The sequence below is a fragment of the Protopterus annectens genome, chromosome 10.part0 (genome assembly GCF_019279795.1).
Source record: "Protopterus annectens isolate FY-2018-M chromosome 10.part0, PAN1.0, whole genome shotgun sequence".
In the NCBI taxonomy this organism is placed as follows: domain Eukaryota; kingdom Metazoa; phylum Chordata; order Ceratodontiformes; family Protopteridae; genus Protopterus; species Protopterus annectens.
Genome location: NC_056744.1, coordinates 426,303,438 through 426,375,526, shown reverse-complemented (window position 1 = coordinate 426,375,526; position 72,089 = coordinate 426,303,438).

Below are 72,089 nucleotides of genomic sequence, written 5' to 3'. Positions count from 1 at the left end.
TAGTCTAGACATACCTGGTCCTAGGTTACTGCAGGAATACATAGGTATGTACTAGTCTAGACATACCTGGTCCTAGGTTACTGCAGGAATACATAGGTATGTACTAGTCTAGACATACCTGGTCCTAGGTTACTGCAGGAATACATAGGTATGTACTAGTCTAGACATACCTGGTCCTAGGTTACTGCAGGAATACATAGGTATGTACTAGTCTAGACATACCTGGTCCTAGGTTACTGCAGGAATACATAGGTATGTACTAGTCTAGACATACCTGGTCCTAGGTTACTGCAGGAATACATAGGTATGTACTAGTCTAGACATACCTGGTCCTAGGTTACTGCAGGAATACATAGGTATGTACTAGTCTAGACATACCTGGTCCTAGGTTACTGCAGGAATACATAGGTATGTACTAGTCTAGACATACCTGGTCCTAGGTTACTGCAGGAATACATAGGTATGTACTAGTCTAGACATACCTGGCCCTAGGTTACTGCAGGAATACATAGGTATGTACTAGTCTAGACATACCTGGTCCTAGTTTACTGCAGGAATACATAGGTATGTACTAGTCTAGACATACCTGGTCCCAGGTTACTGCAGGAATACATAGGTATGTACTAGTCTAGACATACCTGGTCCTAGGTTACTGCAGGAATACATAGGTATGTACTAGTCTAGACATACCTGGTCCTAGTTTACTGCAGGAATACATAGGTATGTACTAGTCTAGACATACCTGGTCCTAGGTTACTGCAGGAATACATAGGTATGTACTAGTCTAGACATACCTTTTCCTAGATTACTGCAGGAATACATAGGTATGTACTAGTCTAGACATACCTGGCCCTAGGTTACTGCAGGAATACATAGGTATGTACTAGTCTAGGCATACCTGGTCCTAGGTTACTGCAGGAATACATAGGTATGTACTAGTCTAGACATACCTGGTCCTAGGTTACTGCAGGAATACATAGGTATGTACTAGTCTAGACATATCTGGTCCTAGTTTACTGCAGGAATACATAGGTATGTACTAGTCTAGACATACCTGGTCCTAGGTTACTGCCGGAATACATAGGTATGTACTAGTCTGGACATACCTGGTCCTAGGTTACTGCAGGAATACATAGGTATGTACTAGTCTAGACATACCTGGTCCTAGGTTACTGCAGGAATACATAGGTATGTACTAGTCTAGACATACCTGGTCCTAGTTTACTGCAGGAGTACATAGGTATGTACTAGTCTAGACATACCTGGTCCTAGTTTACTGCAGGAATACATAGGTATGTACTAGTCTAGACATACCTGGTCCTAGGTTACTGCAGGAATACATAGGTATGTACTAGTCTAGACATACCTGGTCCTAGGTTACTGCAGGAATACATAGGTATGTACTAGTCTAGACATACCTGGTCCTAGTTTACTGCAGGAATACATAGGTATATACTAGTCTAGATATACCTGGTCCTAGTTTACTGCAGGAATACATAGGTATGTACTAGTCTAGACATACCTGGTCCTAGGTTACTGCAGGAATACATAGGTATGTACTAGTCTAGACATACCTGGCCCTAGGTTACTGCAGGAATACATAGGTATGTACTAGTCTAGACATACCTGGTCCTAGTTTACTGCAGGAATACATAGGTATGTACTCGTCTAGACATACCTGGTCCTTGGTTACTGCAGGAATACATAGGTATGTACTAGTCTAGACATACCTGGTCCTAGGTTACTGCAGGAATACATAGGTATGTACTAGTCTAGACATACCTGGTCCTAGGTTACTGCAGGAATACATAGGTATGTACTAGTCTAGACATACCTGGTCCTAGGTTACTGCAGGAATACATAGGTATGTACTAGTCTAGACATACCTGGTCCTAGGTTACTGCAGGAATACATAGGTATGTACTAGTCTAGACATACCTGGTCCTAGATTACTGCAGGAATACATAGGTATGTACTAGTCTAGACATACCTGGTCCTAGTTTACTGCAGGAATACATAGGTATGTACTAGTCTAGTCATACCTGGTCCTAGGTTACTGCAGGAATACATAGGTATGCACTAGTCTAGACATACCTGGTCCTAGGTTACTGCAGGAATACATAGGTATGTACTAGTCTAGACATACCTGGTCCTAGGTTACTGCAGGAATACATAGGTATGTACTAGTCTAGACATACCTGGTCCTAGTTTACTGCAGGAATACATAGGTATGTACTAGTCTAGACATACCTGGTCCTAGTTTACTGCAGAAATACATAGGTATGTACTAGTCTAGACATATCTGGTCCTAGGTTACTGCAGGAATACATAGGTATGTACTAGTCTAGACATACCTGGTCCTAGGTTACTGCAGGAATACATAGGTATGTACTAGTCTAGACATACCTGGTCCTAGATTACTGCAGGAATACATAGGTATGTACTAGTCTAGACATACCTGGTCCTAGGTTACTGCAGGAATACATAGGTATGTACTAGTCTAGACATACCTGGTCCTAGGTTACTGCAGGAATACATAGGTATGTACTAGTCTACATGCTCTCGTTGCCATTTTAAGCTTAAAGAATTCTCCCTTCAAATGTAAGACTCAAATCTTGTGTCTCTGAGGTAAACATCTTAATCATTATACCAACCCCTAGCAACAGTTTTTCACTGACTGGGAATGGCAGGCAAGAACAGCTGCACATCCTTACCCAGGATTCTGTAAAAGGATTCATCCTAAACAGTTGGAAGCTGTGTCAGATTGGGGAAAGCGTCATGAATTTCAAGGAGGAAAAAAAAAATTCTTTCTCACTAAATGAGGAAAGGTTATTTTATATGAAGCCATAAACTCCAGACAAGGATTATCTGTAACAGGGCTGTTGTATTTGTTATTCTGTCTGTGTAACTGTTTTAACATCTGAAGCATCACTGGGAATGTTTTAAACTGGTTGCTTAGACATCTTGTTGTTGACTGGCATTTCTGTCTTCTTTCAAATGTTACATGGTACTTATGTCTACAAACAGCAAGCATGACACTCTAAGACTAGAAATCGTAAGACATTGTTGTAAACACCCAATAAATAACTGACTCTTTTTGCCCTCTCTTGGAAGCTTTCTTTTTAGTGGGCTTATCAATATGGGCTTAGGTAATAAGGCTTTAGCAACTATATTTGAGCTGATTATACAAGGGAAACTTTGTAGACAGGCTACCACTGCAGCATAATGTTACTGGTTCAATGCAAGGGACTTTGTAGGATGATTTGGTGCCAAGGTAAGGTCTTGTATGTCCAACAAGCACATGGCCAGCTTTATAGTGCCTGTTGTACTGTCACTGATCTGGCACACAGAATGGGAAGAGGTGGTGCTGGGGAGAGTGGTTATAAAATTGTTTCTTGACCATGATTTTAAAGATGAGCAGAGATTTTTGAATTTCCTATGCTGCTTTAAACTGCTTAAGCAGTGGTTGAGAATTTGGGTATCATCCTTCATAGAGGCGTATGCCCGATAAGAAGGAGAGTATACTAAGCTGCGTGTAGTTCTTTGTTTGTCGATGCAACTGATGTTTTTGGTTTCAGATTTTAGTAATTCTAATTTGAGCTGACAGTCAGACCAGATTGTTAATATTTTGCAGAAAGGTGCATGTTGGTTCACATTTTGGTTATGGACATGTGATAAACATTCATATATGTACTTGCACAGAAAAAATAAGCTCCAAACTAAGCTGCTCCTGGGAAGTGAATGTTTCAGGATTTTATTATCAAGATTTTTGGATTAAGAAAGTGTTGACTTGCAATATAAATGGGGTAACTGGCCTCATTACATATAAAAGGGTGATATCATACCTAAGAAAGTTCCAACAAGAAATAAGCTTATTGCAAGAAACATGCCTGAGTAACAGAAAACATATGTCACTGGGTAAATATGGATACAGTGTACTAAGTTTTTCAGCATATCAAGGGTGGTAGAAGATGGGCTGGCAACACTAAAAATATATTTTTTTTACTTCAAACTGATTGAATCAGAGTTGGCTAATCAATGGATGTTTACAATGTGTAAAGGTAGGACGGAAGGGTCCTTGATAATATTAATTATTCAGTACATCCTTCTGGAGATGTGTGTGCCTTCTCTATCACAGATGATAAAAATGAACATATTTCAGGAATTAATAGGATTTTGGACAGTGGACTGGAGCCTTGTTATCTCTGCAGATGAAACTGGGAAAAGAGTCCTGAGAAGTATTCCTTCCTAGAGCAGACAGGCTTCTCACCAAGTACTCAGAATGATGAATATGAGGGTCATCTATAAGATGGTTCTCAGTGATTTAAAAGTGCACACTCAGCACTACGTATGGCATGGGTTGGCCACAGGCATGGGCAGATTTGTTTACACTCAGAAACACCTTTACCTGGAAAGGGGCGTGGAATACTTTACAAGGATTTTTATAAGATCATTCTCCAGTTTTCCATAACTCATTCCCTCCAGTACAGCTCTTTTCAGTGTGTACCTTTAACTCCCAGTGGGTGTGGCTTGCGCCTTTAAAATATGAAGCCATCACCTTACAGTTCTAACAAATGCTCATTGACAGAGGTCAAATACCGATACAGTTGTGTTTGCCATCACGTATGCTTCAAGATAAAACCTTCTGATACCTTGTATGTAGCATGGTTTTGGAATTATTAATGCAAATATGAACAAGCAATATTTGACACCTAGAGGCATCAGTAGGAGGTAACTGCAGATTCACCTGGAGGTATCACTCATATGTAATGAGTTAATGTTAAGGACAGAGGACAGGGTATTTGGTTTGCATTATAGATAGATCAGGAGAAAATAGCCTTACAATTGACATCATTTGATGCCACCCCATGAAATATGAAGCTTTTTGCCTTCAAAATCCTGGTGCAGCTATTGGAAAAATGCATTGTTAAGTTTAGAACCAAATGGACAGGAAAGTATGTCATGTGACTTGGTAACAGATTTTAGAGGGATTTTTTTTGTGAGTATTTCATATGAATTTACCATAAGCCTGCCCACTCAGTGGATTAATTAAAGGATATTGAGATTCATCTTGCTAGTTTAATGTTGTCAATTTTAGAAAAGAGTCTGACAAAATTAATAACAAGTGAGGTTTCAATGGAGGAATAGGGGCGGGGGTGAAAATAAATAAAAGGAAACACCTGTGGACATAATGGCATCCCTATTTAAATGTATTTAATATATGAAGGTTAAGTGTTACCTCATCTCCATTTACTGTTTACTCAAAACAGCAAATGTCCTTTCTTGGAATGAGGCCATTATCATAGTATTTTTAAACCAGAGAAACACTCTACCCTCTCAGAATCTTATCAGCCAGTCTTGATTTTAAAACTTGATTATAAATTATTTTCATCAGTCCTATCTAGATGATTGAATAATGCTATTTTGTTCCTAGTGAATTTGGATCACACCAGCTGCATGAAGGGCAGAATAACAGCCAATGACCTCATAAAACCTTAAGGATTATGGACTCAGTGGACAGATTCGGCATTAGTGCTCCTCTGCTTTGACGCTGAAAATTCGTTAACAAAGGCATGTAGAGTTTCCTCTCAGATCTGCTGCAATACTTTAATTTTCCAGAAGTTTACCCATGTTCCTATGTGCCTTATAGCACTCAGTATTCTGAAGCAGTGTGTAGTAACTACATCATGTTTACAAAAAATCTTTGTTTTTACCTCGCAATGATACAGTATACAAGAGGTGTAAACATTTACTTAACATGGAGGCTGCCTTCTCAGCATAACACATATAACATACAGCACTGAGCACTTCCACTAAACCAGCTTACTCTGAGGTTGTTAAGGGAATGGTGCCCGAGCTCCCAGGCTAAAGACTAAGAAACCTCAGCCATTAGCTTCCACAGCAACACACCTACCTTCATCCTTCACACCTACACCTAGGATACATACCTCTAGGAGTCACAAGTGTGCAGACACCAAGTTCTCATGTCCCACTCAAACTACATGAAACCATGGTAATGTTTTAGCAATTGGTGACTCTATTGTAAGGAATATGGACACTACCCTGCCACAGCTGGATAATAATAGGGAGGCGGCTGTCTTTATGGATCTAGAATTCAGGAGGTAATGAGGGCTCTTAGATCCCTACATCCTAACAAATAAGATTACTACCTGATTGTAGTCTACGTGGGGGTTAATGACTTTAGATACTCTACGTAAGGGGACATGAATAATGAGGTGATTGAGCTTGGTATGTATGTATCTGAGGCAGGAAAGACACTGGTCTTTAATGGTATTTTACCATCATCAAAAATTATGCCAAGATTCAAAGACAAGATAATTGACTATGTAGCTGATGTCATTGTAGGGGGATCATCTGTGTGTCAGTTTGGATGAGATGACTGGCAAGCTTTTCTGCTTTGCTAGGGATGGTCTGCACCTCTCTTACCAAGGCTTTTACATTCTGGCTAAAGACTTTGCTGCACCCATAGTGCCTTTTTTATGCAGAGTCCATCTGATGAACATTCCGACCTAGCAAATTCTAATTTGGAACACATTAATGTTGCTCTACTCAATATCCAAACTTGAGACTCTCCTGCAACCTGAACACATTCATATATGTATAGTTACAGAAACATGGATTCAGAGCAGTAAAAGCAACCCGTCTCCTCTCGGATGTAATACCTGTCATATCTTCAGACTTACTGGCCATTGTGGGAGAGTATCAGTATTTGTCAAGGACATCATCACCTCATGGCACATTCCCTGGGATACCACATTTGCACTACTGGAAGTCCATATCGCAATAAACGAGACTAATTAGCACATCATAACTAGCTATAGAAACCCTCTATGACCCCTTCTGAGTATGATAATTATCTTAACACATTAACTGAAATCCCCATTAAACAAAAAACCTTTCTAGTGGGGGATTTCAACTATCCATCAATAAACTGGCTGACCTACACTGCCAATGGTCAGTATACCCAGCGCTGTCTTAAAATTATTAATTCATACTCTTTTTCACAGATTGTTAATCATCCTACTAGGGGTCCCAATATCCCTGATCTAGTCCTCACAAATATGACCTCTCCTTGCACACCTGTATATGTATTATTATGCCTTGTTAAATCAGTCCATACTTCAGAGGTCTTTTCCTTTACAAATTGTAGTACTTCCTCTGTAAATAGCTCTATTTTAGGAATTTGTAAAAACAAACCTTCATCAGTTACTGGATGATCTAAATAAATTCTACTTTAATTCTCTCCCATTACTACCTATTTCTTTGACTTTTACTCCTTGTTAAATAGTTGTATTGATAAGGCAGTCCCTGTCCATACCGAATATAATGAGAAATTTAAAAACAACCACCTGTGGTGGAATACCCATGTAAATAAATTATATAAAAAGAGAAATAAACTGACTGATGGTTAGATGAGATCTCATTCTACCTACCTTAAGAGCACACTTAAGCAAACTAGCAAAGAGCTTAAGGGAAACATGTACTTTTTGCCTAAAATTATATTTACTTAGCATGCCCAGAAAATATTACTTCATATAAAATTTAAAACAGTGCTTAAGGAGCACCTAGCTAACACCTGCCTCTGCTCCTGTACTAACCAGGTTGATCTATTCTTTCCATGTGTCTATATTAGTTTGCCAAAGCCTAACTTCAGCGATCAACCATTCACCAACAGCAGTTCACTGAAAATTGCATCAGCGATTCGTTGAATTCAACAAGGTCAAAGAAGTAGTTGGCCAACTACTTAACTTTGCCCTTTTCTCCACTGTGATGCAATCTCGCAGTTGGTATATATAGTTGGGTAGGTGAGAGGGGAGCAGCCCCCCACACGCGGGGGATATGGGTTTGATTTAGTTGTGTGTCAGTCCATTGTGTTGCAGGCCAAGTATTTACTTGCCTTTGGTAGATTCAGCTAATCGCTAGAATGATTTTCGTTGAAGTGCGGCCGCTGAATAGCTGTTTGCTGAAGTTAGACTTCAGCAAACTACTATAGACCCCTATCTATCCCTTTTATTTGAACCATAATTATCTTTTTTCTTTTTATATTCTAAACTGCTTTTTTCATCGCCCAATAACTTTTAGCTTCTCTCTACCTACCTCAAATTTACTACTCCTTTAATCACTTTACACTTATCTACTCAGAATATTATTACTCTATATTGTATATTTTGTTAGACATCTCTTTAGTTTGCCAATTAGGCATTTAGCTTACTTGCTGCCTGTAGTAAAAACAAAAAAGCGAGGAAAATGGACCAGATGGAACGTAGAACCAGTTACAAAGTTTATTCAATAAGCACTTTCGTCCACTAACACTTGTGAACTTCTTCAGATTAAAAGCATATTGTACAAGTACTTTATTTAAAATGCATCATTACAATTGTCATAATATATCACAGGACCACTCCCCTCCCCCCTTTTTTAAAAAATAAAAAATGTTAATGTTCTTAATCTAAAAGATATATATATATATATATATATATATATATATATATATATATATATATACATACATTACCCACACCTTTTTCTGAGAACTAGCAACATGTCACAATTAGTGTTATATTATATTCAAATTAAATTGTTTTATAAATTAAACCATAAAATTTACTAATAAATAAGAAAACCACTTTAACAAACATCTACAAACCACTAAAACTAATGGAAATAATAAAGTACAACACTTAAGTTCATAACCCTAAAAAATCCTTGCTTATAAAATATATATATTCCTAAAAGCAATTACTTTTATTCTCAACTTCAAAATAAATAAATAGATAGAATACTAGAAAATTTAATTCCTATCTAGTTAAAGCTTTTAATTTAAGCAAGCATAAAATAGAGCAGTAATCATTCAACCCTGGCCATGGACAAGCATTCAATTTAAGCTGCCATAAAAGTTATTTTGTTTCTAAATAAAGTTGACCGGGTCCACCCCTTGGATTCAATTAACACTATCAATAGCCATGTAATTAAAACTATGCCCTGGACATTGAATCCTATGCTTTGCCAATGTGTTATTTTGGGTCTACTTCACCCTGTCGAAGGCCGACAATATTGAAGCTGATATTGCCGGCACCAAAATGTCGAAAGCGAAATTCATTGTACGTGTAAATGGAAATGTCCATAAGGGGAGATTTCCGTTTACTGCAATGTAGTGCGATCTCGGAGTTGGTATATTTAAGTAATGGGGGGTGCAGGGGGGCTTGCCCTCCTGCATAGAGCAATTTGTGTTGTGTTTGGATGTTTCTTTTTTTTTTTTGTGTGTATGTGTGTGTGTGTGTGTGTGTGTGTGTGTGTGTGTGTGTGTGTGTGTGTGTGTGTGTGTGTGTTTGATATTCGGGAATTTTCAACAGCGTGATATAAATGCCGTTATTTTCCTGACTTTTTCTAATATTATATTCATGTTCATATATTCTTGCCCTAAGTCTGCGGTCAGTTTTGCCCACATAAAAACATGGGCAGTCATTACATTGGGCCAAATAAACCACCCCTTTAGAATTACTATCAAACTTCCAGAATAATTTATATTGTAACATCCCTATTTTAAACCCAAAGCCCATTTTTATCTTACAACAATAGGGGCATCTCCCACATTTTCCCATTTGGGGGAAACTAATCCTCTCTTTATTGTTCAAATTCTCCAGGAGGGTTTTAAAATTAAGTCTACCATTTATCAGGTGTTTAAAGGGTTACAAGCAATAGACTGATTACAAAATTCAATAGATCCTTGCAGAGGAAGAGACCGACGATTTCTACATTCCTTACTCTGGTACCCAGGAAGGACTCACAGACCAGTCTGCTGCACTGTAGTCATACTATGTCATACATACCAGTGTCAAAACATTAGAAAAGCTGATGTGCTAAGCCCCATATATGTTACAAAATGATGTAGTGTGAAAAAGGACATCGTTTTTTTAGTTCATACCATACAACAAAAAATGTAGGGGCTTAATTATATGTAATTTGAGAAGGCAACCTATTATATTCTGTGTTTACAGTAAGATTGATCCAAACTCAATTAAAGTGTACCTTAACTGTTGCAGTCTAACTTTTGTATGCATTACTTCTTATTATCTATACTGTCGGATTCCACAGGGCATAACATATTCTTTAATTTCCTTGCCTACAAGTACTAGTTCTTCAAACCATAACCCACTTAATCAGTGCATATCTCCTCTGGTCCTGACATTAGGTTCATTGAAACCACCTTATGTAGTGGGATGATCCCATATAAAAGAACTGAGTGATATGACAATCCCAGGTGAAATTTGGCCACATGCACTACTCTTGAGAACAGTAGAATGACATATTTTATGCATGCTAGGTGTACTAGTTTCGTTCTGCATACCTGTGGGGTGAGGTTCGCATTCTGTAGTCCATGTAAGATTTATCTTAAGAGCCACTTTGCAAGAAATATTTTCTCACACACCATATAGATATCCTAGATCATCTTAGGCACCTCTGTCTTCCTATCATGATTCCATTTTCCTCACACAAGTAGCCATTGTTTTATTTATTTCACAGGTTAACAGCACTGATTTAAGGACCCTTTTTAGGCACAACCCAAGCTGTTATGGCTTTATCATTTTGAAGGTAACATGCAGATTAGCAAAGGTATAGTTCACAAAATGTAATCCATGAAACAATTACCATAGTGAAATATAGCATGCAGGATCTTCAAAAATTTTAAATGCGGGTCTATATTAGAACACCGAACATTCAAAATTTCGAGTGTTCTAATATCAACCAGTTTTCAGCGAATGCTGAAAATATCAAAGAAATAGAAAACCAAATTTTTTTTCCCTAGGGAAAGAATTTGGTTGTCCATTTCTGTTGCTTCGGTATTTTCAGTGCTGTGGTGGAAAGTTACGGGTTGGGTTCAGGTAAGTGTGCGATTGTGTGGACGTGAGGGTTAGGGCAGGTTAGGTGAGTTAGGGTTAGGGCGCGGGTCAGGTAAGTGTGCGATTGTGTGGACATGAGGGTTAGGGCAGGGTAGGTGAGTTAGGATTAGGGCACGGGTAAGGTGACTGTGCGATGGTGACGGACCTTAGGGTTAGGGTTTGGGTTAAGGTAAGTGGATAGTTAGTGGTGTATGTATAGTTTAGTGCAGGGTTAGGTATAAGAGTTTAGGTGTATGTGTATGGATTGCTGTTTGTTTGGTGTGCTTGTGTTGTGTGTATGTGTTTTGGAACAGCAAAATTTTTCCCTAGGAAAAAATTCGCTGTTCTGAATGTTCGATGTTTAAATTTTCGATTGATAGGGTTCGATATTAGAACACTCGACATTTTGAATGTTCGGTGTTCTAATATAGACCCTTTAAATGCAACATGCAAGTAAAGCTGAAATATAATATTACCAGGAAGACATGAGTCCTTCGGTCTTACATAGATTAGAACCTTCCAATGACAAAATAGCAGCTTCTGCTTTTGTATCTTCATATTTTCTTATGCATTTAAAAGGTAATGTTCTTTTTTGTAAAGTAGTTAACAGCGAGTTTCATAGTGAGTTTTATTTGTTTAATGAAAGTCCTTCAAGAAAGCAGGAACAGTAGTAGATTTACACATATTAGGTATGTTATTCAACCAGGCTTATCATAGCATGTATGTCTATTTTCTTCAGAAAGGTACTTTTTTTAAGGATTTTCCTAAATTTAACCAAATTATATTTCTTGTTTCAAGTAGCTTATTCCAATTTGGGGGATCATTTTTTCAAAAAGGCTTCTATGCTATTTATTGTATTCTACAGTCTTGATTGGCTCCCTATTGAACTGTTGGCACATGTAATGATGAGTGCCGATATAAAAAAAAAAAAAAAACTGAAACTCCAGGAGAAGGCAAGGCAAGTTCCCCACACCCCCACTCCTGAACTTGAATATACTAACTCTGAGATTGCCATAGCTCAGAAAAAAGTAAAGAATATTCCAGTAAATGGCCATCTCAAACTTTATATATGTACGTCTGCTTTTCCTGCCATTCAGTCTCCATGTTTTGGGACTCTCTCTAGCAGGTCCCAAAATTTCAAATGTTTACAGTTTTGGCTGTTATGAATTTTCATTTACTAACTGAGGTAGAACAATGAACTAAATGGACAATTCTCAGTCTCAGGCCAAGAGAATACAACAGACAAAAGCAATGGTAAATTATAATAGGGATAATTTAACTGACTGCCCAGGTCTCACAGCTATAATAGGGGCATGGCAGCCACTCATTAGGTGCGCTGAAGTAAAATATTTAAAGTCAGGTTTTACAGGACTTGTCTGCAGCTGTATGAAACAAGTTGGAATATTTATTTGCTGTTGTTGAAACTGTCCCTGATTTCACAGAATTTCACAGACATTGCCATATACTTTTGGTTTATAACTGATAAAATGTGTGGTTTTCTGGCAAACCATTGAAGAGAACAGTGAATTCATAATGAAAGATATTTGAGTTTTCAGACTTCACATCATTCAGGAAATCATATTGATGCAAAACATGTTATTCTAACAACTTTCTTAGTATATATGAACAATATTTATCTTCCCCCAATTTTGGACCTTCTCATTTTTTGTTATTTCTATGATTCTTGTACTAAGAAGTTGAAAGATATTTTTTAATCAGAGTCAGCTGAGGTGTACACAACAAGGTGATAATAACTGCTGAGCAGGAGAAGGACTTTTTGTTAGTGAAGGCAACCTAACACCTTGTTTGCTCAATTAACCTTTTGAGTTCACAAGACTAGTGTGCATTTTTGTGAAATATTTTTAAATACTTGTGGCTTAGAATTTTGTTAAACAAAGGTGAAATTATCTCTCTCATTTGCCCTAATTTCTCATAATGCTCTTGATTTTGCCTCGTTGGTTTGGCTTATTCCACATAACATTTGTGGTTTTCTGGAAACTTGTTGAAGATTGCAGTCACTAAATAATGATTGACATTTGAGTTTCACACTAGATATCATTCAGAAAATGTATGCTAATTCAAAAAAACATTATTGTGGCAAATTTCTAATTATATAAGACTGATGGTTAAAATATGTTCCAGATTTTGGGCATTTTGTTCCGATTTTTTGACTTTGTCACTGATTCCTACACTACAACATTGACAACTACAGTCAGAGTGTCTATGTTATATGTTCGAAAGCTTAATTGTTCGAACCACTACTGATCAACCATTAGTGATCAAACAATTAAATGTTTGAACATATAAAAAATTAATATATTTACAAAAATAAAAAAGAAAATGTAAAGGGTGTAAGCAGGGGAGCAAGCCACCCTGCATCCCCCACACCCCCCACTACTTAAATATACCAACTTGCCCCCCTGCTTACACCCTTATTTTATTTTTTTTAGTTTAGTTTAGTTTTTTTTTTAATTTTTAAAAATATTTGAATATTTAAATGCTCGATCACTAAAGGTCAATCTTTAGGGATTCGAACATTTAATCATTCGAATATTTAACATAGACTCATTATAACTGCTGGACTGAGATGAGAACAGTATGTCAAAGAAAGTAACTTACTCTCTTGCTATTTGCTCAGTTTAAACAGTGTGGATTTGCAGGACTATTGTGCATTTGTGCGAAATACATTGGAAAGCATTTGTTGTTCTGTGTTTGTGTGAGCAAAACTGAAATGTATTATTGTGACCATAATTAACATACACACACACACACACACACACACACACACACACACACACACACACACACACACACACACACACACACATATGTTTTCTGCAATCAGACATTTGACTAGGCTAGAGTTGTTAGGTATGAAGGATAACTGTGGATGAGAATTGCTGATTCTGCTGTCATGATCAGGTTAAAAGGTCATTAGTCTTGCTTTGCAGGACAAGTGTGCATGTGTATAAGGCAAGTATTTTTATCATATTCAGATATTTGAGGTGTATACAGTTAACTGACTGTGATTGAGGGATACAAAAATTGCTGTTATATCTCTAAGGTGAATCCAAATGAACATCTCTAAGGTAAATGCAAAAGAACCTATGAACCTATGCTACTAGAGTAAAACACCTAAATTTTGCCTGCAATATAAATAGGACATGTTGTAGAGAATGATATGTTTCTCAGAGAATTCCCATTCTGGAGCAGGCTCCTCATCCATATGAAGCAGAATTCCTCCCTATCCTTTTTTAAGTGCAACTTGGACTAATGGTTAGATAATCAGAACTCTGAGGAGCCTCTGTTCTGGCTCCTATGTCTCTGATGTGCAAAGGCAGTCAGTAAATCACCACCTATATAAATCAAATTTATGGGTCACATTGGAGTTGCACAACAAGACTTATAACGGCCCTAGTGGTCATTAGCCTAGTATATGCCTATGACACTATGGTCATTAATGTACAGTCCAAACCAATGAGTGTGGAGAGTGGGGGAACCTATGTTCATTCTTGCATTGTCAAAACCAATGTGTGTGGAGAATGGGGGGAGCCATGGTTTGAAAATTGCCCAGGACTGATAGTAGCTCAGTGTGTAAGAGTGTTTCAGAAGGTCAGGGCTCGGTCCTGATGGCCAGCTACAATCTATGAGAAACTTATTTGTTAACTTGATGCTTGCATGGGATTTTGGGGATATTTCAGTTTTCTTCTGCCTTCCAAAAAATGATCTGGCTGATTAGATATTCTAAATTATCCAGATATATTACATTTATATTTACTTTTGTGAATCATATCCCCGCTGAGAAGAATTTGCAGGATATCTGATTATTTATTTGGCTTGCAAATATATTAATTTAATTAAATAACTATCATATTTTTTAACTTCTGGACTAAAATTGAATTCGGATTTGCACTATGCTGATAATAATTAGGTACATTATTGCTAAAGGCATTCACACTAAAGGTTTGTTAGAAAATTAGCAGCACATAATGGAGGGGGAGGGAGTGGTAAAGGATTTTGACCTTATAGTCGATGTCACTGGTATTATCTACAAAATGTTCCTCCTCTTTTCCGCACCAGGTGGCAATAGACCTGTAAGTTTTCCAATAAACCCATATGTTTTAATAACTCTGCCTTTCCCCATTGTAATTGATTGGCTGATGTCAGAAATAACCATTCAAAGAACTGACCCCCAGATGTCTCAGATGACAGCAACTTTTCAATTAGTGGAGTTGAAGGCAAAGGCACACCATTTGGGGGATGGTGCATCGAACCCCTCATCCATGTTAGAGATTTTCAGGTACTCAAACAAAGAAACTGACATTCGGTGATATCTACTAAGCATGGTGCACATAGGGCACATGCATTTTTACTGAGATAAGAATGCTTACCATTGGATGCTCTGTCCTCTCGCTCTTGGTTAACTGTTCTGATGACTTTGGGTTCAGTCCCTAACCATGAGGATTTGTTACACCAACAGAATCTTTGCATCCTGTAACAGCAGGCTGTCTTTGATGCTGTGTCATTATGAATAAGGCAATGAAAAATCAATCTCTGTAGGATGTGAACATTTTGTGATCATGCAAACTGGTGAGAATACACAACCATTGACATTTTAGGCCTTTAGTTCAGAGCTGCTATGCTGTAGTATGCAGTTGTTTTGAATCACACCTCAATATTCTTATACCTGGATACAATGATTATCGTAGTAATATCATTCAGAATTAAAATCAGGTGCATTCTATGGATGTATAATACAGTGAACAGGTATTACAAAGTATGTAGGAGGTAGTTCTGTCAAGCAAAATGTGAGGTTAAGTAACTTAAAAACATAATGCAGGTAAAGGTTTTAATATGAAGATCCGTTACATGGACAGGAAACTTCAAGACAATCATCATTGCTCTCCACTGTCAGCACTTTCATATGTACGTTATCCACCCAAAGTCTGACATTTTCAAAGGAAATATACAACCTATTTTCCTCTGTAAAACAGCTTATGACCACATCAATCTTTTTACAGTGGGGGAACCTATGTTCATTCTTACATGGCTCATTTTAGACTTCACTATATAACCCTCAGATTCTTGTATCCCTTGGGCTTACTCTTTCAGTTATACAGGAAAGCACTTTTTTCTCATATAGTTCAATGCAGTGTTTCATACATTGCCATTATTAAGTTTCAAAAAAATGAAGCTGTTTATGCAATTTGGCAATTATGTCATGAAAGGTAGAAAACTCAAAAGAGAGGGAATCACAAACAGAAGAACAAAAAAGAGGGACTAACAGAACACTGAATGACTCATAAGGGGAATCGCAAAACATTGACTACTTCTCTCTCACTTCAGAAAAGCTCTATATCAGCAAATTCTAGATACAAAACTGAGACTGGGTGTTCTCTTGGTAGTGATACTGTTAGGGAAAGAGTTTTTATAAAATGTGTATGGTTAGAGTTAGCACAAATGAGTATGGTGGACGAGAGGAAGGGTTGGGGCCTTTACCGGTCAAAAGGGGAAATGCTTCATTACAAAGCACTTTCTTCTTTTGAGTTGGTCAGAAATTGCTTTCATATTTTTTCCAGCTATCACAGCATTTAATTTCTTTTTAGCTTGTGAAATGTGTCTGCAGTTTGCTATAAAGACTACTTCCTCCACAGCCAGAATGTTCTGTGCAATGATTAGTAGCTCCTTCTGTGTCAAAGAAAATAAAACAGAATGACAAGCTGTACTCTATGCTGAGTTGTTAAAAATCATATAGTTACTATAGTGTACAACACCTGTCAATATGCTGACTATACAAGAAGACAACAACAGCAACAAAAAAAAAATCAGATGCAGGAGTTGCTTCTTCACAGCTTTGTATAATAACCAGTTTTAAGAATATAATGTTGAAATATATTTTTAGCAATTTTATCCTTCAAAAGCACAGTGCAAAGTTTAATCCAAGGAGAATGAATCTATATGAAACTATGTTAATGACTGAAGAATACTAGGATATGGGTCTAGCAAAAAAAAAAAAAAAATCCAGAGCTTACAGTTGATGTCTTTGATGCTTGTCTGACAAGAATGCTGAGGAAAGTACATAATAGCAGCTGACATAAACTTTATCTTATTCTAACTGCATCAATTATTATGTTGCTAACTTGTGAGCCTTCTCACAGAAGCACACAAACAAGAAAACCAGTCCTAGCTGTCATGATATGGGGAAATAAATGCCTTCATGGACCAAAACATTTGGAAAGCTTAAAGAATCTGAGTTGAAAATGAAATCAGGATTACAGAAATGTTAAGATAAAGCTATCAAAAAATATATACAACAACAGTGATTCTTCAACCAAACGTAATATGACATTTCATATGACAATTTGGAATGGAATCCCATTTAAAAGACTCAGCAACCTGGATACTCTATAAACAATAAACATTTTGTTACCAATCAGAGCCTGATCTTGGTAATGCACAATGTATTTATGGGTGGCACAGTTTACCCCTGAAGAAAAAGGCCTGCAAATTCTGGATTACCCACAGCTGGCTGATGATTATTTCAGTAATAACCTATGTTCTAGCACAGACAGTGCAAAATTTACGCAGGACTGGTGTGATTTGATCATGATGGTGAAAAATGAGTTTACTGTTATTATATAGAACCATTATTTTAGAAAGACATTTCTTAATATTTTTGAAATAATATCATTGTATAAAAGCATTTTCATTCTCCTTAGTTGCAGGTTTTTTCAGTAAGGAACTGAGGAGACTCCAAATGCATACATTTGTTCATGTTAGGATACTTGCAACTTGTGGCACCGTTAAATATATTTCTGCATTTATTTATTTAATACTTCTTCAGTATTGTGCATTATTCTGCTTTGAGGAGCATGTTTTTGCTATATGGAAGTGATTTTTTTTTTTACATTTTGTTAGTTAACAGTCAAGTTTATGTTCGCCACTTAGCAGCTTGAACAATATGGAAGGTGTGGTGACCTCTGGATAACTACAGCTGCAAAACTAGTAAGACTTTTTTTTTGGGGGGGGGTGGACTTTTTCCCGAATATAAGATTAGATTTATAATGAACATGCTGATTTCTTTGCCCTTTCAACATTTAAATTTTTGAATAATCCTCAGGTTTCATTGCATGATAGTATTTTATCTGTGAACAGCCAAAGTAAATCATTATGTAGACTTGGAGCCTAAGAGTATAATTTTACTTTAAACGTCTTCACCAGCCATGAAATTATTTGTGTATGCTATTTGAAAAGTTAGAAAATACACTAGTGTAACTAGTAAATTAGTTTTCAGGGAAAGGATATCATAAGGAGCAGTAACTTTGATTCACATTTGTATGGACAGGTTATCTAAAGGTATATTTTAATCCTATTTTATCTGTTATTAGCAGCATTCAAAGATTGTAAAATTCATGTGTGGAAAATCAGCAAGCCAAAAGCTACTTAAATAAGCACGTCAGTTCCCTTCATATTAGGAAACAATACTGCAGGGATTGGTAATGTACTAAAATATATTAATACTGTGCAACCATGTAAAAATAAAAGAATGGCCACATTGAAACATATTAGAGCAAGGTTAGGATTTTGTGCAAGGTTTACTAGCCTACTTTAAATAAAATGGATCAGGGAGTCATGCACAGTGAAATCCAATGAATAAATGACCAGTAAATTTCTATGCAGGTTCTATCATGTATCTGTTCACTCCCATATTAAGTAATTCACCTTTTTTTCTGCCACCTTTGCTTAACATCAGTGTCTTTTTAGCATTTTTAATCTTTAGTTTCATCATTTTCCTCATATAATGCTAGATGTGTCTTGGCAATGCTATAAATTGATTTCTTACAAATCTGTCACATATTACAGGCTCAAAGGTAGTTACCAGTCAAGTGGTCCAAGAGACCATTAAGGAGTCTATTCCATTTCCCAATTGCCCCAGAACAGTGTGTAATTAAGTAGCTTGCTTGGAGTCTTACAGTTGGCAAATGGTGGCTGAATGAGTCAAACTCTGAGCTACTACAGGAAGGAGTTCATTAACAGCCCATAGCCTTAATCCTTTGTACTAGCTAACAGACTACTAAAAACCCCAAAGCCCACAGGTCACAAATCCACACACCTTTTCTTATGAGTCCAGTATACTATTTGGTGTCACAAAGCATGTGCAATGCCTGACACCCAGACTTCCATAATTTCTATGTTTATCTTTGTATCTATACTGTTTACCTTTCTCATTTCCTTTACCCCCAGCTCATCTCTTTCATTACCACTACCCCTAATTCAGTACATATATTCGTTCCCACCCTTATCACTAACAGAGCTAATCCGCTTTCTGCTAACAATTCATCTTGACATGTATGTCACCTCAAATCCTGCTAAGCACGGTCTTTTTAAGTGCCTTCTTGAACTCCTATGTAAGTTATGCTGATGGCTATGCTTATTAATTCTTTGTATGTGAATGTTTTCTTTTGGCCACTTCTTTCCTTAATTTGCTGTACATTCTTTCATAATCTTGTTGATTAGATCTGTTCTAAAGAGCAGTCCTCCTCCCTTTTGAAATATTCATAAATCATGATAACATTGGCAGGTGAATCTGTATGTTTCCATTACATAAATGCTGTTAGTCACTCAACCTTTCTTGTCAACATTATACTATCCCGAGTGACACTAAATACACAGTTTGTTAAAAGGCATTTTGAACTGGGCATTCATGAACACTTTCTAGATCACCAGTTAAAATTTACAACCAGTGCCAGTCATACTTTTTTATAGTGTCTGATAGAGAAGACAGAATGGGATTTGAAGTTCAAGAAAAATGCAGAATGGGATTTGAAGTTCAAGAAAAATGCTATCTTGTTAAAAAAGGGTTTCAGTCTGTTTTATGTATCTATTTCCATATAAAAGAAAGACACACACACACACACACACACACACACACACACACACACACACACACACACACACACACATATACATATATATATATAGCTAGATAGAGATAAAGATGTATATTTTTAATAATAATACATTTTCATTGAGATGAGTAGTTCTTTCCAAACTATCTTAGTCATCAGATGCAGTTTATTCTCCACTGTCATATTGTTTATGGCATTTGCTATTATGCCTGAGTAGTCATTTGCAATGAGCGATTAACCTTTGATTAAGACATTTGGGTATTCAGAAACATTTGCTGTACTGCAACTTAGGATTAAGTGCCAAAGGTTTTACAATTTGACACTTCTTGCAGGCCTGGATCCAGCGCTAGACAACCTAGGAAGGTGCCTAGGTCTCATTGCTGCTTGTTGAGGTGGTGCAGTCACAACATTAAAGTTAAAAAATAAATAGTTGTTTTCTCTTTTGCTTGGGTCAGTTGAATACTGTAGCTTTAAGATCTTCTCCCTAGCATGAATGTTTTCAGCCAATCAGAAACATCTCCTGCCCAGCATGAATACTTTCTGCCAATGAGAAGGCAGACAGGAAGCACACACAGCAATCTACAAATAGCACCACACTGGAGATTGCATTTTGTAGCAGAACAGATAAACGGGCAATGGAATTTCTTGTGCAGAATTTTTTTTGTGTGACAGTGTTTCTTTTCTGCAGAATGGGCAGCATTAATGTATGCATGCATAAAGTGGCCCAGTTAGAGAAAGCAGTTTAGGCAATTGACTTGCTCAGACTGAAGCCCTGTACCTTGGCAACAGGAGTCAAGAGGCTTAATCCACTACACCAACTGCCAACTGCCAGAGCTTTTTTTGATAAATCACTGAGGATTACAGTCATATGAGTTTCACGGCTTGTGCTTCACAGCATACATGTTGATACAAAAACTGTTCTGATAACTTTTGAGTGATTCAGAGTAGTCTGCATTTATTGGTCTCCACTTTTGTATAGCACAACAGGTTTTGCTATATAGTTATGCCCTGTCCTTGAGTAAATGTCGTATTTATTTATTTATTGTATTTATTTATTTATTGACATTTGATTACTGGGAGAGTCCAATTGGGTGGAAGCCCATTTTCAGTGGAGTCCCAGGAAGAAAAGCTTCAAATTATTACAAAACATTTTAAAAACAATAATTTTACAGTCTTCAAAATTACACACACACACACACACACACACACACACACACACACACACATATATATATATATATATATCTAGATTGAGATATAGACATATATTTTTAATAATAATACATTTTCATTGAGCTGAGTAGTTCTTTCCAAACTATCTTAGTCATCAGATGCAGTTTATTCTCCACAAAACATTTTAAGAACAATAATTTTACAGTCTTCAAAATTAAAACGAAAACATCTGCAATTTAAACAATTATAACATATTAGTGATAATATAAAAACATTGGTTAAGAATCAATACAAGTTATATGACAATCATTTAATATTTATAGAAAGTTTTGACAGTTTGTGGAGAAATTAAAGATAAATAATCTAATACAAACAGGAATTGCAATATGAAGTGAGTGGTATATTTAGAAAGAAAGTCAGGGGAAATAATTTGATAGAAGCAAGGAAGTAAGTGAAGAAGGGAATGTAAGGAGGTATAAGGAATGAAACAGTACTTTTTCACATTTATGGGGTGTAGTTTATCCTGGTTTTGAGCAAGAACAAAGTCAGATTTTAGCTATGAAGTCTTTCAGAGAGGTTTTCAAAATGGAAGGGAGGGTATTGGCTTGATGGATACAGGTAAGGAGTTTCCAGCCTTAGCAACCTTGTATGAGTAGAGACAATTCTCAGAAAATTTGATAGGTTTGTAGAACAAAAAGAGTTTTTGTACACTGGATCACAATTACTGACTGGGGCCATAGTTGTGTAGAATGTTTTTTAGTGCTGGACAGGCAGATGGATGCTTTATAATTGTATAGGGGTAAGAAGCTGTGTATATGTTAGTTGATGAGGCAGTTCTAACAAATTTAGGCTTTTTTAGTGCTATATGGTGTTGGATTCTGAAAGACGTATTTGCTGTAAATTTAGCAACTCTGTTATAGCATTGTTCAAATATTAATTTTTGTGAAACCTGAAAGTTAGTAAGGATGGGAGCACCATAAAGACATGTGAGGATGAGATAAGAAGTGTCATGTGTAGTTTTAGTTGCATTGGTGAGAAAGATTTTGGCTCTGTAAAGCATTCCTAGTTTTTGATGAGTTTTTCTGATGCAATTTTGTATATGCAGGTCAAATGTAAGCTCATCATACACTATCACTCTTAATAATTTGCTATGAAAGGTGACTTCAATGGTTGTTTTATCAAAAGGGGGAGAGAGAGCGAGAGAGAGAGAGAGAGAGAGAGGACTTTAAATTTTGATTTTTCATGAGAGAGGGATTTGGAGAAAAAGTTGTAGTTTGGTCTTTTTGGGCTGAGCATGAGTTGTGAGCTACGAAGCCATGTTTCCGTTTCTGTTAAATATTCTTTAGTACTTTTTTGGAGGTGTGCCATGCTGTCAGATGTGCAAATGAGAGTGGGATCATCTGTGTATTGTATTTGTGTGGCCTGTTATGGATGTATAAAAGATGTTGGTGAAAAAGTTAAAGAGGAGGGGACCAATGATAGAGCCTTGTGGTACATCGGTGGTGACTGGGAGGTAAGGAGAGAGCATGGGGTGCCATTTTATTGACTAATATCTATTTGGCAGGTAGCTTTTGGACTACAGAAGGGTGGGCTGAGATACAGTAGCTTAGTGAGGACATTTGAAATAGAAGTTTGTGACAAACTGTGTCAAAGGCTTTAGACAAGTCTAGAAATAAAGAAGAGACTAGTTTTCTGTTATCACTAGGTCTATTTACAGTTGTTGTTGTGTCTTTCAGCTTTTCCTGGTTAGGGGTCGCCACAGCGGAACTCTGGTCCGCTAATGATTGGCAGTAGATTTTTACATGCCGAGTTGCCGGCCCTGACGCACAACCTTCAATGAAGGTATGCCCATTCACGCACGACTCCACACAGAAGACGCTCTAGCTAAGAATCAAACAGGACAACGTCTTACTGTGAGGTGACAATGCTACTGCAGCACTACCACCGCAGTACACTAGGTTTATAGTATTTATATAAATTAGAAGGGCAGTGCTAGTAATATGGAAAGGATGGAATACATGTTATGTAGGGGGATAGGAGTTCTTCCTGCAGGAAATAGTCTAGCAATTGTTTTGAATACATTTTTGAAGTATTTTCACAAGGGGAGATACAATTGCTATAGGTCTAAATGAATTAATATTTGTTGAATTTCCTCCTTCGTGCAGAAGGATAATGTGTGACTTTTTCCAGAGAGAGGGAATGTGGGAATTCAGAAATTACCTATTTATAAGGATTGAAACAGGATAGGCAATGCAAAGTTTGTTTAAGAGTAGCTTTATATAGGCTGTTGTCACAAGTTTGAAGATGAAAGTGGATGTGATGATACGTGACTGTTGGGCAGGGTTGGGATTAGATGTTGAGGAATCCTTGGTTAGAGATGGCATACTGTCTATTAAATGTGAGCTGAACAGTATTGCAGTTTTGAGTGGTGAGTTATCAGGTAATGGGTTGAATTTTTGGCCAGAATATAAGATTCTTTTAATGGGTGTCCATCATTGTTAGGCTTGTGTCTAGTATTATTCTGAAAGCTATTATATTATAGTATTTTTATCTTCATTTATTTGCTTTTCAGTATGATTGTGAAACAAGATATTGAGGTGCTTTATATTTTTGCTATTCTTTCCATGCTTTTTTTCTATTATGCATTATCATTCTACCATTTCTACTCTTAACCAGGCAGTGCTTTGTGGCAGGTGAAAATTTAGGCTACTCAACTCAATGGCACCTTGGACTGGAACCCTACTAACCAGTGCCTATGAAACAGAGAAGTTATGGTGTAAAAGAAGAAAATTGATTGTAGTAAACAGAAGTGTCATCACATGAGCCATGTTCTTTGGATGGGATTCCCTGCTTCCTTAATGTTCACAGTGTGTTTATTATTTAGCTGTGAATAAAATAGACAGCATGAAGTCTATGAGTTATAGTTAATATTTTAACCGTGAATGCGTTTTTTTAATTTAGCTTGCTTTTTGCAGGCACATATGTGAAATGCATTATGTTTGGGTTACAACAGTTTGTCTAGTACTTAGTGGAGATTTGTAAGGTTATTAAGTTTTACCTACTTCCTGTAGTTAATAGTTTTATTCCCTCAGCCTCCATTTGTCTTCTGTGTGACTCTCACCAGACTGTACTCCTGGGCTACTGATCAAAAGGGATTAGGCTGTTAGCAAATGCTTTATACATCTGCATTTTGAATTCCTGTACCCTTCACATAGACTTTAATTGGTACTTCACTATATACCATATGTGTATAAATTCCAGCATGTTTCTTATAGATTCATGGATTGCCAAATGCATTTGCAAGAAATGTGAGTTTCAAGGAAAGAGAAGCTTACTGTTTCTCATGTTAAGTCTATTTTCAATGTGAAAGTCTTTGTTTATAAAATGGCTGTCAGTATTTTTTTTCCTGTAAAATATGAAATAATTGTTATAAATGATATCCAAATCTATAGGGAAATTGTGAAAGTGAAGAAGAAAATAATATGCAAACTGACAGGTTTGAACTGTGTTTAAGGTATCTGGGGACAGATAGCCTAGTAATGGGATACTGGTATGGCTGGCAAGGGCCTGATTCATTACTCTGTACAGGGCCCCATTTCTCCACAATCTGTCTCTGTTGACCCTAGAGGTCATTCTGCAACAATGTCATTATTAGCCATTCAAGTAAGTCAGACCTGTACTAAGTGATGTTAAAGGATAGATATTCTTGATGACATAGGAGACATTAAAAATGAGATACAAGTGTACTGCAATCATGTAAGACCCCCACCACCAAAAACGTAAGACTACTCTGTCTATTGTGTGTTTGTGTGGAACAAATTTGAAATGTTATTTTGGTCTTTATTGTTAATTTTTTGACATAGACATCTGAGAAGGATGCAGTCAACAATGTATCTACAATAGCTGGGTTTGGGGGCTGAGGATAAATCACTGACCTTGCTGAGGTGATAAAGTTAAAATGTCATTAGTCTGTCTTTGCAGGACTGATGTGCATTTGTGCAAAGCAAATTGGAATACTTTACTGTAGTCATTTTTATCACAATCAGACATGTGATGAGTACAGATATTGGAGGATGGCAGCAGTTTAAGTGACCTTTTATGGTTGAAGTGTTCTAAAATTGGTACTTTTTGTCATTATTATTTCATACATTTTGTTACACTGATTACTGGAAAAAAATATTCAAAACAACACATTTAAAATGCATCTAATAAATGTTGCTGTATTAAACAAGAAATATAATTTAAAACAATCAGGTAGGTGAATCAAAGAACAGATTAATTTGTGCATGGTCCTAGAAAGTATGTAGGAAACCCATGGTTTAAAAACAGCCTGAGGACCAAGGAATACTAAATCTGCCACTAGTCAGGTGAATTTTTCATGAATGCAAGCTTCAAGGAAGAGAGGTCTAACATTGCTCATGCTAAGTCCATTTTCAAGAGACGTTGATTTTTTTTTTATTTCAGTGTGCTACTGCTTTGTTTTGTTTAGCAAATGGTCATCAGTGTTTGTGCTATAAAATGTGAAATTAAATACACATCTCTGTAATCGTTGTAAAAGTAAAGAATAAAGTAGTATGTACACTGATAGGACTGAACAATATAGTAATTGGGGAGAGAGAGCCTAGTAATAGAAATTGGAATGGCTGTGGAGGAGGGGTGAGACCTTGGTCCATTACTCTTCCTAGGGCCCTATTTGATCATGATCCAACAATGATCACTTGCAGCTGCATATTCATGCTTTAAGATTAGTGTAGTAACAGTATTCCAGTAAAAGGGGTGTGCAGTACATTAGCAAAGGAGCCGCACTAGCATGCCTCACATGATTAATATCACACCACACGAGAGGTAGGGAAGCATTTACAAGGCTATGCACACTTAGATGAGCAGCACTGTGACCAGGCCAATGACGTCCAGCACAGCAAAGTGCCAACCTATTTTTTCATATAAATGGAGAGGAAAGAGGAAGACAGCAAAGGCTGAAAAGGGTGAAAAGCATGAAGAGGAAAACACACAAGGGTACACACAAGGAATAATACTTGGGAGGGGAAGAGAAAGGGCATATTTTTTGTGAGACAGTCAGTCTTTGCAATATACACCCCCAACACACAATGTGTATGTATAAACACAAACACACACACATATATATATATATATATATATATATATATATATATAGATCTACTTCTGTTCATCGAAAGCTCATTCTTTCGAATAACAGAAGTACGACCACATTTACACCAAAGTGCACTTTTATGAATACTGGTTCACCAAACCCACAAAAACAAATATAAAACACTACAAAAACAGTTTTTCAGGTGGGCAAGTCCCACTGCACCTCCCATGTTGGGGGCTGCACCCCCCACACCCCCGCTACTTATATATACTAACTCCAAGATTGCACTACAGTGGGGAAACAGGTATATTTCCTTATCCCCACTGAAGCATCCTTCGGTGATGCAGTGTTGCTGTTGTTGTTTATGACTGGTTTGGTGAACCAGTGTTCACGAAACTGCACTTTGCGACAGTTCGTCAACTTGTGAGGACATGGTTAACAGACCAAGTTGATTTGCCTAGGATGGTCTGTGCCTGTCTCCTTTAAGCTTTTGAATACTGGCTAAGACTTATCCACTCCCATAATTCCTTTTTAGGGAAAGCCAAATCAACAAACCTATTGACATAGCAAAATAAACTCTACTGCACCTCAAGGTTTTAGTGCTGAATGCCAAGAGCCTAAATAAAAGCTACACTCCCCTCCAAGCCCTCAACATACTTGAGAATATAAAAATCTGTGCAGTTACTGAGACATGGTCTAAAGCAGCAGAGAGTACCCAGGAAATGCAAGGTTTCAGTGCCTTCCATACTTTTAGACCAGTAGCTGCACAGACAAGAGCTAAACGTGCTGGCGTCTCAATGTATATCAGTAACAAACATAATCTAGGTTGGTCAAACAGGATTATACACTGGAGTTCCTCCATGTACAGATCACCAGAGACAAACTCCTGTACCATATCCTAGTCAGCTATAGGGCACACTCCATATCCCAAGAAGCTCACAAGTCACACATTGACCTACTGGAGACACTTACAATCCAACCCAACACACTACTCATGGGAGACTTTAATTACCCCTCTATGCACTAGAAATCATACACAGTCTCAAATCTACAGACACAGAGATTCCTGAACTTTATAACTCCAAACAATTTTGACCAAGTAGCATACCTCTCAACCATACCGAATTCCTCAGTAAATACCAGTTTTAAGGGAAAAATATTGGGGTGCCAAGAATTCACACATGGCCCCTTTCATTTCCGATTTTTTTTTTTTTACACATGACATCATCAAGTGCAGGACATGCCCGATGATGTCAGCTTCTACAGACTGGTCTGACAGCACATCTTTCTTCCCCGGCTTGGCTCCTCCTCCAGGTTTAAAAATGTAATTGTAACAGCAGCTTATTTTATTTACTTACAGATGCAGGCAGGAGAAACTTTACTTATTTGACAGCACATCTTTTTTCCCCGGCTCGGCTCCTTATGGTATTAGTTTTACTGTGCATTAAAAACATTTTTAACAGCTCCAGGAGAAACTGTGTTTAACATTTATGGTATTACTTTAATTGTGTGTTAACAAGCTTTACTTAACAGCTGTAGTACATGTATGGTATTACTTTTACTGTGTGTTAACAGCCTTAATGGGTACAGGAGAAACTTATTAACCATATGTGTGTGCTTTTACTGTGTATTAACAACTGCAGGCAGGAGAAATGTTAGCTGCATTATGATATTACTTTTACTGTGTGCTACTTATTTAAGTCATACATTTACTGTGTGTTAAGGGCTGTAGGCAGGAGAAACTGGTGTGTGTGTGTGTGTGTGTGTGTGTGTGTGTGTGTGTGTGTGTGTGTAAATGCCTAATTAGGTATAACAGCTGATTAGAGAGTTACTCAGACTCAAACCCTGTACCTTAGGTACAAGGAGCAAGAGCCTAAATTCTCTTCTCATACCACCACCACTTGTGATTCAAGGAGTTGACCATAGTGCTTAACTGTCCAAAGTTTTACAGAATGTCTGGAATGTTTGGCTCATACTTTTGTGTATTCCTCTTAAAATTAGTGTTTTTCTGGCAAATCAGTGACAACTGAATTCACTAAATAATGATAGCCATTTAAGTTTCAGTCTTCCTATCTTTCAGGAAACACATGGTAACACAAAACATTTTATTCAACTTTTCAAAGATTATACAAGCAATGTTTAAAATGTGTCCCTGGTTTTGCCCCCCCCCAATAAATCTTTTTCCAGATTTCTTGTGCTACATAGTTCTTAAGTTGGAGAGAAGTTTAGTGCTGCTTATGCCAAGTCTGCTTGTGTTGTAATTAGTAGCATAATAGGTATAATACTTGCTTTAGATGCAGAAGGCTATGTATTCTACTCCCACATTTGGTCCGAGTAGAACCCACAGCCTTCTTCATCAAAAGCAAGTATTCTACCTGTTGTGCTACTAACAACACAAACAGATTTGGCATAAGCAGCACTGCTTATGCTAAGCTTGCTTGTGTTGTTAATAGCACAACTGGTAGAATGCTTGCTTTTGATGTAGAAGGTTGTGAGTTCTACTCCCACAGTATGTAGATAGATTGCTGATACTGTACTGTGTTGTACTTTTAAAAGGACTGGATGCTGCAGTCCTGAGAATGCCCTCTTTGGCAATATACTTGGTAACTATGAACCTGTTATTAGTTTGCCATCCATTCCCTATTGCAGTATTACTGGCTTACCATTTTAATGTAACATAGGCAATTTATTCCTCAAGGGCAACAGGCACTTTATTTGTAGATGAAACAATGAAATATTAAGCTGTTTTCTAGCAGCAACCTCTTCATTAGTTACAGATCTCTTTAATGTGGAATTATTTAAATGACTTTTACTTCTGCAGAGATTGTGCATATTTAATGATACTGGTAGACTGTAGAAGTTTGAGTAGACTTTTATGATGGAAATGTTCTGAACTGGGCAGTTTTGTCATTATTGGTTCATGCATTTTTTTTCATTGCTTACTGGAGAAATGTTCAAAACAATAAATTTAAAACGTGCTCTAACAAGTGTGCTGTATTATACAAGGAATGTAATTTAGTACACTCAGGAAGGTGTATAAAAGTGCACATGTATGTTTCATCTGCAAGGGGCCTATGACTTGAAAACAGCCCAAAGGTAATCTTTTTCTGCCACTGGCCAAATGTACTTTCTTTGATTGTGAGTTTCAATGCTGTTTTAATGAATGTGAGTTTCAAGGGCAGAGAAGTTTTAATGCTAAGTCCATCTTCATTGTGAGACTGTATTGCTTTGTTTAGCAGATGTCTGTTAGTGGTTGCACTATAAAATGCAAAATAAAAGTTTTAAATGAAATTCAAATAATCATCATGAAAGTAAAGCAGTGTGCACATTACAGTGTTTATGGTAAAATGGGAGAAATAGCCAAGTAATGGGACATTGGAATGGCTGTAGGAGGGAGGGCTGTGCATGGGGGGCCCATTTGACCATGAGGGGGGGTGGGGCAGCAAGCTCAGACAGCCCCGGGCAGCACAAACTCAAACTACGCCACTGAACAGTAGGCCATGTAGAATTACTTTTGGAGGTCCTAGCAAACTATAATATTCTTTGCTAAGATTAGAGTATTGCTTGTCATTAAATGCCCTACTTTTACCACAAAACCCACATACTGCAAATCACCAAAAACAAAATCCGAAGGTTTATCATCTTCTCCCTTCCCAGTGAACAGTATTGCTCCACATTTAAAAAAAACGGTTACCGTTTAAAGCAGGGTCTGGGCTGGGGCCATATTTTGGTTGTCTGTTCTTCAGCTTGCATGTAAATGTTATCCCACAATTCCACTGGAGTGGGTCGGGTTGCAATAAGTATCTATGCAAATGTTATGTTAATCAGCATACAGATTTGTACCTATTTTTCATGGGCCTTTGTCTAGATTTTTGATGTTTCCAGGTTGAGAGGTATGCTAAGTAGTGAACATGTCCACAAGAGACTCCAGCACATAGGACCTCATGCTCACAAATATAGTAGAATGCTACACCTCTCCAATGTTTTTTTCCCTGGTAATGTCCTACCCTTAAGCTGTCTCCTTACAAAACAAAATTAACTCTGTAACCACAGGAAAAACAATAATTAGGAACTATTCCAAGGCAAACTTTCATTAAGTGGTGGCTTGTCAAAATTCAATGCCCCTCCAAACTCAGAGAACACAGCAGTCTATGCTGAATTGCTCTCAGAAACTCTGTACATCCATGTCATTGGCTGCATAAAGGCTGTTGTAACTACCAGAAGTAAGCCCATAGCTAGTGTCAGAAACAAACCACTCTGGTGGCTTCTCAAATTAAGCACGATATACAACAAAAGGAAAAAAATATGACAAAAGTTAGGAAGGATAATTCCCATAAAGCTAAAAACTCTATCTTCAAACTAAATAGAAAACTAAGAGCACCAATTAGGTCAAGTAAAGCCGACTCTGAGGTTAAGATAGCCTTGCACATGAAAGATGACCATAAGGCCTTTTTCAGCTATATCAGAAACCACAAGGACACACAGCAATGTGATGAACTGGTGGTTAATTGTGCCACATTCACCAAGCCTGGCAATATAGCAAATCTGTTAGCAAGCAGATTCAGTTACAATTTTACCACCCCCAACCATCCTCCAAGAAATTACCTCAAACATAACCCCTTCAAATATAACTAGGGAGTGTGTACTTGCTGTGCTCCCTACAGCCAAGAACTCAGACTCAATGGGTTCTGATGGCAGCCTGGGATGACTCCTGAACTGTCTAAAATATGACTTATGAAGACCCCTAGAGTCACTGTTTAATTATAGTCTTAAAACAGGCTTTGTGCCATGAGAATAGAAAACTGTGATAGTCATCCCCCTTCATAGTAAAGGAACTTCATCAGATCCTGGAATCTATAGACTCACTGTCTGACTAGTTTTATTTGCAAAGCCATGGAAAGAATTATCATGGAAATTATCAGCAAGGCTATAGGAGACCTCCAGACACTGGATGCATCCCAATTTGGCTTTGTCAAAGAAAGGTTATGTTTACTGAACCTGGTAGACTTCTTTTAAGAGTTCACTATGGCAATGGATGAGAGGGAAGGAGTAAATACTGCCTGCCTAGATCCAGCTGAAATATTTGATACAATACTCCACTTGGACATTGCCAACAAACTTAGGGAACTAGGCATAAACCCCATTGTAACATGCTGACTAGATATGTTTCTCATAGAACTCCCATTCTCCTATTCCCTGAAACAGGGTCCTCATCCTAGGACCCAAGAGGTTAGGGTCAGTGAGACCACCTTCACAAAGGGGCTGATTACCAGTGGTGTCCCACAGGGATCTACACTAGGCCCACTTGTCTTTAGCATCTACCCCCCCAGAAGTCTAAGGCAATGTCAAAGGTCTTTGGCTGACCAAGTTTGCAGATGATTTCAAACTGGAAGCAGTCACTGAATCCCACCAAGACAAGAACACCCTTCAGGATGGTCTAACACAGACAAGTGCTCAGTGGCAAAGCCCTGGCTTAAAATTCAATGGCAGGAAATGGATTATAGCACCTTTCAGGAAATCAGACACTCTGGATAATTATGACATCAATAAAACACCCCTAAAATTTGATTCACTAGTCAGGAATTTTGAAACTCATGTAGATAGTAATCTAGCCTTTGACCAACAAGTTTCAAAGGTAGTAAGAAAATCCTTCTATGTTGCTCAACTTATAAGCAAGGTCATGGCATCTAGGCCTAGAGAGGTCATTGTACTTCTGTACTCAGCCCTCATCAGACTCATCATAGTGTATAATGCACATCCTTTGGTATGTACCTGACCAGACACATGCAGCAACGGAAACGTCCACAAAGGCTCTTTTACAAAAAGAATACAGGGAGCAAACAAAATGTCCTATTCTGATTGCCTCAAAGCCCTGATTCTTTACTCTGCATCATACAGACTACCAAGAGGTGATTTTTGCCTGGCATACAAGGCATCCATGTACCCTGTTTTGATGAACGTTTTGCACATCTGCAAAACAAACAACATCAGATCTGTGAGACATAAATGCTTGTGACATAACTAGGACATGTTGGAGAGACAGATATGTTTCTCATAGAACTACCATTCTCTGGAGCAGGGTCCTCATCCACATGAGGAAGAGTTCCTCTCTAACCCTACTTAAGTGCAACTTGGACAAATTGATGGATAATTGGAAATTCATCTCTGGTCTGGTGCCTATGTCTCAGATAAACAGAGGTAGTCAATAAATGACCCCTATACAAATTAAATTTGTGGGTCATAGTTAGGTCGCATGGCTAGGCTTATAAGGATCCTAATGATCATTAGCCTAGTACACAACTATGAACCTATGAACACAACAGAAGCAGCAGTTTCATCTTGTTAAATATACGATTTCTACAGAAAGTTGTGCTCTGTTCTTGCATGTGTTCCTGTCTGGATATTAATGATACTCAAGTGCAACTACAGATTTTTGTTCAGAAAATTAATGCTAATTCAAAGCTCTCTAATTTTGTTCACGTTCCATCTTTGTAAGTTTATGATGCAAATAATTACAAAAAATACCTCTTCTTATTTCTGTTTATTTCTGATTCTGTGTGGTAGCTGGCCAGGGAAGTGCAGCTCTAAAGTGTGTGACAGGTGATTGCTTCTAACTCACTAAGAAGAAGGTTTAATATCATGAGGTTTTTATGGGAATTGCAAAAGTGATGATTTAACGTGTATGTGAAAATAAGGAAGTGATGCTTCAAAGAGGATGGTCAGTTTTCATACACTGCACCAAATGTCTCAGTCTGATACAAGTTAGTATGGCTGTCCGGAAAAATAAAACCAACAGATGTACTAGAATGATACTTATTGCAGTGGGACTCTTTGGTCTTATTGAAATGTGGTGACATGTACAAGTGACTGGCAGAACTAATTCTGTCCAGTCTGATATGCAATTCTAGGTTCTTGGATGCCATACAGATGGAGCAGTTTGTATCCCTTGCCATTTGGTGTCCAGGACAGCTGTCCCTTCCACTCTGCCCTTTTAATAGCTCTGCCCATACCATATTGTACTTAAGTTTATTAAGTTACAATAAAATGGCACTGCATAAAAATTCCAAAAATACATTTTTACAGAGTAGCAAGACCTACTTCATGTCATGGGGAGGTGCTTCTTCCCCAACACCCCCTGGCTTCATTATTGTTGCTCTGATGTTACTGCAGTTCAGACAAAAGTGACAGAATATGAAAAACCTGTCAACCTCTTTTGCTGAAATGCTGTAAAACTGGAATTAGAAAAATACAATAACACTTGAGTTGGATATTTCTCCTCTGAATAACATCTACCTCATACTATTATACAATAGCAATAGGGATCTGAGCTTTAACAATGCAAGCAGTGCAATGTAAATCTGCAGACACTTGTACATCAAGGTGGACATGCCAGATATGGACTTTGCTATTCTAATCTAAAGTGGAGAGGGAGTTTCTAGAGAGCCTCCCTGAATTGATGATGTAAAAAAAGCATTCATTCTTAGTAAGTTCTACCACCTATCTAATTCCCACTTAATAAAGTGTTACGAACTTGCTTCGGGTTACCTGATATAAAAGTGAGGTGAAAGACTTTAGTTTCCCATCTCTCAGGGTAGCATTATATGGGCCAAATGTGCTTTACTGCTTTGGGCAAGGACCTGTATGTGCCATATCAACCTAAGCCTACACTGTACATATGAAGAGCAGAGGTATTGCCACTGACTTCCATGTCTGTCAACCTCTTAGTGCAAGAAATATGCACAAAGCCTAAAATAATGGCAGGAAAAAGGCCCAAAAATGGGGATAGCTTTTAAATATTTCTCTTATAAATTTAGAAAATTGCTAAAACAATAGGATTTGTGTTAGCATGCATTTTCTGAATGATATGATGTCAGAAATTCAAAGGTATGCCATTACTTAGTGACTTCAATATTATTATTATATGATTTGTCAGAAAACCACACATTTTATTAGCTACAGACCAAAAATATGAAGCAAACATCTGGACATTCTGAGCAAATCTGTACAGTTGAGATATATGGGGTAACTTGTTAAGTGAGTAGATAGAAAGGAGAAAGATAGACAATAGGATATATAGATGGATATTCAGAGTTAAATGAACTTGTAGAGGAATCTTAGAAGGTGGAGAGCAGACTGGGTGAATAGAAAGTAGAGATGGAAAACAGAGTCAACAGGTTAGGGAAAAGGAAAATAAGCAGAGGAGGAACATTACAGGAAGAGAGGTGGAAGTAATTGAGGAAGAGAGGTGGAAGTAATTGAGGAAGAGAGGTGGAAGTAATTGAGGACGAGAGGTGGAAGTAATTGAGGAAGAGAGGTGGAAGTAAGTGTAAAGGTAAAAGAGGGAACAAAGAGTGAGGACAGGATAAGACAACTGTAGAAACAGAGGAATGATAATGCAAATATGGGAATACTTAATGTGAATAAGGGAGAAACATGAGTAAAAGGGGTAGAAAGGTGAAGAAAGAAGAACAGATGAGTTTGCAAAGTAAAGGGGAAGTTGTTTGCAACACTGTAAGAAGTAAGCATGAGTTAGTGTTACACTGGGAATTTAATGGTAGGGAATGGAATAATGTTTTGGAAGAGTGAACAGACATAAATTCAGATCCAGGAATTGACAATTTATTCTTTTAAGATATATGAGAAAACATTAACATATTTTTTTGTCTCAAAGTTAATAGGAGGGAATTCCACTTTTTTAGATATGTAAGTTGAATATAAGGAATCACCAGAAGGTGTTGAATGTTCAATGATGATTACATTTTTTTAGTAGAATATATTTATTTATCAGTATGCTTTGTGCAATTTTAAGTACAATATTGCGGATACATGATTTTATTACAGTAGTTAATTATTTCAAATGGTGAAATATAATTGTTGGTATCCATGCCATGAAGAGAGATTACTTTGTTTGCTGAAGCTGTCATAAACTAATATGATACATTTGGTATTATTTATTATTAATTTATTTTTCTTCAATAGTTGTTATCCTGGAGTGTCAAACTGGGTTGGCTGATGGTAGCATGGTACCACAGAAGCAGGTGTTGGTGAAGGCAATGAAAGCATATTTTTCATTCCTCTGTGTGTGTGTGTGTGTGTGTGTGTGTGTGTGTGTGTGTGTGTGTGTGTGTGTGTGTGTGTGTGTGTGTGTGTGTGTGTGTGTGTGTGTGTGTGTCCATGCACAAGCATGCACACATGCAAGTATACATATATATGTCTATCATACCTCTCAACCTCTTAGCACTATAAATCTGAAGAACAAACTGCTTAGTGTTACCAAACATTTCCTGAAGGATCTGAAATTTGAAAAATCAACTCTGTCATTATTTAAAGAATTCAGTTCTCCCTGATTTACAAGAAACCACATATTTTTTAGGGAACATATCAAAATATGAGGCAAAAATCTAGACATTCTGTGAAAATCTAGACAGTTGAGAGGCATGGTTATCCTATAAACATCTTACTTACCCTCCATCATCCTTCTACTCCAACACCTAGTCCCCTCCTCCTCCTCTCATTATACCTCATGGTGATTTTAATGAATGTAGTCCTGTGTGTCTGTACTGACAGTTTAAAATATGTTATCTGTATTGTTCTTTATATTTCATTGTAATTAATTAAAGCTTAATTACTGCAGCTTTTCTCCTCAGGATTCCACTAAAAAGGAGTATTACATGGCCTTTTTGGACTATTCCAATTAACAAAGATAGATAGATAGATAGATAGATAGATAGATAGATAGATAGATAGATAGATAGATAGATAGATAGATAGATAGATAGATAGAAAGCATATACTTTCTACCAGGAAACTGAATTAAAATGTTGGACAGACGTTTATTTTCAGAAAATATTAAATAGCATCTTGCTGGTTCCAAATCTATCTTTCTAAGTAAATGATGAATGGAACTAACTGTTTCTAAGGAGTAAATCTGTTCAGCAGTTGAACAAACCATTGACAAAATTCTAAGTTTACTGTATTCTCTAGAACCAGCATATTTCTCTTTTTCTTTAAAAGTTCATGGAAACTGTGATGACCGTGCCCTGGCCTAGCAATCAAGAAGCCTCAATCCTCACCACTAACACCAGGGAGGTCATCTTCTGGAAGAGAGGAAAGGATAACTAATACACACAGTAAAGTACAATTTCCCTTAAGTGCACACAGAGATTACAGTCAGTCTGGGGCTGGTTGCTCCCTTGCTCAACAGGTCCACAATAAGACTCCACATTGGCACAGTTATAGGGTCCAGATCTCAGCCTAGCTGGGCAATCTAAAACCTCCAGTACCCTCTCTGTCCAACCAGTGCTTCGTGCCCCTGCCCAAGTAGCTGACACAACACACACACACTTTGAGATAAGTATTTATACAACTTCACAGACCCTCCTGGGAAAGGCTGACACAGACTCTCCAGCTGTGCCCCATTACCTAGACCATACAGTAGTAATCCCTGCCACCACCCAGCTAATAATATCAGCTACTAAAAGGCCCTTAAAAGGGTGTCCAATTATTACTGTGCAATATTATTATCCAATGGTAATGTGACTATTCAGTCTAGGCTTATTGGAAGGGCTTATTACAATAAACTCTATAAATATATAATGTACTCTAAAGCATAATTTATTTCTACATAAACCAGCCACAGGTAGAAGGTTTTAAAAATATTTAATAATAAATAATTAAAAGACAAACAAAACTACTACACCACAAAGATATCTAAGAGTTCAGAGATCACACAGAAACTTAAAATAATACAGTAGGACAGGTCTGATTTCAAAGAAAAATACCTAATTAATCTTTACTAGCTTTAACTATTTCTACAAGAAATCACAGTGCTAGAAACTTACATGTGAGCTTAGGCAGAGTGCTGATAAGTTGGATATCAAGATCTAAATGCTCCCAATCAATCTCTTGTGAAAAATAGTATTTAAACATTACTAACAAACATGTCTCTAAGGCCCTCCCAAATTACATCATTTTTGACACTTAGGTTTTCCCAGTATTCATATTGCATCATCTTAACACCTGGTCTGAGTTCTCAGGCCACAAACTGCATTATTTAGCAATCTAACACCTGCTCAGAAACTTACAATAATACAAGGCATTTCACATATACACTGTAGCAGAAACCAGAGCAATAAATATTTTACATTTATTTACAAATGCCAGAATTATATATCAAATTCTATTTGACTAGGCTGGAGGCCTTCGCCCATCTTTCCCCAATCATCACAGAAACATTTATTCAAGGTCCATTTTCTGCCCTCAGTCTTGTTCAAAGTTCCAAAAGCACCAAAAAAAGAGAGTGAGATTAAAGTGATGCTCAGTTATCAGTAACAACCAGGCCCTCAACAACAAAATGAAAAAAAAAAATTCAGCACTGGCTGGCTCTTTTTCTATATCTTTGCATGGCCATCTCCTCGAAACCAGAATAGAAGTATATTTATTGTAAATTCTAGTTTACTTATACCCTACAAAAACAGACCAAATGTTAATCCTGCATTTGTTTTCTATCTGCTTTCTCAACTTTCAAGATTATTGCTACCAAGATATTCTTGAAAACAGCAGTATACCTTCCTTGGAAGGCAAGTTTTAAGAGAAGTGCACTTCATAGTGACTCGTATTGGTAGGAGTTTGCTCTTTCCACACATGCTTTCATAGCAGGATGCCCATCAGAGTGGAGTGGAGTAGAAGTAATTTATGTTTATGCCAACACAAATAGAGGCTTTGCAACATGTATAACCTAAGGCTTGAACTTTAAAGGAATATGAGAACTGAAAAACAGCAGTCTTTATGTTAAAGTAGTGTGGAGTCAAGAAGCATTAAGCACAGCTGTATGGTATAGCAGGATAAAGGCCTTTAATGATCCAGATGACCTGGATTCAAGTACAGATCAGGTGCTAATGGAGCTGGGATGGGGTTGGGACTGAGCGGTTTGCATCAGCTCACTCATCCCATTCAGATAGAAGGTGGTCTGGTCAGGTGCAATGGTGTGTCCTGCTGGAGGACAGGAAAGTAAAATGCAGCAATAAATTGATGACATAAATTTGTCTTTTTCCAAGCTATGTTGGCAGTAGTCATTTGAGGAGGTATAGCTTCTTGAAAAAGATATAGAAGCTTGCATGTCCTGACAATAGAAGAGGGCATTCCAAGGTCCTCATATCAGCAAGCATAAACATTAGAAGCCAAGGGGCAGGGTAGTATGGCTCAATATTAGAAAACCCCAGATAAAAATGATGGCCTCTCTTGGCCAGCTGTTGTCTCCAGTGAAGGAGGAATGCATGGGTATAAATGGCTAGAGAAAGCTGATGGATAGCAGGAGGTGAGAAATAAGCAGAAAATGCAAAATAAAAGAAAAAATGAAATGATATGAACATTCAAAAACATAGATAAAGAGAATATTGTATTTATTTTGATGGAAGGATAGAAAGTACATTTTTGTTACAAGATCTGTAGTTTTTTTCTGAATACTAAAAAATTTGCCCATAGCTTCCTAACTGTTGTGAAAATCTATGTTTAGGAGTTAAGCTTCATTCAGTGGCATCATTGGTCTGAAAGATTGTTTTTTCCAGGCATGACCTAAGTCAGAGATATCATTTATGCACTAAAATAAAGTTAAATTCAGTGCTAGAAAGAGGCAACTAGAACAATGTATCTGTGTGCTCAGTTTGAAATATAATTTCTATGTTCAGCGGTATATGATGGGTACGGTTTCTCTAGATCTTTCTTTACAGGTTATCACTCATGAAAGTGACAGACACATCTTATTTTCTTGAAGCTGTACGTAAGCAAGATCACACAAAACCTATACTGTTCCATTAGCAGCCTTCGCTGTGATACTGCTGAATGCACATCAGCCTGGGATCTCTAGTCTCTCTCTCAAATTGTAATATTTCTGTTTCATAATTCTTTAATACATCCATACTTTTGAATTCTTTATCTCCACAAGCAGGCTATTTGCTTTACGTACTTCTGTCTTTCTGTCCATCTGTCTGTCTACTTCCCTGTGTGAATTGCTAATCAGATTTTCTATGAAGTTATCACCTAGCTTCAGATTATAAACTTTTTTTTTACACATCAGCCTGCTCCTCATCTGTTGTGGTGAAAAGTGCTCCATAAAAGCTTTATCATTTGTGTCCCCAACACACACACACACACACACACACACACACACTTTTATCGAAAATAAGGTGCATATCTCCTTCCTTCTAACTTCATGTCTTCCAGTATAGCCCATTTGTCATTCCAGATTATTTTCACTGCTATTCCTGTGGAGATGAGACTTTAGAACAATGGATAACATTTCTGGTAGCAGGTGCCCTGCTTACATGTGTAGACAAACAACTTATTGTATTCTACTATTACTTCTGTTCAGTGGATACTCAGGCACCTTGTTATTTTTCCCTTCTACCTTAGCTATCTATGTTTAAACCTTTAGTTTTGTGAAATTAAACAATGTAATATTCTGTTCAATTTTCATGACAGTCTCAACTACGTAAGAAGCGAAACTGATACAGACCAGTGTTAAGCTATATATTAATCACATGGTTTTCTAATCACCTCTTTTATTTCTTATTTCATACACAGTGCTATTAAACTGGATGCAACATATGGGAACTTAAGTCATTTAGGTAGTAAACACTTAAAATGGAACACTGTAGATAAACAAAGACTAATTAAATAACTTTAATGGCCAGAGAGTAAAAGCAAAGAACATAAGTTGGAAAAATATTGATAATGAAAGATTAAAGGTGTACTTTAAATTTCCAGAGAAATTATAGGCAGAGACACTGTAGTGCACTTCTTAGAAAAAAAACAACAAAGTAAATACACCAGCAGCTATCTCAAACCACAAATGCTTAAATAGTATTGAAGTGACAAATGATTATATCCCTAGCGTGTGTGTGTGTGTGTGTGTGTGTGTGTGTGTGTGTGTGTGTGTGTGTGTGTCAAAGTGGCACTTAATGCTTTTTTGAACCATCATGAAAGAATGTGGAAAATAAATAAGGAAAGAAATATATTATGTTTTCTAGGGTGGCGTTGACTTTATTTATTTGTAATCATAGGATCATAGCATCATAGCAGATTACTAGGCTATAGACCTAGTTGTCATTTCAAGCCTAGCCATTTCATCACAAAATAATATCATACAAATGCTAGTCAATACCCAAGACTGAATTTAGTAATGACTGCCCATGTCCAGGAGGGTTGTCGGTGCTATCCCAGTAAGAATTTATGGTGCCCCATCCACTCATCCAGGTTTCTCTTGAACAGTGTCATAGAGGTGTGTTGCTTCACATGAATTGGTATCCTATTCCTAAGATGCGGCAGTTGCTGGGAGACAATTCTGTCCCTCCAGCATGTCCTGTTTAAGTTGCTGGCCATATTTAGTTCCCTGGCATGGGTAACTCTAGTCCCGTGTGATTTATGGATATGCAGCAAGTTCATTAGGTTTGGTCTGAGACTGCTCTGTAACCAAAACATAAGTCTCCCCTAAGAAGTCTATATGATACAGAGTATAGTGACATAGACTTTAGTCAGTCTGTGTAAGGCATGCACTGGAGTCCCTTGATCATCTTTGTTAGAAATTTCAGAAGTCTCTCCAATTGCTACAGATGCTTTGTGTGGTACATGCCGAATGAGGTGTTACATTCAATTATGGGCCAGATAAGTGCCTGGTATAGTGGGGTTATAACCTCCTTGGGTCTCAAGGTGATGCCTTTACTAATCAAGTGTGCTAATGTAGAAAGCCGTCCTTACTACAGGAGACACATGGTGGTTGAAGTTAAGGTTGCAGTCAACTTGTGAACCTAGATCTCTTACCACTTTGTGGGTACTTAAGGTATTGTTGTTGATTTGATAGTGTGAAGGGACATTGTTTGTGCTGAACAGAATAATTATGCATTTCTTTGTATTCAGTTAGAGACAATGACTGAAACACCAGTTGCTGATCTACGTAAGACCCTGCTGGAGTATACAGACATCAGCTGGGGATTCAGTAATTGTACCCGGTTTGCAGTCATCTGCAGACTTGGTCAGCAACAACCCCTTAGCTTTGACCTGAACTTCTGAGAAGTATATACTAAACAGTAGGGATCTCAGCACTGACCCCTGTGGCACCCCACTGGTGACAGGTCTGCTGGATGATGTGGAGTCTTCCACTTTGACAGTGTGTGTCTGCTTTGTGAGTCAGTTGGCAGACAATCTTAGAACAAAGGGGTTTACATTAAATTTACTAATTTTATCAGTATTGCCTGAGTGTGGGATAGTGTAGGAATCCTTTGCCAAGTCAGGTATACTGTGTGCACAGATTTGCCCTTATCAATGTCCCTGGTCACATTTTTGAAGAAATCCACCAGATTTAACAGGCAGGATCTGCCCTTGACGAAGCCGAATTGGGTTGGATCCAGGATGTGGAGGTCACCCATGTCTTTATTTATGAGGTCCATAATGATATGTTCTATGGCCTTACAGATGAGACTGGTCATGCTTATGGGTCTGTAATTCCCTGGATCTGTTACTAAGCCACTTTTGTGGAAGGGAATACTGTTGCTGTTCTCCATTCTATAGGAACAAAGCTTATGGTTAGGCTATGATTGAAAAGGGTACTTAATGCTGATGCTAGTTCATGTTTTAGCCAATTAAGAAGACAGTCTGGAATGCTATCTGGTCTCATAAAGGCTATGTTTTTTGCCTTGAACAAAGTTTTGATGAAATATTCTTCAGATATGTAGGGTGGAGGGAGGGTTGGGAGAAGGTTTGTGATAAGTTTGTAGGGGATAAGGGAGTAAAATTTTCAATAAACCTATGCACTAGCAGGTTTACTACCTCTGTGAGGTCAGTGTGTTTGATACCATTAGTCATTGGTTCTGCACATGCTTGGATTCTACCTTTCAGGCTATGTACATAGATAGCTGCAAAAGGCCTTATGGTTATCCTTGGCTGTTCTTGTTAAGTTTTTCTCAAAGGAGCCCTTACAGTTTTTGTCAAGTTGTCTTATTTGCCTGTTGAGACTGAGGAGGGTGCTTTTCCATTGTTTGGGCCTCGCCTTTGTTTTCTTGAACAGCAACCTTTTTACATTTATTGTAAAGTTTGTTGATGTTGGATGTCCACCATGGTGGCTTGTTTTTACTTGGGGCCCTGGCTTTGATTCTTTCTGGTACAGCCGAGTTTATACACTTATGCAAGTGATAGTACAGGGCTTTAGTGTAAGCTTTGGTGTAGTTATCAGTTCCAGTTGGGGGTGGGGCTTGGAAGGCATTTTTACCTTCACCTAAGAGGGTATAGTTTGCCTTGGTAAAATTTTTTAGTTTGATTTTGCCATTGGTGATTTCTGGTGTTAGTGCCAGCTGGAAGGTGACTGATTTGTGGTCAGATTTAACTAATGAGGGTCCAACAGTTGCAGCAGTGTACCTGTTTGACATGTTACTGAGGACCATATCTAGTATGTCTGTTCCTCTTATCAGGCTATGAACAATTTGTTTCAGGCATTTGAGTTAACAAAGCCAAGGCTAGCGTAGGTTTCCCAGCTGATGGTGGGATAATTGAAATCCACCATAACCAGAGTGTTTGGTAATATTGGCATTGACACCAATTTAGTCAAGTAGGCTTTGTGCGAGTCATGACCCATGGAGGGGGATCTATAACTGCTCTGACTTGAATGGGGGTCTTACCCACCGTGACCTGAACTTGGAGTAACTCCATGGAATTGTCCAGTCTAACTAGATGGGAGGTGAATTTATCCCTAATATAGATAGAAACACTGTCTCCTTTGGTTCTCACATGTTCGTTTTGTTGTCTGAAGGTATGGAAGGCATTATAGCCTTGCAAGTCTGGGGTACTGTCTGAGGCCTTGAACCAGGTTTCTGTGACTGTACAGACATCTGCATCTTTCAGTGATAGAAGTGCTTCCAGGGTGTGTGTTTTTTAGCTTAAGCTCCTAGTGTTTAGCAGCATGACCCTTATTTTGTTCTAAATGAGAACTTCTGAAGCAAGATGCAAACATTTAGCCATCTACGAAAATATGCCTTGGGATTCAGAAAAAAAAAATGCTAGTGCTCATGTAAATTTCTTACTGTAGGAAGGTCATTTTATGACATCTGTGAAAAAATATGACTCAGAATCAGCTTTAGATGTAAAAAGAAGATCTTATTACTGGCTCATTTGTGTATCTCTAAATTACATTTTCCTACCACAAACCCTGTCAGCTGTGATGGTGGTAATGTGCACTGCTGGTCCATGCATGATGCTGGCACAGGCACGTCCCACACTCATACACACACACACACACACACACACACACACACACACACACACACAAACACACACACACTCACAAACATCCCCACATACGCATAGACATTCACTCAGTGTGAAACACCTTCCCACCCTCAATTAGATTCACAGATACTCTCACCCAGTCAGTCACACATATCTCCAACATACACACACACACACACACACACACACACACACACACACACACACACACACACACATGCACCCACACACACACACACACACACACACACACACACACACACACTCGCACACACACACATGCACCCACACACACGCGCACACGCGTGCGCACACACACACACACACACACACACACACACACACACACACACACACACACACACACACACATTCACACCCCCCCACCCTCATTTCTCACATGAACTGTGCTGAACATATCTACACTGCAACTTCTTCTATTGAAGTCAATGAGTGACCTCCGAGTTTTGCTGGTGTTAAATGTATCTGCCAGCCGTGGTAATTTACATACCTGACTGACTCTGACTCACTCGGCAGCATAAATCAGTAGTATTAGCTTCTCCCCAAGACTGCCTCATTAACATCTACCACAGCTGGCAGGACTGCCCACTGTGCTGATGCTCCACTAGTGGGAAATCACCATGGTAGGCTGAATCAGACAGGTTACTGCAAGGGGAAAGCCACTGAAGTGATAAGGTTTACAGCTCATGCTAACACTTTCAGAATTGCAGCTATTATTTTAAAATAAACATACTACCTGAAATGAATTCAAGTGAAACAACAGATCTTCCAATGTAAGTGCATTATTTACATTGTGCATTTTTTAATTGATTCAAATATTTTTCATTTGCATTTTGTTTCCATAAATCCTTTTGTTAAACGTCCTTACCTTTTCTATGTACATGGCATGGATTTACTTCTATCAAATTAAGGAATAAGAAATGAACTGCAATATTCCACTGGCAGGTACAGAAGCATATGATAGTAATGAATAAATATGAAGAGACTGCCTGATTGTATGAAAGCAAACAATAAAACAATGCAGACAGGAATGTATAATGTGAGTACAAGAGTGAAAAAAAAGCATCTCTTACACTAAAGTCAATCGATGACAAACATATCGGTGAGTATTATAAGAGGTGTTGCAAATAAGTCAGCAGACATGAGACAGCAGACAGGATTATAGAATACAAGTGCAAAAATGTATTTTGTTGTTTCTCGGCGTGCTACTTGAGAACCTGAAACCATCAGGACCATGAGAGCTAAAGACTTAAACCTCGGCACAAGTATGAATAGGACATGCTGGAGGGATAGATTCATAACCCAGAGGCTTCCCATGCTTTGGAACAAGATCCCAGTTCATATTAGGCAGAGCCCCTCACTGACTCTCTTCAAGAGAAATCTTGATGAGTGGATGGGAGATCGTAAGTTAACCGCAGGGGTCACATCTGTGTCACTGCTAGACAGGGGCACAGTAAACTAATTCTATTATATAAGGGGACCTTCATTGTGTCACTACTAGACAGAGGCACAGTATTCTAATTTTATTCTGTACATTTTTGTACCATTTCATGGGGTGGCAAAAGCCACATCACTATGGCTAGGCTTACAAATGCCCCAGGGCAGATAGCCTAGTACTATACTATGAAACTATGAAACTATGAAACTGTTCCTTTTGCCTGTGCTAAAGTCAGCATGAAAACTTTTGCCCAAAATGTTGGGTCTTTGCCTGTTATTACTTATGGCATAATAACTGTGCACCTTTTGCCTGATTATCAGAATAAAAGCTTGAAAATGATGTTACCTGGTCAGATGACACCAATCCTTTTATCCCTGATTATAGCGAACAATAACATATTTTGATCTTTAGTCTACCAGATGACTCCCACTGGCCAGTGTTTTTCATAAAATAACTAGCAGTAAATATAACAGGAAACTTTAATGGCTGAAATGCAAGTGCCTTAGACAAGTAAGCAGCTCCTGCCTTATTGACTTACAGCTTAGATGTTGATCTGTGCTAGTGGCGTGAAAGAGCTTTCTAAAGAGGATAGCTATAGAGTAGGGAGATAATAAGAGCAAATGCTGGGGATTTTATACCAGTGCAATAGTGATGTGCTATCTCTGCCAGTAATTTCTTTTTTTAACAAAAAACATCTTTATTAAATTGTTACATATGACATAGGCAATCTTACATTTATATAAATAAAAAACAAAATTGTACACTACTTTAGTTGCAATCACAGACACCACTGAAACAATTGTAGTTGCAAGCATTATACATCACTTATAATCTAACCAGTCATTGCTAGAGCATTACACAGTTCATTCAAATACTGACTTCTAAACCTCGCTCCATATATTGTTCCCACAATTCCCATTTTTTCCTATTAAGTTTGCTCCTTCCCTTTTCTAAAGATCCCAATTCTAGTTGTTTTATTTCTGTTATTATATTCACTAATTATAGTAAAGTTAGTTTAGACTTTGATTTGCATTTTCTAGTAATTGCTTTTTGGTAGCCACCATAATTAGACTCAGTAAGGCTTTACTATGCCTAGGCAATTCCAGTTCGGTATCATAGCTCAAAAAAATCATCTCCCAGTCAATCCAGTCTGCTCATCATCCCCAACAGAGCAGTCTGTAGGGAATCCTTAAAGTCTGCCAACTCATTACACTCCCAAAAAATATTTTCCCAGCTGCCTCTGTCTTCCCTGTCACACCTCCATTTCCTAGCCACCTGAGGAAAACTTTTTGGAGTCTACTTGGGGTAGGTTCATAGGTAGGTACTAGGCTATTGGTCCTAGGGCCTATACAAGCCTAGCCAAAGAGGTACCCTGGCTTTCGCCACCCAAGAAAATTATTTTCCTGTGCCCCTGTCAAGCAGAACCACAGAAGTGATCCCCAAGGTGAATTTCCTATTACTCATCGAATCATCAAGATTTTTCTTAAAGAGTGCTAATGAGGAACTCTGTTTGACATAGATAGGTAGTCTGTTCCAGAGTATGGGAAGTCTCTGGTACAGGAGTCTATCCCTCCAGCATGTTCTGTTTATTGTGGTAACAAGGTTTAGGCCCCTAGAGTGTGTAACTCGGAGGAACTGGGATTTCTTTAAGTGGAGCATGTCCAACAGCTCTGGGTTTGACATAGCTTTGTATGTTAGGCAGAGATCACCTCTGAGTAGGCGATATGCGATGGAGTAAAGCTGGAGTTTTTTGAGACGGTCTGCATAAGGCAGCTGTTTGAGGCCAGTAATCCTCTTTGTGAGGTATTTTTGCGGCCTTTCCAGTTGTTGTAGATGTCTTGTGAGGTGCATACCAAAAGGGGCGTTGTACTCTGTAATGGATCTAATGAGTGATGAGTAGAGGGGAACAATGACCTCTTTTTTTCTGGATGAGAAACCTTTTGTGATGAGGTGTGCCATGTAGAAGGATTTCCTGACCACTGTGGCGATGTGATTATCAAAGCAGAGACTACTGTCCACCTGTGTCCCAAGGTCTCTTATCACACTTTCAGTGTTAGGTAGACTACCACCTATGTGGTAGTTCATGGGTACAGAGTTTTTACCAAAGGGGATGACAATGCACTTTTTGGCATTGAGCTTGAGACCATGGCTTTGACACCAGGCATCTGTCTCAGTGAGGCCCTTTTGTAGGATGCCCACATCATTAGGAGTTTCAATTATGGCTCCTAGTTTGCAGTCATCTGCAAATTTCATTAGCCAAAGATCTTCTGTGTTAGCATGTACTTCAGAGAAGTAGATACCAAACAGGAGATGACCCAGGACTGAACCCTGTGGTACTCCACTTGTCACTGGTCTGAAGTCTGATTTGGAGTCTGCTACTTTCACAGTGTGGGTTCTGTCAGTAAGCTAGTTGGCAACCCATCTTGTGACATAGGGATTTATACCTCGTTTAGTGAGTTTATCTATAATTCCAGAGTATGGGATGGTGTTGAACGCCTTGGCGAGATCTAGATAGGCTGTGTGAACCACCTTAACCTCATCTATGGCTTTGGTGACTACTTCAAAGAAGTCTATCAGGTTTAGGAGACATGATCTGCCTTTTGCAAACCCAAACTGTGTGGGGTCCAGAGTTTGGAGATCTCCAATGTCTTTGTTTATGAGTTCCATGATGATACATTCCATGACCTTGCAGAGCAGGCTCATCAGGCTAATGGGGCGGTAGTTCCTGGGGTCTGTTGTGCCCCCCCCCCCTTTGTGGAGTGGGATAACCATCACGGTGCACCATTCAATGGGCACAAAGCCTGAGGTGAGGCTATGACTGAACAAGGTACTTAGGTGAGGTGCCAGTTAATTCTGTAGTTTGTGTAGAAGGCAGCCTGGGATGTTGTCAGGTCCCATGGATGCTGTGTTCTTGTCTTTGGAGAGTGAAGTCTTTACCTGTGCAGCCGTGATTACAGGAACTTTGCATTCTTCTGGTATAAAGATGGGCCCTTTTAGGGGGTGAGGGGGGGGTAAAGTTAGCACTGAACCTATCTGCCAGGATGTTGGCAATATCAGTTGGTTCTGTATATTTAGTGTCATTATGCTGTAACTCAGAGCAGATCTGAGTGTTGCTGTTGAGATTCCTGACATAGCTATAGAATGCTTTGTGGTTGTCTTTAGAATCAGTGGCGATTTTGTTTTCATAACTAGCTTTGGAGGATTTTATGAGGGATCTCAGCTTCTTACTGAGGCTGACCAGTGAGTTCCTCCAATCGTGGGATTTTACTCTTTTTTGCAACAGTTTCTTTCTTCTGTTGTAAAGTTTGTTTATGGCAGAAGACCACCAGATTGGCTTCCTTTTTTTGGAGGATAGCATCTTGGTTCTTTTAGGGATAGCACTATCCATGCACTTGTGTAAGTGCTTATAAAGTGCATTTGTGTAGGATTGAGCAGTCGTACCTCTATTGTGCATCTGCATGGGTGTCGTGAATTTTGCCACTTCTGTCTTAAGAAGCATGAAGTTGGATTTGGAGAAATGTTTTATGGTTGTTTTCCTAATTGGGGGGGGGGGGGCAGGAGTGGGATGTGGATGTCTAGGGTGATTAGCTTGTCGTCGGATCTGATCAACGAGGAGCTGACCTCTGGTGTAGAACACCAGTCACCCATGTTGGTGATGACCAGGCCTAGGATATTGCTGCCTTTGGTGGGGGTGTGGGTAAGTTGACCCAAGGCATTGGCATTGATGATTTCCAGAAAACATTGAGCAAAAGAGTTGGTACATGAGTAGTTTTCCCAGTTAATGGTAGGGTAGTTGAAATCACCCATTATTAGAGTGTTGGATTGTACCTTAATATTTTCCAGTGTATCAAGAAAAGAGGACTGGGAATCCTGGGGCATGGTGGGGGGTCTGTAGCAAGCCACAATCTGGATGGCAGTTTTGCCCAGATTTAGTTGAACTTGGATAATCTCGGATGCATTATACTGAGCAAATAGCTTGGAGGTGTGGATATCCTTAATGAATATAGACACGCCTCCACCTTTAGTGTTTCGGTCCGGGTTTGGTGGCCAAAAGGTGTGGTATGAATTATAACCTGGTAATGCAGGGGTGCCCTCTGGAGCTTTGAACCAGGTCTCTGTCACTGCACAGATGTCAATGTTCTCCATTTTAAGGAGTGCCTTGAGTGAGTGCATTTTGAGGTTTAGATTTCTAGCATTGAGTAGCATTACCCTCAGATTTTGCTTGCTTGTACCTGTTACAGTGGTGAATTTGTCATTTGAACCTTGCCTAAAAAAGGCACTATAGGGGTGGCAAGAGCCTTTGCTAGTATCTGGAATCCCAAAGGTTATAGGTGCAGGCCATCTCTGGCAAAGCAGTGTGGTCTTATCAATCATGTCATCCCAGGCAGACAGATACTGGATTCCCTTAGAATGACACCAGAAGCTTAGCCAATTGTTAAAGTTAATCATTTTGTCCTTGTACTGTGGTATCATTCTGGGTGATGGCAGGATGCTACTCAGGGCTAGGGTCATACCTGCCTGGGCTACAAGATCGGAGAGCTCCTCCATGTCTCTTTCAATGTAGTCCAGGGAGGTACATCTCAGGTCATTCACACCAACATGGACAATGACATATTTGTACTTGTTGTTGAGTGACCTGAGTGTGTGCATTATGTGGCAGATCCTGGCACCTGACAGGCAGCTGACAGTAACTTTTTCCTTGTTTAGCCTGGTGAGTGGAGCATCAGTGTGCCTAATTATAGAGTCACCTATGACTAGAGTGCTGGGTACATTATGCCTTATGAGCTGTAGTTGAGTGGCACACTGAGTATGTGGGCTATCTGTCATTTGGGTTGCGTTGGGGGGTGGATGTTGCTTGCATTTCTGCTTTGGAGGTCTCGGTTGTTTGGGCAGATTTTTACTGAGAGCCTCCGCAAATGTAGGTGTGTATTTTGTGCTTCTGTGTGTGTGTTTTGGTGGTGTAGGTTTTGAGGGACTATGTGATGAGTGTGGTGCGGTGCAAGTGTTTACCTTTTCCTCTTAACTGTCTAGTCCAGTCTTCGGTGAAGAGATCTTTGCTTCCAGTTTGGCTATATAAGTGCATCTCTCACAGTTCATAGTGCTGGTTGGTAGGAGGAGAGGGTTATCTGTGTACGTGAGGCAATTGCTGCATTGTCCCAAGATGCCCAGATTCATCAGGTAGACAAGAGAAAACACCAGGAGCTGACCTTTAGACATGCCTGAATAGGTGCTTATTTATTAAGTACTAAAAACTGTTTTCCTCTAGACAGGTGAGGAAAGTTGAGTGCAGTAGTAATTTGTAACTTATTTAGTGCTTACAATGAGTTCTGAACAAGTGCTGAGCTCAAAGAAACAGATTTGAGTGCTAAAACTAAAAAGCTGGCTAGTTGCAAGGGAAAATTTAAAGAACAGACTTTATGGCACCAGGAATAGTTTGTGGGGGGGGGGGGGCTCAGGAGCTCACAAACAGTCCTGGATACAGCAAATCTGTATCTGGACAAGACCTGCCACAGGAAAGGGGGGAATCAAGCTTAGAATTTTTTTTTTTCAGTAAAAGTGGAACTGGAGAAAGCTGGAACAGAAGTTAATTCAACGTTAAGAATCTGAGTGGGTTGGCCTTCACAAATGTTCTCTATTAGATTGAATGAACTAATGACACTAGACTGGGAGGAATGTCACAGATCAAATATACAGTATGGGTGGACAACTGCAATGCCACCAAGTATCAAATTACAGTTCCTAGCTGTAGCCACTAAATGAAAGTTTTAAAGAGATCAAAGAGCAAGCAGACTCTACAATAAAGCTAGAACTTTTCAGAATCAGGATAGTGCAAACAATATCAACAAGAAAATGAAAAGCACTATAAGGGTCAGCAAACAAACAAGTCTAAGACTACTAGTAGTTATTCGAGCGAAGGATCAAACTTTCTAACCATTCTTATTAATTGGTCCTAGAACAAGGGTGTTTATGTGAATGAAAATGTAAGGGAAATACATCTGTGGTACAAAATGAAGTGATTCCTTTTTACCATATATTAAGAGGATTGGCCTTCCTGATCCGTTTGATTGGTCAAGGAAGAAGACAGAATTTGAATATGAATAACCATTGGTCAACTGTTGATTGGACTGGATAGAGCCTTACTAAGACTATTATAGGCTCCCTGAGAAGGAAGTTGAACGTTCCAAAAACCTTGAATGATTGGCTCTAGAACACGGGCATCTACAAGAATTAAGAAAGTGATTGGGGATTTATTATTTTAAATTTTTTAATGGTAACAGTCCTAATTATATGAACTGAAGAAGGCTGAAAAGCCGAAAGCGCTCATCAGACTGGATTTATTTGATTTTTGATTTTTATTTTATTATACTTCATTAGGAATAAAATTGTTTTTAACAGTTATTCTTGGCTGCCAAGATGGTGTATCAAAGACTCAGTTTGCTTTTGTTTTTTTTCTATCGGTACCTTCAGCAGCGTATAGGAGTTTTTATTTCGTATTGTCAAGGTATGTTGCTATTTATTAACCAAAGCTTTTAGCTTTTAGAGTGTCACAAGCAGACTTCCCAGGTATGCAAGAAGCAAGTGTCATTATTATATATATATATATATATATATATATATATATATATATATATATATATATATATATACATAAATCTAATCTGTCTGGTATATAGAGAGCCATTGATAACTGTCAGTCAGACTACAGTCATACAAAAATTGTGGAGTTTTCTTTGGGTTTGCAGGGGCAGCCAACTTTTCACTAACTTTATGAGAATCCTTTTAGTCTGCATTTGTGAAGGGGATTGTTCTCTTTTTCTTGTTTTTCTTGCTTCATTTGCATTGTGGTACTTGGCAGACGTCTTTTCTTCCTTTCCTGTTATACAGGCAGTGTTGTGCTAGTTACTTACAAAAATAATAAGTTACTATTACTAGTTACTTTTAAGTAAAAGTAATATGTTGCTATTACTTATTACTTTTCTAAAAAAGTAATGTATTACTATTACTAGTTACTACCTAAAGTAACTAGTTGCTGCTGAGTTACTTTTATATAAGTATAGTTTATCAATTCCCATGGTCAAATTTACTCGCATAGCATTTGTGTGTGAGAAATACATGCTTACTGCACATGAATACGAGTGTATTAAAGTTGTATACACAGTGTTACAATAATGATGAATAGCATTTTACAGTTTACAAATTCCCACAGACTAGTCTTTATAGTCAGAGTCACAATTTAATACTTAAACCAAAGTAAACACAGTCAGCAACACAAGACCCTTAACAAATTACAACCCATCAAATTTTCAGCAATGTACATTAGGCTAATCTGCTAAAACAAATGCTGAGGATGCAAAAATGTTTACAGAAAATATCATACAAGTTTAACAAGTCTGTAACACAACAATATCAACCAAAATATCACTTTATATAACTATTTACAATAACTACTCATTTCTGTTGGCTGAAAGAAGGAGCAACTTTTCAAAGTGTTCGTCAGTGAGTCTATTTCTTCTTGCAGTCAGAACAGGCATTCAACAGATGCACTAGATGACAGAGCTGTATTAGTGTTCAGAAATATCTTCTCGACTATAGAGTAATTGGTGAGAGAAGATATTTCTCTGGAAGGGTCAGCCAGATACATGTCCATCTAAGAGGATATACTGACATTGGCTGGCATCGACTCTTTGAAGCTAAAGAAGCCGTCTTCGGCAGTTAATGCAGAAGCTTCAGATGACCCATGTGCAGGCTCATCCAGTTTCTGCATGGCATCAAGCCAGATCACACTTATTTCAAGCCACCTCAACAGCTTGGGTGCTGTGACTAGCCTTGTTCCAAGCAGCATAGCCTTTGGCCATGGTGCTTCACATGATCTTTATATACTGTGCATCATTACAAGCAGATCCAGCGTCTTGCATGGCAATTAGATTCAATGAATGTGCTGCACATCTCAGATGGAGAGGCAGTGAAAAGGTGTTCTAGCTTTGCCCTGACTGACTCAGCACAGCTGTCATGCTGTTGTAATCACTTCACCATCATCCTTTTGATCTTGGGACAGAATGCTTGTAGTCTCAGATCTCTCATATTCTGAGAAGACGATGAATGCCTTTAAAAAATTGCTGCCATTGTTAGTAATTGTTGCACACACCTTTTGATCTATTTTGTACTTGATGGGAATGCTCTCAAGAGTTGATGCTATGAGATCATATGTATTCCTTCCCTGTAATCTGCAGCATGACAAAGCAGCTAACTTTCTTTGAAATGTGTCACAGTCGATCAGTGGGTGGTGACACCAAAGAAACTACGATTCTGATGGGTCCAAATGTCAGCCGTAGTGTGTTGCATACTATCAACATTCATGCTGGAAGAAGCTGCAAGCATGTTCTTATCATTCATAAGCATATTCATGTACTTTTCTATAAGATCATATATCTGCCAAATCTCTGTGTTTTTGCTTAAAGTTAAATCACTGTCTCAAAGCAAAATCTTTCCTCACTGCATTATTATTAACACCACACGCAACCTTATCAACTCATCTCTCAGATCACCAAATCTGCACATTTTTGACTTGTTTCTCAAGTCAGTTATATATGCTGCAAACATTTCACCAGGCTTTTGATCTCTTGTGTAAAATAGTGCCTTTCCACTATAATATTAATTTGAGGATTGTATATTTCTCTAAATTTACATTTTAAGCACTCAGACTTCCTGCGTTTCAGCCTGTATCACAATATGGCAATCTTCCCCCTTCTCTGCATAAACAGCAGGTGCATACACAAATGAATGTTCTCTTTCAATGGCTTCTGAACCAGCTAAATTGAGCAGAATAAATGCTTTTGCATGTGCATCTTTATCAGAAAAGGCAGTCTGTATGAAAATATCACATTCTTGCTCACACTCTCCAGTTTTCAGCAATATTATTATCAAACACAAGCAGATCAGGTCAGTGAAATCCCTCTGCAATGGCAAATAAGTGTCAAACCCACATCACGTACTTGTAATTGTATTCGACTGTACAACAGACTCTTTGAAATAACTGTACTCTTTGAAAAGACTGTACTGCAATACTGCACACACTGCCAACACTTTGCACACTTTAGATACTTTGAATACCTTTAGTTAATCCCCGGGATTCATGAACCTTGCGCCAGGCGCCAGCATAGCGTCGGTGTTATAAAGCCAAATATGGCCACCGAGCGATTCAGGTATGAAGCAATCCCACGTGCACTACCGGCGTGCGCCGAACCAGCACCACCCCCAGCGTAGGTATGCTAATCACACTGTGTGCGGTATTGCACCATGCAAATGAAGGCAAATAGCGATTCACGAAGTGGGGCATGCGTAGCGTAAGGGCACGGCAATGTAAACCGAAAAAAACGGTTTACATTTACCCAAACATGACCAAGGAGTAACGGAAGGCTGTCAACGTCAGGTATCATACAGGTGCAATATGCCAAAGGCGAAAGGCACCGAGAATGTCCAAAGAAAACATGCACAAACTGTAAATAATGACAAAATGTCATGCGTAGAAACCACAGCAGAACCCCGGATATGTGTACAGAAGGTGCAAAGCAATGAAATAATATGACAATGTCCTAAAAGAGCTGTATAATACACATCAGCTGTACAGCCACCACACACCATAGTATGTATGGAAAGCCTCAACCCCAGCGCAAGGGTTGTCAAGGAGTGGTGGCAGTGTTCGGTGCCGTAACCATGTATTAGCAGTCAATGCCATGCAAATGAGGCAGATAATAGTGAATCGCAAAGCTGGCGCCGGTGTAAGGATGGAGCAAGCGGTAGCGGTACTACACCGAGGAGTGGCCTACGAGATACATGTCAATCGCAGAGGGTGTGCCACTGTAGGAGGAAGCATATTGGAGGCCAGCAAACCTGGGCTGTACAATGCACATCACAGCAGCAGGACCGGTGTGTGAGGAAATAGATGCGCTGAGAGTACATAATGCGCGCACAGATGCATGTGCACGAGGATGACTATGTTCCCCAACCCAGTCATGTGACGGCCTCCCCATCAACAACCACGGATATAGGAAGGTAATGCGGAGAATATGAGGAAATGCGGAAGCAGTGTAATTGGAGCCGTAATGAGCAATCAACACCAATCAATCCAGGAAGGGCAAGCGGCAGCTGACAACTCTGTATGCAGACTCCTGCATAACGGGAAAGGGAGGCATATGAATGCAAAGATAGTAGGGGATGTAGTAGAAATGCAAAGAACAAAGAACCAAAATAGCACAGCCAAGTACAGAGGTAGCATAACTGCGGCTGCAGATAAAATGCATCATATGCCATGTGCCTGCAGGATGCAGTAATGTAAGATGCAAAGCTAAGCCAATGCAGGCAACTGTAATGTAACACTAAAGGCAATACCGTTGCAGTTGCAACCGTAAAACACCGAAAATAATCCATGGATACGGCTGCACAGACACACCCAATGACATCACCGGGTATACAGCACAACAGTATAAAGTGTGAATGCACACAACACACAGCCTTGATTTCCCAAACGCCGCACCGTAGGGTGTAAACACACGGGGAACTTTTAATATGTATATGGTGGGTGCCACCGTGGCTGTGATGCATAGGTATGTGGCAGAGACAGACGGAGTTGCGGAGGACGGTGCCGACAACTACCGTAGGCCTCACAGGAGAAGGAGAGTGTTCAGGCCAAGGGTGACCTACCAGGGGCTGCAAGACCTGGAGATAGTAGAGCGCTACAGGGTGGACAGGGACACGTTACAGCAAATAGTGGAGCTGTGCCGGCCACACCTGAGAACAAGAGACAACATAGGGGAGCCCATCCCAGTGGACACAAAGGTATGTGTGAGCTTGCGAATACTGGCTACAGGTACCTTTCAAAGGCCAACCGGGGATATAATGGGTATCTCACAGGCATCAGCATCTAGGGTACTACACCAGTTCCTGGATGCCATGTTACGACATGCCCATGAGTATATAAACTTCCCCAGATCTCAGGAGGAGTTGGCTAGCAATATGCGCCGCTTCCACCGTGTGGCACAATACCCGGAGGTACTGGGTGCGATCGACTGTACGCATATAGAAATCAAGTCACCGCCCGGGGAGCAGGGTAGATGCTACATAAACCGCATGGGATACCCCTCCATCAATTGCCAGGTCGTGTGCAATGCGCAGGGCATTATCATGGATGTGTGTGCTGGCAGCCCTGGAAGCTTCCACGACTCCCACATCTGGCATGCCTCACAGCTGTATCAGGTATTTGCCAGGGGGGACATCACACAAGGTCACCTTGTGGGGGATGCTGGCTATGCACTGGAGCCGTGGCTGATGACACCCATCAGAAATGCACACACACACATGCAAGAACGCCATAATGAGGCACATGCACAAACCAGAATAATCATAGAGCGTGTGTTTGGGATGTTGAAATCACGGTTCCGGTGCTTGGATACATCCGGTGGAGCCTTGCAGTACTCTCCAGGCACATGTGCCCACATATTCATAGTATGTTGTATGCTACACAATATGATTCTGCGGAAACAGCTGCTGCAGGGACATAATGGTGTAGGGCCACCAAGCCCACCACAACTGCCAAGGCAAGCACAGGCACAGGGTGTTCAGCGCCATGAACACGCTGTGCCAGCCCCAGTAGGTAGACGGAGGCGTACCCAATATGCCTACGCCCTGGCAAAGAGGGAACGCATAGCACATACTTTGACAGTGTAGGCCCCATGGACTGACACCTCCTTACCTGCACACACAGTGAAATGGACGCCACACAAACATGTCCGCCCGTAATGTGTACCGTATGGCCGGACCTATGTGTGACTCCAACAAAGGCACCGCCCAAACACTGCACACCCAAAAGCCAGCAGAACATGGAACGCCAACACCTCACGCCGCTGGTTCTACAGCACACGGCATAGCCGTATGCTGCCACTATCGCCGCAAGTCGACCACATATGTACTTATGTGCATACACAGATACGGAAATAGATATCAGTACACATGTAGAAATATATGTACGCATACACAGATATAAAGTACAACAGGTTAATATGGAACCCAGGGATGCAAGTTCACAGATAAGTAAGACGCGAAATTGCCACATAGTAAACATAGTGACCGGCAACCCGATCATCCGGGAGGGTGGGCAGAGCAGGTAACGCCAGCCATGGAAATGTCAACCTGCATCAATACATATCCGTGTGTCGGGATGATCACCAGTCCACGGTACAGTAACGGGATATGTGCGTGTCATATCCATAGGATATGAGTGGGGAGATACATGCCGCCGCCGGCGTCGACCAACGTAGGTATTGTGTGCAACCATCGGTGCGAAAGCGGCAAGCATACCAGTGAAGTGTATGTCATTATGAGGAACGTACCTCATTTGGGGTCTAAAACAGTTCATGTTCCTCGCAGTTCCTCAAAGTTCCACATTGAAAATGTCTGTCAAACATCCATTGTTAGGAATGTATTTAAATGACATCCTGGTAAATAGAAATGAATCATAGTAATTCATTAAAGGTTCTTCATTGTAAGTAAATCAGCATATTTTAACCATCCTATGACCTACTTAGCTGAAGTTGTTACTATGCCATTAGTATGTGTTCCACATTATGCCCATTTGTTCCACATTACTAATGTGTGTGTTCCTCATTTTGGAAATAGAAGGTTGAGAGCCATGGCGGCAATATGTGTATGTGTGAGGTGAGGTTGTCGTGTGTTCCGCTGTGTGTGTGTAATGTGTGTGCCACTGTAAAATGTGTATGTAGGTGACATGTCACAGGCGGAGTGTAATAACATGCGTAGGCATACAGTACAGGAACCATAGGCGTATGTACAGCAGTACCCACAAAGTAGTACTGACATCTCCTCAGTGGCTATGCGTGGCGGCGTAAAGCGATGCAAAGCGGAAATGTCCCAGAATGTACCACAGGGCCATAGCCAACAGGAGATGCAAAGGGCATGTACAAACCATGACCGTATGTATGGCGGCCATAAGGTAGACTCAACACGATCGTCGGCAGCGTTACACAGCATCAGGCATGTACGGCGAAAATACGAATGTGCTATCCGGCACCGATCGTGAACACTTACGGTCCGTAAATGCCGCTGTGTGTTCCACGACCGTTAAGTAAGCAAGCGGCACCGAATAGGAGGCTACCGGTAGCATACAGGCCGTCCCAAGTATAGGACCACAATCACCGTAACTATCAGTGACAAAATGCCAATGGATAGTAGGCGCGGACGAACATCCGCAGATATATAACCGATGTGAAGGAGGAATACGTGCAGGAAGCACACATGCAGGCGATGCCGACACCACGACATCAACAAAACAAACATTCCCAGAACAACAGACAGGTAACCTGCAGCTCCCCAAGCAGGGATGGAGCACACACACAAACATATCTTGTATGTATAAATGCAAGACCCACACCCGTACCGTCACCCACATCCGCAGATATACCCCATCGCACATATCAAAGGGATAACAGCTAAAACCGTAGCAAAACATACAGGCAGTCAATGACAGCGGCATACCCACAACAAGCGCGTCGGAAAGACTAGCAGGAGCTGAGGCATCCTTGGATCCGTTGTGTACAGGACTATAACAGCCATGTTACACATGTGAATGCACAATGCCATCGACAGACGCCGCCAGGACACGGACACCCACATGTCAAACAGAATACCATACCCAACACACACAATCCACGGCTAACACCACAGCGTAATGTACCTGACATAGCGTATGCAGTCACACAAACATTATACAATCCATACCATCCCCACGAAGGTAGTGCAAATAACTAACGGCACACGAGGAATGAACCATGGCCTAGTTTCCCGGGTAACGTACGAATGGAGGAGGATCACCAGTGATATGCGCATAAGTACACACCGAGGAACAGCTATTGGCGTGATGAACCCACATGCCTCAGGTGACGACGAATAAAAGGAAGACTCCCTGGATATTCAAACCGTATGTTCACAACGAACACAAACGCAATCGAAATAAAATAGTGAGAGGAAGATATTGACGAATACAGAAGCGAAGGCCGGAAAGGTATGTCGAACCCACGAGATGTACTGATGTGTAACGCATGTTACGTATGACTAATCTGCACTGTATGTGAACAATGTGTTTAAGTAAAGATACCTGTCCATTAGGCAGAGAGTGGTGAAAGGTGGTCATGTAATGCTAAGCCACGGAGCATACCAACGACTGCGGACAACGTGTGCACAGCAGTGGGACAACATGTACACAGACGTGATAACCCAAGGTCCGCCATAGGGATTCCAAACACAGAACAATGCCACCACCCACGCCGATGCTGTCAGTGGATATCAAACAATGAAGCCCCACAGCAGGGGATAGGCCATGTATGTATAGTGTCACAGCACACATGTGCATGGGCATATACCGTCGATGTCATATGGAATGTGCACGGCGTGCGTATCCCATGCAGTAGGGGTGCAATGGACAAAAGGCACTCTACTATCAACCATACACAGCAGTAATGTGGCGGTGATGCCCTGGTGTCACAGGTGCTGTGTAATGCTCTGGACAATGGGTGTGTGTACATGCTATGCATGGCCTGTCCGCTACTGTGTCATGGTTACATTGCCCTATGTCTATCACATATGCAACAGAGGTGAGCTGTGGCAAGTTGTCCAACACCCGTACAGTGCTGTGTGGATGTACATGGCACAACACATGCATGTGCAGGTGTCCATTTGTATGTGTACAGTACCACTGCTGACGTTCACAATGGCTACAGGCGTGATGTGTGCTGACATATACAGCGTCCAGGTGAACAGCAGCACCGACGTCACATGGGGACCTATGCCAGTGATATGGACACAGGTGCAGCCAGGTACACATGTCCACAGCTGGCTAACATCTACATGGTGCGTGTACAGTGTGATGGGGTGGCAAACAGATATGATGTGACACACACTGCTCAATGGTGTGACCAACACATCGCTGTGTCACTGCCACGATGCCTTTCACAGATTACTGTGCAGATGTCGTACTTGTCATAGCAATGTATCCTCAACAGTATGCCAGCACAGCAGTGTAAATGTGACCTGCCACCATCATTATGTCTTACAGATAATGCCACGATCCGCCTTCCCTGCATTCCAGTCCACAGGAGGAGGTGATCATACCATACCTCCATACTAATCATGACATATTATTTAGTCATGTGCCACAGCAGGCACAGGAGCGACAGGAGATGTGGGAGGAGATGTGCAGGAGGGTGAACAGCCTGGGCGGATACAACCGCACTTATCAGCAGATCGCAGGCACTGCACAGACCTGATCCGGCATGCAAGACAGGCGTGCGCTGCAATCGCCAGACAACAACGTGGGACAGGTGTTGGGCCACCAACCCAGCCCCCACTCACAGCCACGGAGGAGCTCCTGGCCAGTCTGGGGACACCCACGGAACAACACGCAGAAACCCATGCGTCCATCGTGGAGGTGGGTGTCTCCGAACTATGAGCTTGGAGCTGCATGGTAAGTCAGGTTGCATGTTTGTATGATAAGTGACGTGGGGGTGGGTGTCATAGTACAACACATAATATAGCCATACATGCCAGGTATATGGCCACACAAGACGCATACTACAGTATGCTATGTTGTGTTAGCAGACATGTGCATAGCACATGCTAACTCACAGATGCATGATGTGACATGCACACTGTCTGTGGCGATACTAATGGATACTCTATTTACATTTGTGTCATCCTTTACAGGTACGTCTGGCGTGTCGCAAACACAAGGGTCTGTTGCAGGTAAGTCTGTTGCTAGTCAAAGGCATGATATGGTGTATTGATATTCCCCATGTGTCCAGGCATGACATGCACACCTGTGTGTGCCCCAGTCATGGTATACAGGTTGCACCACCCGACACACACACCACCCATGTACAGTAGATACAACTGTTAGCGTAGAGTGGCATGACACCACACGACCTATTGGTGTGTTACGTGCATTCAACTATGCATACAATGGTGTAGGTGTTCCACAATGGCTGCATGTGTAGTATGCATCGGTATGCCTCTGCAGTATGCACACAGTACCACATAGTGAGCTGTGATCTTGCCAGAGCACAGGTGTTACCAATGTGACCTATGCCCCTGCATCGGGTGCACGTTGTGACATGGCACATGCCATGTCCCATGCAATGGATGTCTGGCTGCAACATTGTCACACCATGACATGACCTATGCGACATAGCAGACATCCACACTGTCTGCATATCTGTAGGGAATGTGACACCTTACACTAGTATGGTTGTATGTCACATGGGCCACCACAGGGCCATGTGCACGATGTCCACCGCACACAATTGTCAATGACCCAGACAGACAAGGCCATGGTCGATACCTACAGGCATGTTGCCACACAGTACATCCACAGTGGGTAGTCACCGTTGCACCCTGTACACACATAGTGGGCTCATCACTGTAGTGGCCCCCCTGGACATCCGATGTAGTACACCACTGACATGGAATGCCTCTCCACAGCTACTACAGGTGCCTCCAATATCCACCACATACGTGCTGCTGAGCGGCTGAACTGACTTACAGACATGGCAATGTAATTCGTCCAGGTCACGCATCACACAGAAACATAACTGTGTCCTGCTACTGTGCAGTGGCACAGTGCCCGCCTCCACACTGTACAGCTATGTACACAGCTCACACCAACCGCACCTGCACAGACATCCCTGTTACCCATACATTGTATCTGTAGACTGTACACATAACACTGCACCATGACAGCCATTGTGATGTGGTGCATGCGGTGGGACACCATCGTCACATGTCCACATGATACCACACATGTTTTGCGGTGTACATGACATAGTGTCGGCAGACATGTGTACTGTCAACTCGCCCGTTAGCCGCGGTGTATCCGCGATGATGCATGCAAACTACCATGAATGTGTGTACTGCATGCCTACTAAAAAACACCTGCCTGTTGTACTGTTCCCACCAGGGCAGTGTGCATACTGCCACTAGGAATGTCTGGTCTACATTCACTGGTCTGTGGTGTGTGAATGCTGCATGCCACCTACAATATCACATGCATGATGTCTGTGTGTGTGTGTGTGTGTGTGTGTGTGTGTGTGTGTGTGTGTGTGTGTGTGTGTGTGTGTGTGTGTGTATTGTAACTGACGGTATGCCTTTGTATTGACAGGTGCTGTAGGTGAGTTCCCCCCCTGCGGTCCAGCTGATGCTAGTGTCCCCACAGATACTAGTGGTGATGACCATGTGCATGAGGCACAGGCAGGGTCGTCACAGGCAGACACTCTGCCATTGGAGAACATCACACTTATGACCCCTTCATCCCTGAACATGGTTCAGATGTCGACCTATACCCCAACACGTTGCCCATAGATGACGGTCAGTCAGCGTCTGTTGGCACCGAGCAGGAATGTGTGGTGGCTGCAGAAGGTGTGGGTACACCGATGTTGCCAGTGTAATGACTGGTGCAGTGCGCGCAGGCATGTGGCAGGTGCTGCTCGTGGGGAGCACCGCTGAACATACACCTGCCGTGCAGGGTGCAGCAGCTGGTATAACCAGACACATGTTCCAGACTGTAATGGCGGGCGCGGGCACGTGCCGAGCGGCAGAACCAGGAAGGGCAGAGGCTGCAGAGGTCTGCAATCCGTTCCTTGAATGACAACATCCAGGCATTGGCGAATGCCCAACAACATCTTGCCAATGTTCTGGATAGGAGATTGGGTGAGATGGCTGGTATCTCGACGAGGCATGGCCATCCTTGGCGTGGGCTGTCCGTGCAGGAACACCAGGTAGGGGTGAGGCATAGGGACGCGTGGGCGTGAGCCAGCAACACCACTTGGTGCAGGTCAGCGTGTGCATGCCACCTCCATGCCCACCACCCAGTGCTGGTAGCAGCAGCAGTGCAGCTGCTACTACACCGACCACACCAGGACAGAGCGAGGCTACGTGGGCGTGGCCCTGGATGGCCCCGCGTGAAACACGTTTCCAGCGGACATGTGACATCGGAGAGTGGCCACTCTATATCTCCACCCGGTCGTGCCCGTGCGCCCCCAGGCAGGCACGGGTCACATGGCCGCAGGCGGACACAGTGAGCCATAACACCTGCACTCTACAGTCTGGGGGTGTGAAGCATACCCGTGTAGGCATCACAGATGACTGAACTGTGTACACACAAACCCACACAGCAAACACGACTGTAGGGCTCCACCACACCCACATGCAATGTACACAGTCATGCCCAGTCAATGCACAGGCCCTTACACACATGATGTCATCCATTGGTACAGCCTATGCCTGTGGCACACATCACCCTGTGCATATGATGAAGTCTCTGCCGCATAACTGTGAGCTACACCATCAGTGCATGGTTATGCAAACATATTCTGATGCACAGGGTGGACAAGATAGTGAGAGGTGTATGTGATACCTCTGTCCGCATAGTTTGTGATGTGTATGTTGTGGTGTGTGTGTATGGCTGGTGACAGGTGTGTATGTGATGTGGGTTGTGCACTGACATCATGCAGCAGACATACCATGCAGGACAGGTGCAGCATTCATTGATCTGTGTACACAGTATGTGTGGTGGTTACATGTGTAGCACCATGTTGGTTCAGTTAACCCATATGACAATGATGGTGTGCTTGCATGTGCCTACTAGGAGCACTGTAATTAGTTCCCCCGGCGTAGTCGTGGGGTACCCACAGGCATGTCTGGCAACATCGGCATAGCACAGGTACCGCTTTTCGGCATGGACCCCTACATAGGAACATAGGCGCACATGTACATAACAGGGGTATGTGCCCTACGACATGTGGACCTAGCATGACTGTGTGTGGCTGCTAACACCCTCAGGATGGGATGCCACATCCATCAGTCCCCAGTCCCTCGTCCAGCACTGACACACAGATGATGCCTGGCGCGCCAACTATATCCACACATCCACACGTCATTATTACTCCTGGGCGAAGGCAGTCAGTGCCTTTCCTTCACATGGGCTGGCACTCCTCGTGTTGTAGGGGTCTCCGGCCCGTTGACCCTGTTCCCCAGCACGTCACACTCATCTTTGTGGTGATGTGTGTGACAGTCGCTTCTGTGCCCGTGTTTGCCTGGAGCCTAGGAAGTGGAATATGCCCATGTCACCCAGGTCAGACATGGCCGTGTATGCCAGGCACAGATCACCACAGAGCAGATGTGCTGTGAAGGTTTACAGCGAGTCCCCTTGGTCATGCAGCTTGTGACACATGTCCTAGCACCGTCATCCCGCCTTGTGTAATGTTTGCGGTCCTTCCGAGTGCTGCAAGCGTCAGGTTAGCTACAGGCCAGATGTGCCAATGCGCAGTCATTGCTCTGGTGTGTGATGTGTACAGGGTACAATGAACACCTGATGTCGATCGATTCCTTCAGACCAGGAGGCCACAGTGGAATGTCTTCACACCCACATTGCCACTGTGTGTGTTGACAGATGTTAACGACAGGTGTCGTAGCCATTTCCATGAACATGTCCACCATCTGGAATGGCTTGCCACCTACATGTGACATTGGGCCGAACATGTCCTTCACACTGGGTAGGTCTGCACCTTCTCTGGCATGTAGTAGCAGGCCATGGCTCTGGCACCAGTTATCCATGTCTATATCGCCCTAGGTGGATGTCCGTGTCACATGGGGTGTTGGGTATGGTGGCCGGTGCGTAGTCATCTGCATACCTTGTCTGACACAATCCCCCTATGATTGCATGCACATTGGAAGGTCGAATGCCATATGGCAGGGGGCCCAGGACTGAGCCCTGTGGGCCTCCACTGGAGACCAGATATGAGTGTGACAAGGCACCAGGAACACCAACCCTGTGTGGTGTGACCTCCAACCTTTCTGAGAAGCATCGGGTGACATATGTCCCACACATGTATGCTGGCGAGCCTTTCCATGAGTCCCATGTGTAGTGTGCTCTGAACGCTCCCACCAGGTCATGGTACTGTGTGCAAACCCACGTATCCCCATCAATGGCCTTGGTGACCACTCCAGACAGGACGAGCAGGTTCGAGAGGCAGGATCCGCCCTTGACTATGTTGTTGTGGGTATGTTCCGGTATTGGCTGTACACCGCTGTCTGTATCCATGGGCACCCGTATGGACCTCCCCACAGCTTTGCAGACAAGGCTTGTCAAGCGGATAGGGCGTGGCTGTCTACAGTCCATAAGAGCACTACCCTGGCATAGTGGGACCACAGATGCCATATGCCATCCATTGGGGACATAGCCCATAGTAAGGCTAACATGACACAGTGGCGCATGTGGGGCGAGGCCCTCAATGAGGATGGGTAGCACACAGCCAGGGACACCATCGGTGCCCATTGGTGCTGTGTCAACCGCCATAGAGATATGGGATCACTCCAGGCCATATGAGATGTTTGGGAGGCTACACTCTGGTGGGATGGATATGTCCCCTCTTGGGGGGGGTGGGATGTATGCATGGAACATGTCCGCTGGTTTGCAGACAATGTCTGTGGGTGCAGTGACCATTGTACCATTCTGGACCATTTCCAGCCAAGTCTGTGTGCCCCCAACCATGTCCTTACCACAGTTAAGGAAGGCCCTATGGTTGTCTCATGTGCCCTCTGCAGTACCACTCCTGGCGGCCGTGGATGATTGTATGTGTGGCAGTATGGTGACGCGGTATGAATGGGAGATGGTTTCCCTGGTATTGACATTGCTCTGTCATGTATTAGCTCAACTGTTGATGTACAGCTAGTCAGTGGCTGGGGTCCACCACACCATGTGCCTACCTGTGGTGGACAAGGTCCTGATGTTATCATGTTTGCCTGTTGCAGACATGCATGTGGGTGCTCAGAGAATGCATTCGTTAGGCGGTTGCCGGTCTGGCCTGGGTTCAACACTGGCATGGAGGACTTGTAGGGTACCACACCGGTCGTATGATGTGTGTGGTTTGTTGTGGAGAGGTCATCACTTAGGTCCCCATGCGGTGTTGGTTACAGGATGTGGATGACCAATGGATCCACTATACGGTCTGGCATCACCATTGAGGGCTGTACATCCTGTGTGGGGCATATCCTCACCATGTGTGATGGGCAGAACTGTCAGACATCCCCCCCTAGTATGTATGGCGCATGGCTGTTTAACAGTGGCCAGGTGTGAGAACACCTGTGACCGGTGGCGTAGTGTGTTGTGCCATGGCTAATGTTCCCAGTCTATGTATGGGTGGTTCATGTCACCCAATACGGTGCTGTTGTGAGCATGCCCACTCACCAGTGTCCTCAGGACATCTGTGCAGGTAGCCTGTGTTTGGGAGGGTTGTCTGTAGCATGCAACAAACTGTAGGCCAGTCCTACACATGGTTAATTGCACCTAGATATTCCCCGCTGCAAAGGCCATGTCTGTGGCATGGCCGGGTTGCTGTTGTGTGGCTGGACACACACGACGGTCCACATTCCGCCACCCATGCCGTTGCACCATGTGTATGCATGTCTGCTCTGTGCCGACTCTAAGTGTCTGAGCATGCCCAGTAGGCAGCTGTGTAGATAGACACACAGCACAGTGCACACATGACCGACTGCAGTTATACCCGGGTGCATGCCTGTATCCCTTTGCAGCGGCCACGTCTGTGGCATAGCCAGGTTTCTGTTGTGTGGCTGGACACACACGGCGGTCCACATTCCGCCACCATGCCGTCGCACCATGTGTATGCATGTCTGCTCTGTGCGAGTCTAAGTGTCTGAGCATGCCCAGTAGGCAGTGATGTACTGATCAGTAGTTACTTGGTATTTCCGACTGCAGCACTAACATGTTACTGTACGGCGACCTTGGGATGGTAACAGGCTGCGTGACTGCGCACTCTGACCTAACTCCCGATCGGGCGCATTGCCTCTGCAAATGATACCACCACGTGGGGTATGCCTCCTGACAGCGCTCTGCTCAGTAAACTCGATGGCGCGTTCTGTAAATGCTTCATACTGTAGTGTGTTCATGTAGATAGGCGTAGGTTCGTCTCCCGTCCCTTCCGTGTGTGTGTGTGTGTGTGTGTCTCTGTGTGTGTGTGTTTCCAGCTGCCTCTGCGAATTAACATGCTTTTAGGCGCTCCGCAACACAAATCTTGGCTATTGCCAACCATTGCCTTGCGGGTGATGTCACCAGCCTACAAGTATGCCTCTGACAGCGCTCACTTCAGTAAACTCAGTAGCGCGTTCTGTAAATGCTTCATACTGTAGTAAGTTCATGTAGATAGGCGTAGGTTCATCTCCCGTCCCTTCCGTGTGTGTGTGTGTGTGTGTGTGTGTGTTTCCAGCTGCCTCTGCGAATGAACATGCTTTTAGATGCTCCGCAACACATACCTTGGCTATTGCCAACTATTGTCTGGCGGGTGACATCACCAGCCTACAAGTATGCCTCTGACATCGCTCTCTTCAGTAAACTCGGTAGCGCGTTCTGTAAATGCTTCATACTGTAGTAAGTTCATGTAGATAGGCGTAGGTTGTCTCCGTCCCTTCCGTGTGTGTGTGTGTGTGTGTTTCCAGCTGCCTCTGCGAATGAACATGCTTTTAGGCAGCTCCGCAACACATACCTTAGCTATTGCCAACTATTGTCTTCTTGGTGATGTCACCAGCCTACAAGTATGCCTCTGACATCGCTCTCTTCAGTAAACTCGGTAGCGCGTTCTGAAAATGCTTCATACTGTAGTGAGTTCATATAGATAGGCGTAGGTTCGTCTCCCGTCCCTTCCGTGTGTGTGTGTGTTTCCGTTGCTTTCACAACTTCTTCTGAAAAAGCAAATTCTTAAACTGTTCACAATCAACAATGTGATATTTAAAATCTTGTTAAGACTCACATTGTTGATTGTGAACATTCACTTTGCTTTTTCTGCAGACATTGTGGAAACAACAAAAGCGTTACATGTTTAATAAACTGTTTAAATGTTACGAAGACTTGTGTTGTGTCGAACTACGGGGACTATTCTTGCAGGTTGCTGGTTTGTTTGTGTTTCATAGGTACAATATCATATGTCGTGTGTTCATAGTATGCTTTCTGTGATGTTGACATGTGTGTGTTTCGTTAGCAGTGCGTCTGTGCTTTATATGCTGTGGCTACATGTTCATTGTTCGCATAGAAAGTGACAAATGGAAGTGTAAGGGTGGACATTTAATGCTTGGATACTTCCATGTTATGTGTAAGTCTCCACGCCTACGGGTGATAAGCGCATACATGTCTGTGAAGTACCTTTGGATACCATATACGTGTCGTGGACGAAATGTATAAGTTGACTCTTCCATCTACCTATGTGTGACATGGTTTGTGGCCATAGGGTGCCAGCAAGTCTTTCCTGTTCATTGGGTGTTTGCCATGGTCTATTGACATCAATCCTATTAATTCATCGAAGGATGTCTTTCATTGGTGGGAACGCCATAGTTTGACCATCGTATGTCATTCCCAGCAGACGTTGAGATTGTGCTATTGGTATGTTTACACAGGTCACCCATCTGTTCCACTGTATGGTTGCGTGTGATCCCCATTGATGTGCTGGCAGATTGAGTGCTGTGTCGCGGAATCTGCTTAGCGGTCTGGCTTTGTATGGGGAGTGTCTACTGTAGTCCCTATCTGTATTTCCTGGGTTATGCCTTGCAACAGCTGTGGGATTCCCCCAGGTTTGCAGCTATGGGTGCCATCTTGGCCGTACATTTGTCCATCCATGGGAACTGCCTACTGGACACTAGTATAGGGCTGTAAACATTTCACAGCTGCATTCTCCATTTCCGGTGGATGATCGGCATTATTATTGCGGAGTAACGATATGCCATGGCCGTCCGCACGGGCGGGACAACGAATCATCTGCCAATCCACACCGACACCCAATTTGCATACCCACGATCCCATGTCTGCAACCCTCGACAGTACCCCTTGCACACCCTTCATGTGTGCGGAAATGGGATGTGACGCATGCGTGTCTGGGCGCGGCAGCCTGCCGAGTCCTATTCATATGTCCTGCATTTCATGGACGGTTGTCATCACCCTTGAAGACGCTTGTGGTGCATATATCTACCTGTCATGGCTGTCACCTCTTCTGGTTCACACTATGCTGCCCACACTTAAGGAGAAATTTTTGGGTCCTGCAATGGACACCGATGTGCATATGTAAAGTGTAGAACATGTTGGACTGTGTCCATTCGGCCAGTGGGTTTGACTGCCGCCGTATGTTCCCCAGTCCCGGATGTCTGTCTGCCTACCCATATTATGTAGTGCTACGGAACCCGTGTCCTTCCACAATTTACCCATATGGTGTTACTGTAGTACTGCAGGTTGGCAACTGCTTTAAGTAATCCTCAGAGGTACCATTGTGAACTATCCACCACTGTATTGTCATTATAACACAGCCGGTACATGTAGAACCTATTTATTCATGACAGTATGTTATTTATGTGTGGGAACGCCATATTTTAACCATAGTATGACCTTCCTAGTTGGCGTTGTTGGTGTGCCATTAATATGTGTTCCACAGGTCGCCGTTATGTTCCGTCGGGTGGAAGGGGGGGATCCTAACAAACTTGCTAGAACCTTGGCTGCTGTATGCGCCGGGATTCGACGGCAGGATGGATGTCTACGGGGTGTGTCTACTGTTGTTTCCATCTGTATTTCCTGTGTTATGCCTTACTACGGCTGTGTGATTGCACCAGGTTTGCTATTATGGGTGCCATCTTGTCCGTACGTTTGTCCATCCTTGGGAAATGCCTACTGGACACTGGTGTAGGGCTGTACCCATTTCACAGCTGCATGTAGCATTCTCCGGTGGATGGTTGTCAGTATTGGTGGGTGGTAAGGCATGTTCTGTACCCACATCCCTCCCACGGGGCGGGACAATGGATCATCTGCCAATCATCTCCAACACCCATTTCTGCATACCCACGATCCCATGGCTGCAACACTCGACAGTACCCATAGCAAATCCTCCATGTGTGCTGGAATGGGATGTGGACGCACATCTGTGGACTCGACAATCTGTGGATTTCTGTGCATATGTCCCGCATTTCATGGACAGTTGTCATCAACCTTGAACACGCTGGCGGTGCATATATGTAGCTGTGCCGTAGTCACGGCTGTAGTTCATCTTGGTCTTCCGCTTGCACCCAGTTGGCGTTGCAAAAGGAAAAATTTTGGGTCCTACAATGGACACAAATGTGCATATGTAAAATGTAGAACATGTTGGGCTGTGTCCATCTGGCCAGTGGTTGTGACCGCTGCTGTATGTTCCCCACTCGCGGATGTCTGTTTGACTACACATATTATGTTGTGCTACGAAACCCATGTTCTACTACGATTAACCCAAATGGTATTGATGTAATGCTGCAGGTTGGCAAGTGCTTTAAGTAATCCTCAGAAGGCCCAGTAGGACATCTGTATTGTCAATATAAAACAGACAGAACATGCATACCCTATTTATTCATTGAAGCATGTTCGTTATATGCGGGAACGCTAGTGTTGAAACATCATATGACCTTTGTAGTTGAGGTTGTTAGTATGCCATTAGTATGTGTTCCACAGGTCGCCCATTTGTTCCGCAGTATGGAAGCGAGTGATCCTCATGTTGTTGCTGGCAGATCGAGTGCTGTATGCGGTATTCGCGGCGGTCTGACTTTGTATGGGGAGTGTCTACTGTAGTCCCTAATGTATTTCCTGTGTTATGCCTTACCGCAGCTGTGTAATTCCACCAGGTGTCCAGTTATAGGTGCCATCTTGGTCGTACACTTGTCCATCCATGGGAATTGCCTACTGGACACTGATGTAGGGCTGAACACATTTTACACCTGCTTTTAGCATTACCCAGTGGATGCTTTGCATCCTTAGTGAGGACTAAGGCACGTGCTATACACACAGCCCTCCCACGGGGCGGGACAACGGATTATCTGCCAAACAACACCGAGCCCCATTTTGCATACCCAGGATCCCATGGCTGCAAACCCCACAGTACGTACACATCCTTCATGTGCGGGACTGGGATGTGGACGCACTTCTATGGACACGACAATCTGGGGATTTCTGTTCATATGTCCTGCATTTCATGGTCAGGTATCATCAACCTTAAACACGCTGGTGGTGCATGTCTAGCTGTGCCGTAGTCATGGCTGACACTCTGTCTGGCCAATCACTGGAAGACGAAGGTGTAAACGCAACTATTTTTGGAGTCCTACAATGGACACCGATGTGCATATGTAAAGTGTAGAATGTGTTGGACTGTCACCATCTGGCCAGTGGTTTTGACTGCCGCTGTATGTTCCCCAATCGTGGATGTCCGCTTGACTAGCCATATTATGTATTACTTGGCCTATCTATATCCACGTGCCAGTAGGCGGAAATACAGCAAACCTTGCGTCCTGCCCATCTTCATAAACGACATTATTGAACATATATCGGCCAAAACAGACAATGACAAAAACGATAGACTCCACAGTCAAACGATACTGAGCTCTTTCACCTACTAACATGGGGCATCGTCGGAGCACGAAATGCATTACATAGTTGTCCCTTATACACTTCCTTCAGAGTCAGTTTAAAGTCAAATAATCAATAAACCTGCTCATAGTTAAGTGGACAGTGCTACAAGTCTTGATTATAACGTGACATATACAAATCAGTGTTGCATACATTACTTCATGGAAACAATGTCGACAACAATGTGTTAATATAAATACAATATTGGTCACTACAATCAGTATCTTGAAACATAGTTGATAATTGTTGTGAGTAAACCTTAGAATGTAGTGTGTTGATCAGGATATTTTATATCAATGTGTATAATTGTAGCATTACGATTCCAAAGCATGGAATCAGTAAGTACTATTTAAGCATATATTTTACAATTATGAATGTAAATGAGTGGAGGACACATCCTTAACCTTCCTGCTTCCAGTGGATCACACCGCGCACACTCGCATTTCCTAATTGTGGAGTTACGCGCGCGCATGCATATCCGTATTCTGTTTATATATGTTTACTGGGTCTGTGTGGTTACGTGTTTTGTGTTGGTTGTGACTATTGCGGTAACATATGTCTGATCCGGTTGACGGGCGTGTGCAGAACGCACTTACAACTTTATACATGTAACAGTCTTTGCAGCATGGGCGCATACGTACTCGTTCACATCTATATGTTCCATAGTCGTAATTCAAACGTGACTGCATTCACGTTTGCCAGTTACTATGACCACTACACGTTA